The 65,760-nt window shown below is 44.7% G+C and overlaps 1 protein-coding gene across 1 annotated transcript; it reads left to right on the forward strand.

Moving 5' to 3' along the window:
• The first annotated feature begins 1,641 nt into the window (after positions 1 to 1,641).
• LOC138358691 (uncharacterized) lies at positions 1,642 to 48,714 on the forward strand. Its single transcript, XM_069316846.1, has 24 exons — positions 1,642 to 1,867; positions 17,459 to 17,668; positions 18,047 to 18,172; positions 18,299 to 18,444; positions 19,970 to 20,107; positions 22,015 to 22,138; positions 22,349 to 22,516; positions 23,059 to 23,202; positions 23,395 to 23,520; positions 23,899 to 24,024; positions 25,073 to 25,216; positions 26,830 to 26,973; positions 28,879 to 29,022; positions 31,823 to 31,906; positions 32,652 to 32,753; positions 34,392 to 34,535; positions 35,427 to 35,528; positions 35,675 to 35,797; positions 36,013 to 36,138; positions 36,559 to 36,684; positions 37,188 to 37,313; positions 37,900 to 38,025; positions 39,401 to 39,507; positions 48,400 to 48,714. Exons 1-24 carry the CDS (start codon positions 1,642 to 1,644, stop codon positions 48,712 to 48,714), a joined length of 3,447 nt encoding a protein of 1,148 aa, XP_069172947.1.
• Positions 48,715 to 65,760: the final 17,046 nt, after the last annotated feature.

Here is a 65,760-nt window from a genome sequence, read left to right on the forward strand (position 1 = left end):
AATACCTCCACCACAGGTAATAACGCAGATCACCCTCAACACAGTAGGGAAATGTATGTGCATTCCGGGAACACTGGTAGGCCCGGTTACATTACATATTGCAGGGCGGATATTTGAAGAAATATGTGTGTGGCCCCAATTGAAGATAACATGTTAATGGGGCGGGATTTTATGAAAAGCCAAGGCGTCAACATAGCATTGGCGAAATCTCAAATAATATTACAGGGGCAGGTAGTTCCTATGCAGTTGGGAAGGGAAGATGCACATAAGGGTGTTACCTTTAGGTGCTTCCGGGGCTTAGCATCCCCGCGGCCCGGTCGTCGACAAGGCCTCCCAGGGGGCGTCGACCAGGGGGCATGAGATGTTTTTTTTTTTAAAGTTGTTCAATATCAATCAATATTTTTTGATTATTTGTATATGAAAAAGGCTGCAATTGTTCCAAGTTTCAGTACTTCAGCCTAAATAGAAAGGGATATATTTTTTTTTTCAAAGAATATTACACATTTTCAAGTGAGTATCTACAACCACACGTTTCAGATATAATCATTCTATGACACTTTTCTGGCACATTAGCATATAATAAAGGATCTGATGCCGCGGAGTTTCCAAAACATGTTTAGTTTTCCTAATACAAATAAGTCAAAGTTCCCCCTCCCCCCCCCCAAAAAAAAAAAAAATATGCCAATATATCATGTTTATTGCTATTATAAATCAATAAATCAATCAATAAATGAACTTAGGAAAAAAACGCTGGCCCAAGATTTTAGAGACATAAACTTTACATATAAGGTGTAAGTTTCATGTAAATTGAATAAAAAATGAAAGAGTTATAGGAACGTTTAAGTTAATTGAAAATAAATAAGTCTACGGTGCTGCCATCTGTGGCTGAGGTTGATATCAAACAATTTCCTCCCAAATTGGCCCCTTACATATAGGCTTACGTGCGGGCATGTGCATAAGCTTCATGCAAATCGTCCGATAAACAAATAAGAAAAAAAAAATTAAACCAAAAATTTTATTTTTTTTAACTTAATTTTGTATTAATAAAACTAATTACATTATTTTAATATATGCTATTGTGATAGCTGAGAGTCATAGACGTGATTTCAGTTGACACTTGTGTTTGATAATCATGTTTGACCATTTTGGAAAATTTTTGACAAATAATTCAATATTTTTTCTCCCTTCTTATTTATGCTACGATGCTGAGACTTGGAGCAGATGAAACCCTTTTCATATACAACTCGTCAAAAAAGTTTGATTAAAATCGAACTGTTTTCATTTAACTCCAACGTCGACCCTTGCATAGCTAAAGTGGTAGTGTCTCAATACATGGTCACCCCACCCGTTCGGTCGCAAAAGTCAAATGTGAACTGGAAAATAGTATGCCCCAATATTTAGTGGAACCCTTGGACGATGGGAAGGTGCCAGTAATTCGCACACTCCACCAGAAGGGAAAAACCTTGCGGATATGTGTACTTAATATAACAGCGAAATATCACATTAAAGAGACAAATGCATGTGGCCAATGCAGAGGCAGCCTGGGTAGTTTTACCTGGATCCAGTCCAGCAGTTGCTATAAGATCTGTTGATAAGGTACCTAAGGAACCCCAAGGCAATCTACCCGCTCATGTTTAGAGCATGCTACAGGGCATAGAAGAAACTCTGACAGATGAACAGGAGATCCAACTGACCCACCTGTTGCTGACTTATAAAGACGTCTTTGCTGCAAGTGAATTTGATCTGGGATCTTTTAATGAAGTATCTCATCACATTAACACAGACAATGTAAAACAGAAAATATGGTGGACACCTGCATGTTTTGCACAGGAAGAAAATGGACACCATCAACACATGCTGGATGCAGGTATTATCCAACCGTCAATGTCTGAGTGAGCATCGGCACTAGTTTTAGTGAGGAAAAGGGATACCTCGGTTCGATGGTGTGTGGATTACCGAGAACTGAACACCCGTACCATAAAGGATGTGTTGATGAATGCCTGGACACATTAGCGGGAAACGAATGGGTTCAGTAAATTAGATGCCAACTCAGCATATTACCAGATAAATATAGCAGAGAAAGATCGGAAAAAGACAGCATTTGTCACAAAGTACTGTTTATTTGAATTCAAGAAAATGGCTTTTGGTCTTTGTAATGCCTCAGCTACCTACGTCAAAGTCATGAATCTGGTGTTACGAGAACTGGGAAACGGTGCTAGCTTTTTTGGATGATATTCTAGTGTTAGGCTAGTCTTTCCAGAGTCACCTCTCAAACCTGGAACAAGTCTTTGGAAGATTCAGAAGAAATGGCCTGCGCCTTAAGCCACAAAAATGTGCCCTGTTTAAGAAGCATGTTCAATTCTTGGGCAGAATAGTTAGCCGGACAGGGCTAGAATTGGGACAAGAGGCAATAGATGCAGTGGTGAGATGGCAGACCCCCCAGGTCACCCAAAGACGTGGAACGATTCTTAGGGTCACCCAATTACCACCGAACCTTTATAAAAGGATTTGCGGAGCTAGCTGCTCCTCTGTATGCACTAACCGGTGCGAACAAATTTGTTTGGGGAAACCAACACCAAGGGGCTTTCAAGGCTATCAAGACAGCCTTGATTACGTCTCCTGTTTTGGGGGTACCCAACGGATAGGACCCTTTTACCCTGGATACCGATGCCTCGGACTGGGCAATAGGTGCGGAACAGGTTCAAGAGGAACAGGAAAAGGTAATCGCTTATGCCAGCTTTGCATTAACCCCGGAACAAAGAAGGTATTGTACCACCAGGAAGATGTTGTTGGCGGTTGTTAGTGTTCACCAGGCTTTTTCGGCACTATCTCTTGGGCTGGCCTTTTACTGTTCGAACTGATCATAGCAGTTTGGTATGGTTGACTAGGTTTAAGAATCCCCAAGGTCAGTTAGCTCATTGGTTGGAAGAGCTGAGCCAGTTTGACTTAAACATCCAACACAGAGCGGGGAAAGAAACACACCAATGCGGACTCTTTATCTAGAGAAGGGGATACCCAGCAGTTGTGCACACACTTTCACCATGACATTCCTGTACAAGACCTGCCATGCGGGAGCTGTTCTTATTGTCGCAGGGGACACCAGAACTGGGCAATGTTTCAAGAAGTGGTAGACGATGTAGTCCCACTAGCTACAGGATCGTTCGATTGTGCATGCAATGTTCAGGCCCTGGGGGCAGTCAGGCAAATAAGCACCGAGTCTTCTTTTCCAAACTGCTGGTCGGAGGATAACAACCTGGTTGTGTTTCCATGGAACCCGGGGGGTAATGATCAAAGGGAATTAGAGGACTCATCAGGCAAGGGACGGGATACAGTCCCCCCAAGGGCGGTAAAGGTTCAAATTATCACCAGGACCACAGCAGACAGATACGGAATGCCTTTGCTTGAGCTGCAAGAGCAGACGGAGAAAGACCCAGACATGAGTATGGTAAGAACATGAGTGTGAGGCCATCAACCCGCAAAAGGTGATCTGTTCGGAGCCAGCCCCGCCATGAAATATTACTGGCTAAACAAAGAGGCCTTTATTCTGGAGAATGGCCTTTGGTGGTAGCACAAAGCAGATTAGGACGGAGCGGCCCAAAAACTTTTATACATACCCAGGAGCCTGAGACAGGAAGTGTTGAAGTTATATCATGATATACCCGACATGGGTCATCAAGGCAGGAATCGTACAATGGAGAGAAACAAATCAAGATATTTTTTAAATGGGCTAACAACCCAGGCTGCTAATTATGTGGCCTCATGCCATCACTGCAGTATAAAAAGAAAGTATCCAAAACCAGCAAGCACGAGTTGCGCACATACCATGCTGGTGCACCAATGGAGAGAGTACACCTGGATTTCTTTGTGACCATTGCCAAGGACTCAGAAAGGCAACGAATACCTTCTGGTGATGGTAGACCAGTTTACTAAATGGATTGAGTGTGTGCCACTACCATCCCAGACCGTAGAGGACACGGTTTGAGCGGCACTCGACGGATTCTTCACCTAGTTTGGGTATCTGTTTGAGATTTTCACCGACCAAGGGAGAAACTTTGAGAGTGACTTGTTTACTAACCTTTGCAAAATGATGCACATGCATAAAACCCGTACTACAGCTTATAAGCCATCACTAAATGGCCAGATAGAAAGATACAACAGAACCATCATGGATGCATTGCGATGTTATGCTAGTTTTCGACATGACAGCTGGGATGAATACGTTCAACATATAGTAAGGGCAATTAGATCCAGCGTGAATCGACAAACCGGATTCACCCCTAATAAATTAATGCTTGGTCGAGAAAGTAACCAGCCAATAGATTTGATGTACCTCCAGGAGAGACAACCTCCCCAAGACGCAATGAAGAACGAATGAACCCAAGAATGAATAAAGAGAGATTATGACCTGCGAGCACGGCTACAGGTCTATGAAAAAGTTAACCTACTTTACCTGTTGGACACCGCCCAAACAAAAGGGCAATGCAAGAACCTTTCGCGGCAATGGAATAGCCCGGGGATCATTATCCATAAATTTTCTTTCTGTTTGTTCAGGGTTAAACTCCAGCGTGACCTTACGACGGAGAACCACGAAAGATTGAAAAAGTGTAAGGACCAAGTAAGTCCAGATTAGTAGTATAAAGTATGCCATAGAGGGGCCGTTTTGCTTTTTTCGACAGCCCCTCTATGGCATACCCGTTTTTAGTTACCCCGGTGAGATTTGACGACCCCTCTATGGCATACCCGTTTTTAGTTACCCCATCGCCCCTTGCACAGCCATCGCTAATGGTTAATGACGTCACCAGGTAGCCGCTCAATGTCCTTGCACAGGTACAATCAAGAGGATTAAAAGGTCCTGACTCGGCGTACCCGTTTTTAGTTACCTCTGGTAGTGATAGCTTTATAGTTCATGAATCCATTCAGTCACACCTCCATCATGTCACCCCTATTTCTTCTTCACCTTTCTAGAGATTGTAAATTAAGCTTTGTTAATCTTTCTTCGGAGATTGCTTATTGAGCATATATCATCTTCGTTCTTTGAACATATAAAATTTTCGTTGACGGGGATTAAAAGGCTGGCTTCTGGCATACCCAAATTTCGTCACCCCAGTGACCCATGCACAGGCATCGCTAATGGTCAATGACGTCACCAGCTAGCCGCTCAGCGTTCCTGCACAGGCACGATCAAGGGGATTAAAAAGCCGGTCTATGAGTCGTGTGTTTTGTGATACAACAGTAACCCTGAAACCTAATGTAAAATACCATCATCCCTAGTCTATTTTAAATTTCCTATTTACTTCCAACTATCGTCCATTGCAAAAGGGGGAGCAACACAGAGCATGAACTACCATGTATCTCAGCGTTCATCCCTGTAACTGAACCAGTATTTACCCAGGTCATTTTTCCTAAATGTAAAACTTATCCAATTTATTCCTGTTCTGTTTCATGTTGATACGTTTAATAGGTTATTAATATCCCCCTTTACTATGTCCATTCAGTCACACCTCTATCATGTCACCCCTATTTATTCTTCGTCATCTTTCTAGAGACTGTAATTTGAGCATTGACAATCTTTCTTGAAGGATCGTTTATTTCTCATAGGGCAAAATAAAAATGAAAACCGCTATCAGTCATTTATATGAAAAAACAGGGCCCTGGGCATTGGCAATCTCAATGCGAGTTCAGTAGTAATCCAATATTGTCCCTAACCATATACACATCTCACATTCGCTCAAAACAAAACTCAGGTATAGGGATAAGGTATTAATGGCCATTAGCGTATAAGTGTCAAGGCATTACAGCACCTGACTGGTCAACTATGTGTGACGTCATCAGATAACCAATGCAACCTTTAGCGTCCAACTAGCATATTATTATTATTCAAAAATGACTAGACAATCCATCCCCACCTAACCTAATCAGAGGTTTAAGAATATTCATTTTAATTATCCACAACTGCAATCATTATTCGGTGATAAGTGCAAAGGTATAACAGCAACCCAAATGTCATACCGCAATTTTTTGTAGAATCGTACATCTGGCAGCATTGTAGGTGAGCTGAACATAAGAATAAAGGTAACTGCAGAAGTCCTATTGGCCCATACGAGGCTCCTATATATCTCCACCCAATCTCATTCATATTCGTGTCCACCCTATGCTTAAAACAACCAAGGGATCCACTTAAAGTATTAGTTTACAATAATAGTTTTAATAAATAGCTGTCATTCTAGTTTTATACACAACAGCAATTATGAAACCCTATAGCTAGATATCGTACTGTAATCCACAAGTAGCTACCACACATCTGGCAGCACAGTGGATTATTAGCTGTGTTGATCGGCTAGTCAACTATCCTCACATCCATCAAATAGCTATCCAAATGTCGCACCTCAATACATCCTTCTAGCAACTTAGCTGGATGCTAGTCACTATATTCATAGCCTAATCATTTCTACACCTCAAAAATAAAAATCCTACTTTCTAAACCAACACGCGCAAATACATGCATACATACCTACACATACTCCACAACCCATACATTCATAGAGAATAGCCTAGTTTTTTGCCACCATTTCCCCCATTAATCAGATGTGATTTATGCCATACACAGAAAATACAGCAGTTACACGCCAAATATACCATTTATGCACAAAATATATTATTTACACTCAAAATATACCATCACACAAAAATATGACATTTACATACGAAATATGTCAGTTGCACACAAAAATATACCATTTACACAATTTTGCATGTACACTCAGAGTATGACATTTACACAAAGTATGGTATTTGCACAAATATATCAAAATGCTTATGCATTTAGACAATCAAAAATGCGCTTTCACTAAAATTCCACAATTCCACATACATAATTTTCACAAAATACTCATACATTGTCTCATAAACCAAAATACACTTACACCATAAAGGTCTATTTTTTCAGATTACAGAGCTTACACAAAATACACAATTTGCACACAAAACTACAGTTGCACCAGTTCCACTTCAACAAATTAAAAACACAACTTGCATAAATGCACTATTAGCACAAAAATTATTATAAAACATGGACAATTATTACACAATTTGTGTAATTATTGTACATCTTTGCACAATTAATACAAGAAAACTTGCTATATAATTTCTCGACTTGCACAATGACAATCAATAAACAAAGGTATAAATAAACAATTCGTCCATATGCAATTACACAACATGCGCAATTAATACACAACTTTCATATATATTACACATCTTTTATAATTATTACACAACTTGCACAAATACATATCTAGCACAAGTACGTACAATACATAACTACCCCAAATATAAAAATACACAATTAGCATAAATACACGATTTACACAAATACAATTGCGACATTTACACAAATTGCTCAAAAATAAAATCAATACAGAACTGAATAATACATAACTAGCACATATTCATTAAATACACAACTAGAAAATTTCCACAAATACATATACAATTAATACATACGACTTGCACAAAACAATACACAATTTATAGAGATATAATCAATACATAATTGCAATAATCATACAACTTAAAAGGGGCCATGGTAACCGAAAATCCGAAGAAAAATGGAATATTTACAAAAAATTATGAAAAATACTACAACGTTCTGGCAACACTGTGGTCCAAACCGTTTAATGATATCTTGAAAAATAACGTAATTAGAGTCAAATTTCCCGCTGCAACTTTCATGAATCTGGTCCTCGCGGCGTGAGTGCGCCGCGGGGTATTGTATCTTACGTTGTAGAAGTCTTATTTTTCGTAATAGCGTTGAAAATAACATGTTATGCATAAAATGAATATAAACTCTCTCATTGGCAACAGTATCGTGTGAGAGAGAGGGTGGTATGTGGCTCAGCCCATCAGTGATTGTGTGTCTCTCGTGGGGAGTAGATGTATCGCTGATGCGCTCTCACAATATCTTCCAGAACTCATGCTATTATTGCTATTTGTACTGCAATATGACTTACCAAACGAACAAGAGAAAAGCATTGAAAGCTAGATGCATGCGAGCTCTCCATAGAAGGTACGAGCTGGCCGCAATGCGTAAATCACGCATTGTCACGAGTGACCGTGAGTATGAGTATCTTGTCGCGCGCGCTACGCAACTCCAACTTTTACAACTAGATCTGGTTTCACAGCCTTTATTTATTATTCAATTTACATGAAACTTGCACATTATATGTAGAGTTTACGCCTCTAAAAATGGTTGATATTTTTCTTATCTACGTAGATTTATTGATTTTATAAATAATGATACACTTCATTTTGTTGCATACGTTTTTGGGAAACTTTTAAAAATCTGTATTATTGCACTAAATACATCTGGGATAAAGATCGATCAACCAAATCTTTATTATAAAGTAAGGTCATAGCTGAGAGTTGTAGAAATGATTATGGTTCACAATTGTGGGCTGTGAAACCAATTGAACATTGTTGAAAAATTGTATAATTTTTTTTTTCTCCTTCTCTATTTAGGCTGAGATGCTGAAACTTGGCCTAGGTGCAGCACCTTTCACATGTATCAGGATAATAAATTATGAATACCCTACAACAACTCTCATACTTCCAGTCATATATCCCCTTATGCAAAATACATAATCTGCACAATTAATACACAAGTATATTAATTGTGCAATATATGTACAAATACAAACACAACCAACTGGGTCAAACAATACACAATTTGCATGATATTTTTCTAAGTATATTTAGGACATTAATTACAATATGCTGAGTTTAACCAACTCCCCAAAAGTCAGAATTTCACATATAAAAAAGGTACATATGACTTCCGATGAGCTCAATATAAAACACATTCATTTTCCATTATTATTTCAACATTATTAGTGCTAAACTATTCATCTAACATATGTCCATTGTTTTTAATGTCTTATTAATACCTTCCTTGTCACATCCTCTCCAATCAGGCCACCCATATATACATATGCAAACCATCTAACAGACTTATTTGTTCTAGCCTTAGTTATGTTAGGGCAGGTAGGGTTAGGTGAAGTCAATATTTTCTATGATAATTTTAAGCAAATTTGCTATATCTTATCAAAAATGCATCCTATTAAAACCTAAATTCATCTAAATCTATAAAAAAAAATATACTTATTCTACACAAATTTGATTAAATTTAACCTAGTAAGAGCTAAACTAACTAAATATGAGCATCCCATATCCTCACATACAAGCCTATGTCACCTCTGTCCATACATTACATGAGTTGGCCATATAGCTCGAACCCCTAATAGGAAAATTTACACTATTTCATAAACATGCTAGTTCATGACCCCTAAGATATTATATATATGTCCTTCCCTACACGACCTCATCTAACCTGACCTAGCATATCCAAACCTAGATTTAGTTCAAGTTGGTAAAATTTAAGCTATGCCACCTATATTCAATCTAATTTAAGGCAATTTCCACCAAATATACCCCAATGTTGTGTATCACAACACTGCCAAAGCCCATTGTTACCCACATTTTCTCCTATTCCATCCTACCCTATGCAACCTTACCTAACCTATCCTAGCATATCCAAACCTAGATTTGGTTAAAGTCGGCGAAATTTAAGCTATCCCACATAAATTCGACCTAATTTAAGGCAATTCCCACCAAATATCCCCAAATGTTGTGTATCACAACACTACCAAAGCCCATTTTTACCTACATTTTTTCCTATTCCATCCTACCCTATTCAACCTTACCTAACATAACCTAGAATATCCAAACCTAGATTTGGTTAAAGTCGGCGAAATTTAAGCTATCCCACATAAATTCGACCTAATTTAAGACAATTCCCACCAAATATCCCCAAATGTTGTGCACTGCCAAATCCCATTTTTACCTACATATTCTCCTATTCCATCCTACCCTATGCAACCTTACCTAACCTAACCTAGCATATCCAAACCTAGATTTGGTTAAAGTTGATGAAATTTAAGCTATTCCCACCTAAATTTGACCTAATTTAAGACAATTCTCACCAAATATATCCAAATGTTCTGTATCATAGCATTGCCAAAGCCCATTTTCTTACCTACATTTTCTCCTATTCCATCCTACCCTACGCAACCTTACCTAACCTATCCTAGCATATTCAAACCTAGATTTGAATATGTCGGCAAAATTTAAGTTATCCCGTATAAATTTGACCTAATTTAAGACAATTTCCACCAAATATAACCAAAAATGTTTTGGAACATAGCACGGCCAAAGCTCATTTTAGCTGAGTTTTCACCTATTCCAACCTGCCCTAGACAACCCTACCCAGCCTCTCCTGGCATATCCAAAGTCAGATTTGATTATAGTTGGCAAAATTTATGCCTTTCCCACCTAAATTTAACCTAATATAAGCCAATTTCCACCGAATATACCCAAATGTTTTGTATCTTAGCATGGCCAAAGTTCATTTCACCCAAGTTTTCACCTATTCCATCTTACCTTACACAGCCTTACCTAACCTGACCTAGCATATCCCAAGCTATATTTGAATAAAGTTCGTGAAATTTATGCTTACTCACCTAAATTCAACCTAATTTAAGACAATTTCTACCCAATATACCCAAAATGTTTTGTTACATAGCTCAGCCAAAGACCATTTTAGCCAAGTTTTCACATATTCCAACCTACCCTACATAGCCTTACCTATCCCTGACCTAGCAGATTTGATTAAAGTTGGGGAAATTTAAGCTATCGCCACCAAATTGGAGACAATTTCCACCAAATATGCCTAAATGTTGTGTATCATAGCACAGCCAAAACCCATTTTACCCACATTTTCATCCATTCCATCTAAACCTGGACCCAACCTCTGATGCGACATATACTCAGAGAAGTGATGTTTTTTGGATATGAACCTAAATGCCCGTGCCTAACCTGCAAGAGTCTTGGAGCTTTGTTGAATATTTTATCTATTTTTCTTCGAAAACGGAAGTTTTGGATATGAACCTATCCGCACTATGCCTAACCTGCTAGGTTCTTTGTTGAACATTGTAACCATATTCATAGAAAAGTGATGTTTTGGATATGGATACCTAACAGCCCCTCTCCTTTAAAACTTGGAACTGTGTTCAATATTGTAGATATAGTGTTGGGTATGTGTTTTGTTTTTACACATCAACCCAACCGTCCTGGACCTAACCTCCCTTCGTCTAACTTCAAATTTATCGTATATATGGAAGGAACGTGTTGTTTGTGCATCAACCCAACCGTCCTTGACCTAACCTCCATTTATCAAACTTCAAATTTATCATAAATATGGGAGGACCGTGTTATTTGTGCATCAACCCAGCCGTCCTGGGCCTAACCTCCCTTTATCTAACTTCAAATTTATTGTATTTATGGGAAGAAGGTGTTGTTTATGCATCAACCCAACCTCCCTGGACCTAACCTCTGATACACGAATCTTGGTTCAATATTGCATCATACTCGTAGCATATTTTTTTTCAAATAATTCAATCATCCTCAACCTAACCTCTATTACCTGGGGGGAGGGAGGTTAATGGAAAATATGATAATAATGGGAATTTTCTCTACATCAGTTCAACTTAACCATCCTTAACCTAATATTAGTTAGAAAGGGATATAACTCACCAAAACTATTTAATTACCATTTACCCAATTTTCCTTATCCTAACCTATTTCCTAATGGTAATTAAATAGTTTTGGTGAGTTATATCCCTTTCTAACTAAGATTAGGTTAAGGATGGTTAAGTTGAACTGATGTAGAGAAAATTCCCATTATTATCATATTTTCCATTAACCTCCCTCCCCCCAGGTAATAGAGGTTAGGTTGAGGATGGTTGAATTATTTGAAAAAAAATATGCTACGAGTATGATGCAATATTGAACCAAGATTCGTGTATCAGAGGTTAGGTCCAGGGAGGTTGGGTTGATGCATAAACAACACCTTCTTCCCATAAATACAATAAATTTGAAGTTAGATAAAGGGAGGTTAGGCCCAGGACGGCTGGGTTGATGCACAAATAACACGGTCCTCCCATATTTATGATAAATTTGAAGTTTGATAAATGGAGGTTAGGTCAAGGACGGTTGGGTTGATGCACAAACAACACGTTCCTTCCATATTTACGATAAATTTGAAGTTAGACGAATGGAGGTTAGGTCCAGGACGGTTGGGTTGATGTGTAAAAACAAAACACATACCCAACACTATATCTATAATATTGAACACAGTTCCAAGTTTTAAAGGAGAGGGGCTGTTAGGTATCCATATCCAAAACATCACTTTTCTATGAATATGGTTACAATGTTCAACAAAGAACCTAGCAGGTTAGGCACAGTGCGGATAGGTTCATATCCAAAACTTCCGTTTTCGAAGAAAAATAGATAAAATATTCAACAAAGCTCCAAGGCTCTTGCAGGTTAGGCACTGGCATTTAGGTTCATATCCAAAAAACATCACTTCTCTGAGTATATGTCGCATCAGAGGTTGGGTCCAGGTTTAGATGGAATGGATGAAAATGTGGGTAAAATGGGTTTTGGCTGTGCTATGATACACAACATTTAGGCATATTTGGTGGAAATTGTCTCCAATTTGGTGGCGATAGCTTAAATTTCCCCAACTTTAATCAAATCTGCTAGGTCAGGGATAGGTAAGGCTATGTAGGGTAGGTTGGAATATGTGAAAACTTGGCTAAAATGGTCTTTGGCTGAGCTATGTAACAAAACATTTTGGGTATATTGGGTAGAAATTGTCTTAAATTAGGTTGAATTTAGGCGAGTAAGCATAAATTTCACGAACTTTATTCAAATATAGCTTGGGATATGCTAGGTCAGGTTAGGTAAGGCTGTGTAAGGTAAGATGGAATAGGTGAAAACTTGGGTGAAATGAACTTTGGCCATGCTAAGATACAAAACATTTGGGTATATTCGGTGGAAATTGGCTTATATTAGGTTAAATTTAGGTGGGAAAGGCATAAATTTTGCCAACTATAATCAAATCTGACTTTGGATATGCCAGGAGAGGCTGGGTAGGGTTGTCTAGGGCAGGTTGGAATAGGTGAAAACTCAGCTAAAATGAGCTTTGGCCGTGCTATGTTCCAAAACATTTTTGGTTATATTTGGTGGAAATTGTCTTAAATTAGGTCAAATTTATACGGGATAACTTAAATTTTGCCGACATATTCAAATCTAGGTTTGAATATGCTAGGATAGGTTAGGTAAGGTTGCGTAGGGTAGGATGGAATAGGAGAAAATGTAGGTAAAAAAAGGGGCTTTGGCAATGCTATGATACAGAACATTTGGATATATTTGGTGAGAATTGTCTTAAATTAGGTCAAATTTAGGTGGGAATAGCATAAATTTCATCAACTTTAACCAAATCTAGGTTTGGATATGCTAGATTAGGTTAAGTAAGGTTGCATAGGGTAGGATGGAATAGGAGAATATGTAGGTAAAAATGGGATTTGGCAGTGCACAACATTTGGGGATATTTGGTGGGAATTGTCTTAAATTAGGTCGAATTTATGTGGGATAGCTTAAATTTTGCCGACTTTAACCAAATCTAGGTTTGGATATGCTAGGTTATGTTAGGTAAGGTTGAATAGGGTAGGATGGAATAGGAGAAAATGTAGGTAAAAATGGGCTTTGGTAGTGTTGTGATACACAACATTTGGGGATATTTGGTGGGAATTGCCTTAAATTAGGTCGAATTTATGTGGGATAGCTTAAATTTCGCCGACTTTAACCAAATCTAGGTTTGGATATGCTAGGATAGGTTAGGTAAGGTTGCGTAGGGTAGGATGGAATAGGAGAAAATGTGGGTAACAATGGGCTTTGACAGTGTTGTGATACACAACATTGGGGTATATTTGGTGGAAATTGCCTTAAATTAGATTGAATATAGGTGGCATAGCTTAAATTTTACCAACTTGAACTAAATCTAGGTTTGGATATGCTAGGTCAGGTTAGATGAGGTCGTGTAGGGAAGGACATATATATAATATCTTAGGGGTCATGAACTAGCATGTTTATGAAATAGTGTAATTTTTCCTATTAGGGGTTCGAGCTATATGGCCAACTCATGTAATGTATGGACAGAGGTGACATAGGCTTGTATGTGAGGATATGGGATGCTCATATTTAGTTAGTTTAGCTTTTACTAGGTTAAATTTAATCAAATTTGTGTAGAATAAGTATATTTTTTTTATAGATTTAGATGAATTTAGGTTTTAATAGGATGCATTTTTGATAAGATATAGCAAATTTGCTTAAAATTATAATAGAAAATATTGACTTCACCTAACCCTACCTGCCCTAACATAACTAAGGCTAGAACAAATAAGTCTGTTAGATGGTTTGCATAAGTATATATGGGTGGCCTGATTTGAGAGGATGTGACAAGGAAGGTATTAATAAGACATTAAAAACAATGGACATATGTTAGATGAATAGTTTAGCACTAATAATGTTGAAATATTAATGGAAAATGAATGTGTTTTATATTGAGCTCATCGGAAGTCATATGTACCTTTTTTATATGTGAAATTCTGACTTTTGGGGAGTTGGTTAAACTCAGCATATTGTAATTAATGTCCTAAATATACTTAGAAAAATATCATGCAAATTGTGTATTGTTTGACCCAGTTGGTTGTGTTTGTATTTGTACATATATTGCACAATTAATATACTTGTGTATTAATTGTGCAGATTATGTATTTTGCATACGTTGTATGATTATTGCAATTATGTATTGATTATATCTCTATAAATTGTGTATTGTTTTGTGCAAGTCGTATGTATTAATTGTATATGTATTTGTGGAAATTTTCTAGTTGTGTATTTAATGAATATGTGCTAGTTATGTATTATTCAGTTCTGTATTGATTTTATTTTTGAGCAATTTGTGTAAATGTCGCAATTGTATTTGTGTAAATCGTGTATTTATGCTAATTGTGTATTTTCATATTTGGGGTAGTTATGTATTGTACGTACTTGTGCTAGATATGTATTTGTGCAAGTTGTGTAATAATTATAAAAGATGTGTAATATATGTGAAAGTTGTGTATTAATTGCGCATGTTGTGTAATTGCATATGGACGAATTGTTTATTTATACCTTTGTTTATTGATTGTCATTGTGCAAGTCGAGAAATTATATAGAAAGTTTTCTTGTATTAATTGTGCAAAGATGTACAATAATTACACAAATTGTGTAATAATTGTCCATGTTTTATAATAATTTTTGTGCTAATAGTGCATTTATGCAAGTTGTGTTTTTAATTTGTTGAAGTGGAACTGGTGCAACTGTATTTTTGTGTGCAAATTGTGTATTTTGTGTAAGCTCTGTAATCTGAAAAAATAGACCTTTATGGTGTAAGTGTATTTTGGTTTATGAGACAATGTATGAGTATTTTGTGAAAATTATGTATGTGGAATTGTGGAATTTTAGTGAAAGCGCATTTTTGATTGTCTAAATGCATAAGCATTTTGATATATTTGTGCAAATACCATACTTTGTGTAAATGTCATACTCTGAGTGTACATGCAAAATTGTGTAAATGGTATATTTTTGTGTGCAACTGACATATTTCGTATGTAAATGTCATATTTTTGTGTGATGGTATATTTTGAGTGTAAATAATATATTTTGTGCATAAATGGCATATTTGGCGTGTAACTGCTGTATTTTCTGTGTATGGCATAAATCACATCTGATTAATGGGGGAAATGGTGGCAAAAAACTAGGCTATTCTCTATGAATGTATGGGTTGTGGAGTATGTGTAGGTATGTATGCATGTATTTGCGCGTGTTGGTTTAGAAAGTAGGATTTTTTATTTTTGAGGTGTAGAAATGATTAGGCTATGAATATAGTGACTAGCATCCAGCTAAGTTGCTAGATGGATGAATTGAGGTGCGACATTTGGATAGCTATTTGATGGATGTGAGGATAGTTGACTAGCCGATCAACACAGCTAATAATCCGCTGTGCTGCCAGATGTGTGGTAGCTACTTGTGGATTACAGTACGATATCTAGCTATAGGGTTTCATAATTGCTGTTGTGTATAAAACTAAAATGACAGCTATTTATTAAAACTATTATTGTAAACTAATACTTTAAGTGGATCCCTTGGTTGTTTTAAGCATATATATATTATAAGCATATATTATATATATATATATATATATATATATATATATATATATATATATATATATATATATATATATATATATATATATATATATATAATTTCTTGTTGATAGTGCAACAGTGTATGTAGACTTCATCTACTTGAGGAGGTTGATAGTATCAGGTGGTGAACCAGGAGATAGGATACCACTTGATAAGCTGATGATAGAGTTCTGATGGTGTTGGAGTGCAACCTGACTGAAATAGTATAGAGTGTGGGATTCATTATTATTATATGTGTGTATGTATTGTATATGTGCTTTGTCCAGTAAATGTATTCCAATTTGCTGGTGTTTGCCCTTGTCCTAGTGAGGCTTCCCATGAAATAGTACAGAAGAAGAGAGAGAGAGAGAGAAAGAACCAAGAACCACTGCTGTGGACAGGGTAGAAGGTAATACTAATAAGTCAAAAGGGGATTGAGGAGATCATATCACCTAAGGAGAGAGCGGGGAGTCACAGCGGCTCGAGTGGGTGTGTACACGTGACAACGAGGCTAAGTATTGGAGCCGCATCCCCTAAACGTGTGACATTGAGCCCCTCTCCAAGAGCCAGAAGCGCCCAGGGTGATCTCCTGGTAAAGTATAAACACTCTACCGAGTTGTGGGTTGGGTTGTCCGTAGAGAAGGATCAACGACGACAACACCACCAACACACACAACTATAATAGTTGCAGTCCATCAGTGAGGCACATGTGGCTGCTACAGATGTGTTGCAGTCCATCAGTGGTGCACATGTGGCTGCTGCAGATGTGTTGCAGTCCATCAGTGAGGCACATGCGGGTGCTGCAGATGTGTTGCAGTCCATCAGTGAGGCACATGTGGCTGCTGCAGATGTGTTGCAGTCCATCAGTGAGGCACATGTGGCTGCTGCCGATGTGTTGCAGACCATCAGTGAGGCACATGTGGCTGTTGCAGGTGTGTTGCAGTTCATCAGTGAGGCACATGTGGCTGCTACAGATGTGTTGCAGTCCATCAGTGATGCACATGTGGCTGCTGCAGATGTGTTGCAGTCCATCAGTGAGGCACATGCGGGTGCTGCAGATGTGTTGCAGTCCATCAGTGAGGCACATGTGGCTGCTGCAGATGTGTTGCAGTCCATCAGTGAGGCACATGTGGCTGCTGCCGATGTGTTGCAGACCATCAGTGAGGCACATGTGGTTGTTGCAGGTGTGTTGCCGTCCATCAGTGAGGCACATGTGGCTGCTGCAGATGTGTTGCAGTCCATCAGTGAGGCACATGTGGCTGTTGCAGGTGTGTTGAAGTCTATCAGTGAGACACAGGTGGCTGCTGCAGGTGTGTTGCAGTCCATCAGAAAGGCACATGTGGTTGCTACAGATGTGTTGCAGTTCATCAGTGAGACACATGTGGCTGCTGCAGATATGTTGCAGACCATCTGTCAGGTAAATATGGCTGCTGTAGGTGTGTTGCAGTTCATCAGTGAAGCACATGTGGCTGTTGCAGGTGTGTTGCAGTCCATCAGTGAGGAACATGTGGCTGCTGCAGGTGTGTTGCAGTCTATTTGTTAGGTACATGTGGCTGTTGCAGGTGTGTTGCAGTCCATCAGTGAGGCATATGTGGCTGTTGCAGGTGTGTTGCAGTTCATCAGTGAGGCACAGGTGGCTGCTGCAGGTGTGTTGCAATTCATCAGTGAGGCACATGTGGCTGTTGCAGGTATGTTGCAGTCCATCAGTGAGGCACATGTGGCTGCTGCAGATGTGTTGCAGTCCATCAGTGAGGTCAATGTGGCTGCTGCAGGTGTGTTGCAGTTCATCAGTGAAGCACATGTGGCTGCTGCAGGTGTGTTGCAGTCCATCAGTGAGGCACATGTGGCTGTTACAGGTGTGTTCCAGTCCATCAGAGAGGCACATATGGCTGCTGCAGATATGGTGCAGTTCATCAAGAAGGCACATGTGGCTGTTGCAGGTGTGTTGCAGTCCATCAGTGAGGCACAGGTGGCTGCTGCAGGTGTGTTGCAGTTCATCAGTGAGGCACATGTGGCTGTTTCAGGTGTGTTCCAGTCCGTCAGTGAGGCACAGGTGGCTGCTGCATGTGTGTTGCAGTTCGTCAGTGAGGCACATGTGGATGTTGCAGGTGTGTTACAGTTCATCAGCGAGGCACATAAGGGTGCTGCAGGTGTGTTGCAGTCCATCAGTGAGGCACAGGTGGCTGCTGCAGGTGTGTTGCAGTTCATCAGTGAGGCACAGGTGGCTGCGGCAGGTGTATTTCCTGTATTAAGAGTAATAATTGACTAACGCTACTAATACGTAGTTTAGTATTGTAGAATTTACTGTATTAGGTTGTGGAACATCATGTAATTTCTCCTAGAATTGTGTAGTGTTGCGTCAGCCACGCACGGGGGATAAAATTTCCACATACCTGTAGATCTAACACCAATGTAACCATTTACTTTCCTTTATTAGGAATAATAATTTAGTAATAGGTTTACTTTTAGTATACAATAGTTTACTGGAATTTCTTTACCCAGCTTAATCGCTGTTCCAGTAAATCATATCATAATCTAACATCATTTCCACCACCAAGTCCGTATTGTTTTATTTGTGCCGTCTACATTAACTGACGTGCACTGTGAGAATTAAACATCACCACATAAAATATTTATCTTAATCATCAAGAGTGTTCATACACGCCCCCTTCCCTATTTAGCGTTAATAAATAAATATAATTTATGCTCGAATCCTCACGGCGAGCTATTGCGCATGCGCGACTTTGGGGAAGGAGAGAAAGAGAGGACTCTCGCCATATTTGCGATCAACAAGTGGTGCTCCGTAAGCGGTCCAAAATCTTCTCATCCAACCGGCATCCGAACATCTTTAGATGCCAGATTGAGGACGCAGCTTCCCAGAATCACGGACACCAGTTCGGCAGGCATTTTTACCTCATTTGTTCTATTTAACGAGATCTTAAATAAGATCATGTAGGTGCCATGTCGTTATGATGTGGGCGTATAAAAATAATCTCATGTAAGTGCAGCTCTTTCCCCTCCAAATATTTAGATATTACCGTATATATGTGTGAATACTAGTTTGGAGGTGGAAATTACGGGATTATCATTATTGCAGCATGGTGCAACACCCTGAGGAAGCGTGTGACCGCCATACCCTCACGTGCCCCAACTTAACACTATCTCAAACTGTTTCCAGCCAGACGTACAGTGGACTGCATCTACGTCCTCTGTCACAGCTGAGACATAATCAGTTTTCATTGTAGATAGTAGTTTATTATTTAGAGTCCATATCCAAATATATATCTACATGTCTGATACTGCCAGTTATGCATTATTAATCTTCATATGGCAGTAGTATTTTGCATTATACATTTTACTCATTATTTATGTGTGTGCATATTATAATTATTGTTATTGCATAATATATGTTCCACATAGATTAATCTTATAGAATACCCCCCCCCCCCCAAATTGTGTCATGGGAGGCTGGCTCTAGAATTATATAATTTACAGTCATTGCTTAATTAATAGAATTTATTCATATAATCATAGATCTATAAGCCACTGATTTCTCATTTAATTACTCATTCTGGTCCTTCGAGCTATCTTAGAATTTATCATTATTTTACATTCACATCATTATACATTTTCTTAGTATTATACTGGAGCCAGATTTCCCCACATCACATGTGGCTGCTGCAGATGTGTTGCAGTCCATCAGTGAGGCACATGTGGCTGTTGCAGGTGTGTTGAAGTCTATCAGTGAGACACAGGTGGCTGTTGCATGTGTGTTGCAGTCCATCAGAAAGGCACATGTGGTTGCTGCAGATGTGTTGCAGTCCATCAGTGAGACACATGTGGCTGCTGCAGATGTGTTGCAGTCCATCAGTGAGGCACATGTGGCTGCTGCAGATGTGTTGCAGTCCATTAGTGAGGTAAATGTTGTTGCTGCAAGTGTGTTGCAGTTCATCAGTGAAGCACATGTGGCTGCGGCAGGTGTGTTGCAGTCCATCAGTGAGGCACATATGGCTGTTGCAGGTGTGTTGCAGTCCATCAGTGAGGCACATGTGGCTGCTGCAGATGTGTTGCAGTCCATCAGTGAGGTAAATGTTGCTGTTGCAGGTGTGTTGCAGTTCATCAGTAAAGCACATGTGGCTGCTGCAGGTGTGTTGCAGTCCATCAGTAAGGCACATGTGGCTGCTGCAGGTGTGTTGCAGTTCATCAGTGAAGCACATGTGGCTGCTGCAGGTGTGTTGCAGTCCATCAGTGAGGCACATGTGGCTGCTGCAGGTGTGTTGCAGTTCATCAGTGAAGCACATGTGGCTGCTGCAGGTGTGTTGCAGTCCATCAGTGAGGCACATGTGACTGCTGCAGGTGTGTTGCAGTTCATCAGTGAGGCACATGTGGCTGCTGCAGGTGTGTTGCAGTCCATCAGTGAGGCACATGTGGCTGTTGCAGGTGTTTTGCAGTCCATTAGTGAGACACATGTGGCTGCTGCAGGTGTGTTGCAGTCCATCAGTGAAGCACATTTGGCTATTGCAGGTGTGTTGCTGTCCATCAGTGAAGCACATGTGGCTGCTGCAGATATGTTGCAGACCATCAGTGAGGTAAATGTGACTGTTGCAGGTGTGTTGCAGTTCATCAGTGAAGCACATGTGGCTGCTGCAGGTGTGTTGCAATCCATCAGTGAGGCACATGTGGCTGTTGCAGGTGTATTGCAGTCCATCAGTGAGGCACATGTGCCTGTTGCAGGTGTGTTGCAGTCCATCAGTGAGGCACATGTGGCTGTTGCAGGTGTGTTGCAGTTCATCAGTGAGGCACATGTGGCCGTTGCAGGTGTGTTGCAGTCCATCAGTGAGGCACAGGTCGCTGCTGCAGGTGTGTTGCATTTCATCAGTGAGGCACATGTGGCTGTTGCAGGTGTGTTGGCGTCCATCAGTTAGGCACAGGTGACTGTTGCAGGTGTGTTGCAGTTCATCAGTGGGGCACATGTGGCTGTTGCAGGTGTGTTGCAGTCCATCAGTGGGGCACATGTGACTGTTGCAGGTGTTTTGCAGTCCATCAGTGAGGTAAAAGTGGCTGGTGCAGGTGTGTTGCAGTTCATCAGTGAAGCACATGTGGCTGTTGCAGGTGTGTTCCAGTTCATCAGTGAGGCACAGGTGGCTGCTGCAGGTGTGTTGTAATTCATCAGTGAGGCACATGTGGCTGTTGCAGGTGTGTTGGCGTCCATCAGTTAGGCACAGGTGACTTGCAGGTGTGTTGCAGTTCATCAGTGGGGCACATGTGGCTGTTGCAGGTGTGTTGCAGTCCATCAGTGAGGTAAAAGTTGCTGGTGCAGGTGTGTTGCAGTTCATCAGTGAAGCACATGTGGCTGTTGCAGGTGTGTTCCAGTTCATCAGTGAGGCACAGGTGGCTGCTGCAGGTGTGTTGTAATTCATCAGTGAGGCACATGTGGCTGTTGCAGGTGTGTTGGCGTCCATCAGTTAGGCACAGGTGACTGTTGCAGGTGTGTTGCAGTTCATCAGTGGGGCACATGTGGCTGTTGCAGGTGTGTTGCAGTCCATCAGTGAGGCACATGTGGCTGTTGCAGGTGTGTTGCAGTCCATCAGTGAGGTAAAAGTGGCTGGTGCAGGTGTGTTGCAGTTCATCAGTGAAGCACATGTGGCTGTTGCAGGTGTGTTCCAGTTCATCAGTGAGGCACAGGTGGCTGCTGCAGGTGTGTTGTAATTCATCAGTGAGGCACATGTGGCTGCTGCAGATGTGTTGCAGTCCATCAGTGAGGTAAATGTGGCTGCTGCAGGTGTGTTGCAGTCCATCAGTGAGGCACATGTGGCTGTTACAGGGGTGTTGCAGTCCATCAGAGGCACATATGGCTGCTGCAGATATGGTGCAGTTCATCAAGAAGGCACATGTGGCTGTTGCAGGTGTGTTGCAGTTCATCAAGAAGGCACATGTGGCTGTTGCAGGTTTGTTGCAGTCAATCGGTAAGGCACATGTGGCTGTTGCAGGTGTGTTGCAGTCCATCAGTGAGGCACAGATGGCTGCTGCAGGTGTGTTGCAGTTCATCAGTGAGGCACATGTGGCTGTTGCAGGTGTGTTCCAGTCCGTCAGTGAGGCACAGGTGGCTGCTGCTTGTGTGTTGCAGTTCATCAGTGAGGCACATGTGGATGTTGCAGGTGTGTTGCAGTTCATCAGCGAGGCACATAAGGCTGCTGCAGGTGTGTTGCAGTCCATCAGTGAGGCACAGGTGGCTGCTGCAGGTGTGTTGCAGTTCATCAGTGAGGCACAGATGTCTGCGGCAGGTGTGCTGCAGTTCATCAGTGAGGCACATGTGGCTGTTGCAAGTGCGTTGCAGTCCATCAGAGGCACATGTGGCTGTTTCAGGTGTGTTACAGTTCATCAGTGAGGCACATGTGGCTGTTTCAGGTGTGTTACAGTTCATCAGTGAGGCACATGTGGCTGTTGCAGGTGTGTTGCAGTCCATCAGTGAGGCACTGGTGGCTGCTGCAGGTGTGTTGCAGTCCATCAGTGAGGTGCATGTTGCTGCTGCAGATGTGTTGCAGTCCATCAGTGAGACACATGTGGCTGCTGCAGATATGTTGCAGACCATCAGTGAGGTAAATGTGGCTGCTGCAGGTGTGTTGCAGTTCATCAAGAAGACACATGTGGCTGTTGCTGGTGTGTTGCAGTCCATCAGTGAGGCACATGTGGCTGTTGTAGGTGTGTTGCAGTCCATCAGTGGGGCACAGGTGGCTGCTGCAGGTGTGTTGCAATTCATCAGTGAGGTACATGTGGCTGTTGCAGGTGTTGCAGTCCATCAGTGAGACACAGGTGGCTGCTGCAGGTATGTTGCAGTTCATCAGTGAGGCACATGTGGCTGTTGCAGGTGTGTTACAGACCATCAGTGATTCACATGTGGCTGTTGCATGTGTGTTGCAGTCCATCAGAAAGGTACATGTGGTTGCTGCAGATGTGTTGCAGTCCATCAGTGAGACACATGTGGCTGCTGCAGATATGTTGCAGACCATCAGTCAGGTAAATGTGGCTGCTGCTGGTGTGTTGCAGTTCATCAGTGAAGCACATGTGGCTGTTGCAGGTGTGTTGCATTCCATCAGTGAGGCACATGTGGCTGCTGCAGGTGTGTTGCAGTCCATCAGTGAGGCACATGTGGCTGTTGCAGGTGTGTTGCCGTTCATCAGTGAGGCACATGTGTTTGTTGCAGGTGTGTTGCAGTCCATCACTGAGGCACATGTGGCGGTTGAAGGTGTGTTGCATTCAATCTGTGAGGCACAGGTGGCGGCTGCAGGTGTGTTGCAGTCCAACAGTGAGGCACATGTGGCTGCTGCAGGTGTGTAGCAGTCCATCAGTGAGGCACACGTGGCTGCTGCAGATGTGCTGCAGTCCATCAGTGAGACGCATGTGGCTGCTGCAGGTGTGTTGCAGACCATCAGTGAGGCACTTGTGGCTGCTGCAGATGTGTTGCAGTCCATCAGTGAGGAACATGTGGCTGCTGCAGGTGTGTTGCAGACCATCAGTGAGGCACATGTGGCTGTTGCAGGTGTGTTCCAGTCCGTCAGTGAGGCACAGGTGGCTGCTGCATGTGTGTTGCAGTTCATCAGTGAGGCACATGTGGCTGTTTCAGGTGTGTTCCAGTCCGTCAGTGAGGCACAGGTGGCTGCTGCATGTGTGTTGCAGTTCATCAGTGAGGCACATGTGGATGTTGCAGGTGTGTTGCAGTTCATCAGCGAGGCACATAAGGCTGCTGCAGGTGTGTTGCAGTCCATCAGTGAGGCACAGGTGGCTGCTGCAGGTGTGTTTCAGTTCATCAGTGAGGCACAGATGGCAGTGGCAGGTGTGTAGCAGTTCATCAGTGAGGCACATGTGGCTGTTGCAGGTGTGTTGCAGTCCATCAATGAGGCACATTTGGCTGTTTCAGGTGTGTTACAGGTCATCAGTGAGGCACATGCGGGTGCTGCAGATGTGTTGCAGTCCATCAGTGAGGCACATGTGGCTGCTGCAGATGTGTTGCAGTCCATCAGTGAGGCACATGTGGCTGCTGCCGATGTGTTGCAGACCATCAGTGAGGCACATGTGGTTGTTGCAGGTGTGTTGCCGTCCATCAGTGAGGCACATGTGGCTGCTGCAGATGTGTTGCAGTCCTTCAGTGAGGCACTGGTGGCTGCTGCAGGTGTGTTGCAGTCCATCAGTGAGGTGCATGTTGCTGCTGCAGATGTGTTGCAGTCCATCAGTGAGACACATGTGGCTGCTGCAGATATGTTGCAGACCATCAGTGAGGTAAATGTGGCTGCTGCAGGTGTGTTGCAGTTCATCAAGAAGACACATGTGGCTGTTGCTGGTGTGTTGCAGTCCATCAGTGAGGCACATGTGGCTGTTGTAGGTGTGTTGCAGTCCATCAGTGCGGCACAGGTGGCTGTTGCAGGTGTGTTACAGACCATCAGTGATTCACATGTGGCTGTTGCAGGTGTGTTGCAGTCCATCAGTGAGGCACAGGTGGCTGCTGCAGGTGTTTCAGTTCATCAGTGAGGCACAGATGGCTGCGGCAGGTGTGTAGCAGTTCATCAGTGAGGCACATGTGGCTGTTGCAGATGTGTAGCAGTTCATCAGTGAGGCACATGTGGCTGTTGCAGGTGTGTTGCAGACCATCAGTGATTCACATGTGCCTGTTGCAGGTGTGTTGCAGTCCATCAGTGAGGCACTGGTGGCTGCTACAGGTGTGTTGCAGTCCATCAGTGAGGACCATGTGGCTGCTGCAGATGTGTTGCACTCCATCAGTGAGACACATGTGGCTGCTGCAGATGTGTTGCAGTTCATCAGTGAAGCACATGTGGCTGCTGCAGGTGTGTTTCAGTCCATCAGTAAGGCACATGTGGCTGTTACAGGTGTGTTGCACTCCATCAGTGAGACACATGCGGCTGCTGCTGATGTGTTGCAGTTCATCAAGAAGGCACATGTGGCTGTTGTAGATGTGTTGCAGTTCATCAAGATGGCACATGTGGCTATTGCAGGTGTGTTGCAGTCCATCGGTAAGGCACATGTGGCTGTTGCAGGTGTGTTGCAGTCCATCAGTGAGCCACAGGTGGCTGCTGCAGGTGTGTTGCAGTCCATCAGTGAGGCACATGTGGCTGTTGCAGGTGTGTTGCAGTCCATCAGTGAGGCACAGGTGGCTGCTACAGATGTGTTGCAGTCCATCAGTGAGGCACATGTGGCTGCTGCAGATGTGTTGCAGTACATCAGTGAGGCACATGTTGCTGCTGCAGATGTGTTGCAGTCCATCAATGAGGCACACGTGGCTGTTGCAGGTGTGTTGCAGTCCAACAGTGAGGCACAGGTGGCTGATGCAGGTGTGTTGCAGTTCATCAGTGAGGCACATGTGGCTGCTACAGATGTGTTGCAGTCCATCAGTGAGGCACATGTGGCTGCTGCAGATGTGTTGCAGTCCATCAGTGAGACACATGTGGCTGCTGCAAGTGTGTTGCAGTCCATCAGTGAGGCACATGCGGGTGCTGCAGGTGTGTTGCAGTCCATCAGTGAGGCACATGTGGCTGTTGCAGATGTGTTGCAGACCATCAGTGAGGCACATGTGGCTGCTGCAGATGTGTTGCAGTCCATCAGTGAGGCACATGTGGCTGTTGCAGATGTGTTGCAGACCATCAGTGAGGCACATGTGGCTGTTGCAGATGTGTTGCAGTCCATCAGTGAGGCTCATGTGGCTGCTGCAGATGTGTTGCAGTCCATCAGTGAGGCACATGTGGCTGTTGCAGGTGTGCTGAAGTCTATCAGTGAGGCACATGTTGTTGCAGGTGTGTTGCAGTTCATCAGTGAGGCACATGTAGCTGTTGCAGGTGTGTTACAGTCCATCAGAGAGGCACATGTGGCTGTTGCAGGTGTGTTGCAGTACATCAGTGAGGCACATGTGGCTGTTGCAGGTGTGTTGCAGTTCGTCAGTGAGGCACTGGTGGCTGCTGCAGGTGTGTTTCAGTTCATCAGTGAGGCACATGTGGCTGTTGCAGGTGTGTTGCAGTCCATCAGTGAGGCACATGTGGCTGTTTCAGGTGTGGGACAGTCCATCAGTGAGGCACTGGTGGCTGCTGCAGGTGTGTTGCAGTCAGTGAGGTGCATGTGGCTGCTGCAGATGTGTTGCAGTCCATCAGTGAGACACATGTGGCTGCTGCAGATATGTTGCAGTTAATCAGTGAAGCACATGTGGCTGCTGCAGGTGTGTTGCAGTCCAGCAGTGAGGCACTTGTGGTTGTTGCAGGTGTGTCGCAGTTCATCAGTGAGGCACATGTGGCTGTTGCAGGTGTGTTACAGTCCATCAGTGAGGTACATGTGGCTGTTGCAAGTGTGTTGCAGTCCATCAGTGAGGCACTGGTGGCTGTTGCAGGTGTGTTGCAGTCCATCAGTGAGGTGCATGTGACTGCTGCAGATGTGTTGCAGTCCATCAGTGAGACACATGTGGCTGCTGCAGATATGTTGCAGACCATCAGTGATGTAAATGTGGCTGCTGCAGGTGTGTTGCAGTTCATCAGTGAATCACATGTGGCTGCTGCAGGTGTGTTGCAGTCCATCAGTAAGGCACATGTTGCTGTTGCAGGTGTGTTGCAGTCCATCAATGAGGCACATGTGGCTGTTGCAGGTGTGGGGCAGTCCATCAGTGAGGCACATGTGGCAGTTGCAGGTGTGTTGCAGTCCAACAGTGAGGCAAAGGTGGCTGATGCAGGTGTGTTGCAGTTCATCAGTGAGGTACATGTGGCTGCTACAGATGTGTTGCAGTCCATTAGTGAGGCACATGTGGCTGCTGCAGATGTGTTGCAGTCCATCAGTGAGACACATGTGGCTGCTGCATGTGTGCTGCAGTCCATCAGTGAGGCACATGCGGGTGCTGCAGATGTGTTGCAGTCCATCGGTGAGGCACATGTGGCTGCTGCAGATGTGTTGCAGTGCATCAGTGAGGCACATGTGGCTGCTGCAGATGTGTTGCAGACCATCAGTGGGGCACATGTGGGTGTTGCAGGTGTGTTGCAGTCCATCAGTGAGGCACATGTGGCTGCTGCAGATGTGTTGCAGTCCATCAGTGAGGCACATGTGGCTGTTGCAGGTGTGGTGCAGTCCATTAGTGAGGCACTGGTGGCTGCTGCAGGTGTGTTGCAGTCCATCAGTGAGGCACATGTGGCTGTTGCAGGTGTTGCTGTCCATCAGTGAGGCACAGGTGGCTGCTACAGATGTGTTGCAGTCCATCAGTGAGGCACATGTGGCTGCTGCAGATGTGTTGCAGTACTTCAGTGAGGCACATGTTGCTGCTGCAGATGTGTTGCAGTCCATCAATGAGGCACACGTGGCTGTTGCAGGTGTGTTGCAGTCCAACAGTGAGGCACAGGTGGCTGATGCAGGTGTGTTGCAGTTCATCAGTGAGGCACATGTGGCTGCTACAGATGTGTTGCAGTCCATCAGTGAGGCACATGTGGCTGCTGCAGATGTGTTGCAGTCCATCAGTGAGACACATGTGGCTGCTGCAAGTGTGTTGCAGTCCATCAGTGAGGCACATGCGGGTGCTGCAGGTGTGTTGCAGTCCATCAGTGAGGCACATGTGGTTGTTGCAGATGTGTTGCAGACCATCAGTGAGGCACATGTGGCTGCTGCAGATGTGTTGCAGTCCATCAGTGAGGCACATGTGGCTGTTGCAGATGTGTTGCAGACCATCAGTGAGGCACATGTGGCTGTTGCAGATGTGTTGCAGTCCATCAGTGAGGCTCATGTGGCTGCTGCAGATGTGTTGCAGTCCATCAGTGAGGCACATGTGGCTGTTGCAGGTGTGCTGAAGTCTATCAGTGAGGCACATGTTGTTGCAGGTGTGTTGCAGTTCATCAGTGAGGCACATGTAGCTGTTGCAGGTGTGTTACAGTCCATCAGAGAGGCACATGTGGCTGTTGCAGGTGTGTTGCAGTACATCAGTGAGGCACATGTGGCTGTTGCAGGTGTGTTGCAGTTCGTCAGTGAGGCACTGGTGGCTGCTGCAGGTGTGTTTCAGTTCATCAGTGAGGCACATGTGGCTGTTGCAGGTGTGTTGCAGTACATCAGTGAGGCACATGTGGCTGTTTCAGGTGTGGGACAGTCCATCAGTGAGGCACTGGTGGCTGCTGCAGGTGTGTTGCAGTCAGTGAGGTGCATGTGGCTGCTGCAGATGTGTTGCAGTCCATCAGTGAGACACATGTGGCTGCTGCAGATATGTTGCAGTTAATCAGTGAAGCACATGTGGCTGCTGCAGGTGTGTTGCAGTCCATCAGTGAGGCACTTGTGGTTGTTGCAGGTGTGTCGCAGTTCATCAGTGAGGCACATGTGGCTGTTGCAGGTGTGTTACAGTCCATCAGTGAGGTACATGTGGCTGTTGCAAGTGTGTTGCAGTCCATCAGTGAGGCACTGGTGGCTGTTGCAGGTGTGTTGCAGTCCATCAGTGAGGTGCATGTGACTGCTGCAGATGTGTTGCAGTCCATCAGTGAGACACATGTGGCTGCTGCAGATATGTTGCAGACCATCAGTGATGTAAATGTGGCTGCTGCAGGTGTGTTGCAGTTCATCAGTGAATCACATGTGGCTGCTGCAGGTGTGTTGCAGTCCATCAGTAAGGCACATGTTGCTGTTGCAGGTGTGTTGCAGTCCATCAATGAGGCACATGTGGCTGTTGCAGGTGTGGGGCAGTCCATCAGTGAGGCACATGTGGCAGTTGCAGGTGTGTTGCAGTCCAACAGTGAGGCAAAGGTGGCTGATGCAGGTGTGTTGCAGTTCATCAGTGAGGTACATGTGGCTGCTACAGATGTGTTGCAGTCCATTAGTGAGGCACATGTGGCTGCTGCAGATGTGTTGCAGTCCATCAGTGAGACACATGTGGCTGCTGCATGTGTGCTGCAGTCCATCAGTGAGGCACATGCGGGTGCTGCAGATGTGTTGCAGTCCATCAGTGAGGCACATGTGGCTGCTGCAGATGTGTTGCAGTGCATCAGTGAGGCACATGTGGCTGCTGCAGATGTGTTGCAGACCATCAGTGATGCAGATGTGTAACAGTCCATCAGTGAGACACATGTGGCTGCTGCAAATATGTTGCAGACCATCAGTGAGGTAAATGTGGCTGCTGCAGGTGTGTTGCAGTTCATAAGTGAAGCACATGTGGCTGCTGCAGGTGTGTTGCAGTCCATCAGTGTGGTACATGTGGCTGTTGCAGGTGTGTTGCAGTTCACCAGTGAGGCACATGTGGCTGTTGCAGGTGTGTTGCAGTTCATCAGTGAGGCACTTGTGGCTGTTGCAGGTGTGTTGCATTTCATCAGTGAGTCACATGTGGCTGTTGCAGGTGTGTTGCAGTCCATCAATGAGGCACACGTGGCTGTTGCAGGTGTGTTGCAGTCCAACAGTGAGGCACAGGTGGCTGCTGCAGGTGTTTTGCAGTTCATCAGTGAGGCACATGTGGTTGCTACAGATGTGTTGCAGTCAATCAGTGAGGCACATGTCGCTGCTGCAGATGTGTTACAGTCCATCAATGAGGCACACGTGGCTGTTGCAGGTGTGTTGCAGTCCAACAGTGAGGCAAAGGTGGCTGATGCAGGTGTGTTGCAGTTCGTCAGTTAGGTACATGTGGCTGCTACAGATGTGTTGCAGTCCATCAGTGAGACACCTGTGGCTGCTGCAGATGTGTTGCAGTCCATCAGTGAGACACATGTGGCTGCTGCATGTGTGTTGCAGTCCATCAGTGAGGCACATGCGGGTGCTGCAGATGTGTTGCAGTCCATCAGTGAGGCACATGTGGCTGCTGCAGGTGTGTTGCAGTCCATCAGTGAGGCACATGTGGCTGTTACAGGTGTGTTGCAGTCCATCAGAGAGGCACATCTGGCTGCTGCAGATGTGATGCAGTTCATCAAGAAGGCACATGTGGCTGTTGTAGGTGTGTTGCAGTTCATCAAGAAGGCACATGTGGCTGTTGCAGTCCATCGGTAAGGCACATGTGGCTGTTGGAGGTGTGTTGCAGTCCATCAGTGAGGGCACAGGTGGCTGCTGCAGGTGTGTTGCAGTTCATCAGTGAGGCACATATGGCTGTTGCAGGTGTGTTCCAGTACATCAGTGAGGCACAGATGGCTGCTGCAGGTGTGTTGCAGTTCATCAGTGAGGCACTTGTCGCTCTTGCAGATGTGTTGCAGTACATCAGTGAGGCACATGTGGCTGGTGCAGATGTGTTGCAATCCATCAATGAGGCACTTGTGGCTGTTGCAGATGTGTTGCAGTCCAACAGTGAGGCACAGGTGGCTGATGCAGGTGTGTTGCAGTTCATCAGTGAGGCACATGTGGCTGTTTCAGGTGTGTTACAGTTCATCAGTGAGGCACATGTGGCTGTTGCAGGTGTGTTGCAGTCCATCAGTGAGGCACTGGTTGCTGCTGCAGGTGTGTTGCAGTCCATCAGTGAGGTGCATGTTGCTGCTGCAGATGTGTTGCAGTCCATCAGTGAGACACATGTGGCTGCTGCAGATATGTTGCAGACCATCAGTGAGGTAAATGTGGCTGCTGCAGGTGTGTTGCAGTTCATCAAGAAGACACATGTGGCTGTTGCTGGTGTGTTGCAGTCCATCAGTGAGGCACATGTGGCTGTTGTAGGTGTGTTGCAGTCCATCAGTGGGGCACAGGTGGCTGCTGCAGGTGTGTTGCAATTCATCAGTGAGGTACATGTGGCTGTTGCAGGTGTTGCAGTCCATCAGTGAGACACAGGTGGCTGCTGCAGGTATGTTGCAGTTCATCAGTGAGGCACATGTGGCTGTTGCAGGTGTGTTACAGACCATCAGTGATTCACATGTGGCTGTTGCATGTGTGTTGCAGTCCATCAGAAAGGTACATGTGGTTGCTGCAGATGTGTTGCAGTCCATCAGTGAGACACATGTGGCTGCTGTAGATATGTTGCAGACCATCAGTCAGGTAAATGTGGCTGCTGCTGGTGTGTTGCAGTTCATCAGTGAAGCACATGTGGCTGTTGCAGGTGTGTTGCATTCCATCAGTGAGGCACATGTGGCTGCTGCAGGTGTGTTGCAGTCCATCAGTGAGGCACATGTGGCTGTTGCAGGTGTGTTGCCGTTCATCAGTGAGGCGCATGTGTTTGTTGCAGTCCATCACTGAGGCACATGTGGCGGTTGCAGGTGTGTTGCATTCAATCTGTGAGGCACAGGTGGCGGCTGCAGGTGTGTTGCAGTCCAACAGTGAGGCACATGTGGCTGCTGCAGGTGTGTAGCAGTCCATCAGTGAGGCACACGTGGCTGCTGCAGATGTGCTGCAGTCCATCAGTGAGACGCATGTGGCTGCTGCAGGTGTGTTGCAGACCATCAGTGAGGCACTTGTGGCTGCTGCAGATGTGTTGCAGTCCATCAGTGAGGAACATGTGGATGCTGCAGGTGTGTTGCAGACCATCAGTGAGGCACATGTGGCTGTTGCAGGTGTGTTCCAGTCCGTCAGTGAGGCACAGGTGGCTGCTGCATGTGTGTTGCAGTTCATCAGTGAGGCACATGTGGCTGTTTCAGGTGTGTTCCAGTCCGTCAGTGAGGCACAGGTGGCTGCTGCATATGTGTTGCAGTTCATCAGTGAGGCACATGTGGATGTTGCAGGTGTGTTGCAGTTCATCAGCGAGGCACATAAGGCTGCTGCAGGTGTGTTGCAGTCCATCAGTGAGGCACAGGTGGCTGCTGCAGGTGTGTTTCAGTTCATCAGTGAGGCACAGATGGCTGTGGCAGGTGTGTAGCAGTTCATCAGTGAGGCACATGTGGCTGTTGCAGGTGTGTTGCAGTCCATCAATGAGGCACATTTGGCTGTTTCAGGTGTGTTACAGGCCATCAGTGAGGCACATGCGGGTGCTGCAGATGTGTTGCAGTCCATCAGTGAGGCACATGTGGCTGCTGCAGATGTGTTGCAGTCCATCAGTGAGGCACATGTGGCTGCTGCCGATGTGTTGCAGACCATCAGTGAGGCACATGTGGTTGTTGCAGGTGTGTTGCCGTCCATCAGTGAGGCACATGTGGCTGCTGCAGAAGTGTTGCAGTCCTTCAGTGAGGCACTGGTGGCTGCTGCAGGTGTGTTGCAGTCCATCAGTGAGGTGCATGTTGCTGCTGCAGATGTGTTGCAGTCCATCAGTGAGACACATGTGGCTGTTGCAGGTGTGTTGCAGACCATCAGTGATTCACATGTGCCTGTTGCAGTCCATCAGTGAGGCACTGGTGGCTGCTACAGGTGTGTTGCAGTCCATCAGTGAGGACCATGTGGCTGCTGCAGATGTGTTGCACTCCATCAGTGAGACACATGTGGCTGCTGCAGATGTGTTGCAGTTCATCAGTGAAGCACATGTGGCTGCTGCAGGTGTGTTTCAGTCCATCAGTAAGGCACATGTGGCTGTTACAGGTGTGTTGCACTCCATCAGTGAGACACATGCGGCTGCTGCAGATGTGTTGCAGTTCATCAAGAATGCACATGTGGCTGTTGTAGATGTGTTGCAGTTCATCAAGATGGCACATGTGGCTATTGCAGGTGTGTTGCAGTCCATCGGTAAGGCACATGTGGCTGTTGCAGGTGTGTTGCAGTCCATCAGTGAGCCACAGGTGGCTGCTGCAGGTGTATTGCAGTCCATCAGTGAGGCACATGTGGCTGTTGCAGGTGTGTTGCAGTCCATCAGTGAGGCACAGGTGGCTGCTGCAGGTGTGTTGCAGTTCATCAGTGAGGCACTTGTCGCTCTTGCAGATGTGTTGCAGTACATCAGTGAGGCACATGTTGCTGCTGCAGATGTGTTGCAGTCCATCAATGAGGCACACGTGGCTGTTGCAGGTGTGTTGCAGTCCAACAGTGAGGCACAGGTGGCTGATGCAGGTGTGTTGCAGTTCATCAGTGAGGCACATGTGGCTGCTACAGATGTGTTGCAGTCCATCAGTGAGGCACATGTGGCTGCTGCAGATGTGTTGCAGTCCATCAGTGAGACACATGTGGCTGCTGCAAGTGTGTTGCAGTCCATCAGTGAGGCACATGCGGGTGCTGCAGGTGTGTTGCAGTCCATCAGTGAGGCACATGTGGCTGTTGCAGATGTGTTGCAGACCATCAGTGAGGCACATGTGGCTGCTGCAGATGTGTTGCAGTCCATCAGTGAGGCACATGTGGCTGTTGCAGATGTGTTGCAGACCATCAGTGAGGCACATGTGGCTGTTGCAGATGTGTTGCAGTCCATCAGTGAGGCTCATGTGGCTGCTGCAGATGTGTTGCAGTCCATCAGTGAGGCACATGTGGCTGTTGCAGGTGTGCTGAAGTCTATCAGTGAGGCACATGTTGTTGCAGGTGTGTTGCAGTTCATCAGTGAGGCACATGTAGCTGTTGCAGGTGTGTTACAGTCCATCAGAGAGGCACATGTGGCTGTTGCAGGTGTGTTGCAGTACATCAGTGAGGCACATGTGGCTGTTGCAGGTGTGTTGCAGTTCGTCAGTGAGGCACTGGTGGCTGCTGCAGGTGTGTTTCAGTTCATCAGTGAGGCACATGTGGCTGTTGCAGGTGTGTTGCAGTCCATCAGTGAGGCACATGTGGCTGTTTCAGGTGTGGGACAGTCCATCAGTGAGGCACTGGTGGCTGCTGCAGGTGTGTTGCAGTCAGTGAGGTGCATGTGGCTGCTGCAGATGTGTTGCAGTCCATCAGTGAGACACATGTGGCTGCTGCAGATATGTTGCAGTTAATCAGTGAAGCACATGTGGCTGCTGCAGGTGTGTTGCAGTCCATCAGTGAGGCACTTGTGGTTGTTGCAGGTGTGTCGCAGTTCATCAGTGAGGCACATGTGGCTGTTGCAGGTGTGTTACAGTCCATCAGTGAGGTACATGTGGCTGTTGCAAGTGTGTTGCAGTCCATCAGTGAGGCACTGGTGGCTGTTGCAGGTGTGTTGCAGTCCATCAGTGAGGTGCATGTGACTGCTGCAGATGTGTTGCAGTCCATCAGTGAGACACATGTGGCTGCTGCAGATATGTTGCAGACCAGCCGCTGCAGATATGTTGCAGACCATCAGTGATGTAAATGTGGCTGCTGCAGGTGTGTTGCAGTTCATCAGTGAATCACATGTGGCTGCTGCAGGTGTGTTGCAGTCCATCAGTAAGTCACATGTTGCTGTTGCAGGTGTGTTGCAGTCCATCAATGAGGCACATGTGGCTGTTGCAGGTGTGGGGCAGTCCATCAGTGAGGCACATGTGGCAGTTGCAGGTGTGTTGCAGTCCAACAGTGAGGCAAAGGTGGCTGATGCAGGTGTGTTGCAGTTCATCAGTGAGGTACATGTGGCTGCTACAGATGTGTTGCAGTCCATTAGTGAGGCACATGTGGCTGCTGCAGATGTGTTGCAGTCCATCAGTGAGACACATGTGGCTGCTGCATGTGTGCTGCAGTCCATCAGTGAGGCACATGCGGGTGCTGCATATGTGTTGCAGTCCATCAGTGAGGCACATGTGGCTGCTGCAGATGTGTTGCAGTGCATCAGTGAGGCACATGTGGCTGCTGCAGATGTGTTGCAGACCATCAGTGGGGCACATGTGGGTGTTGCAGGTGTGTTGCAGTCCATCAGTGAGGCACATGTGGCTGCTGCAGATGTGTTGCAGTCCATCAGTGAGGCACATGTGGCTGTTGCAGGTGTGGTGCAGTCCATTAGTGAGGCACTGGTGGCTGCTGCAGGTGTGTTGCAGTCCATCAGTGGTGCAGATGTGTAACAGTCCATCAGTGAGACACATGTGGCTGCTGCAAATATGTTGCAGACCATCAGTGAGGTAAATGTGGCTGCTGCAGGTGTGTTGCAGTTCATAAGTGAAGCACATGTGGCTGCTGCAGGTGTGTTGCAGTCCATCAGTGTGGTACATGTGGCTGTTGCAGGTGTGTTGCAGTTCACCAGTGAGGCACATGTGGCTGTTGCAGGTGTGTTGCAGTTCATCAGTGAGGCACATGTGGCTGTTGCAGGTGTGTTGCATTTCATCAGTGAGTCACATGTGGCTGTTGCAGGTGTGTTGCAGTCCATCAATGAGGCACACGTGGCTGTTGCAGGTGTGTTGCAGTCCAACAGTGAGGCACAGGTGGCTGCTGCAGGTGTTTTGCAGTTCATCAGTGAGGCACATGTGGTTGCTACAGATGTGTTGCAGTCAATCAGTGAGGCACATGTCGCTGCTGCAGATGTGTTACAGTCCATCAATGAGGCACACGTGGCTGTTGCAGGTGTGTTGCAGTCCAACAGTGAGGCAAAGGTGGCTGATGCAGGTGTGTTGCAGTTCGTCAGTGAGGCACATGTGGTTGCTACAGATGTGTTGCAGTCCATCAGTGAGACACCTGTGGCTGCTGCAGATGTGTTGCAGTCCATCAGTGAGGCACATGTGGCTGTTACAGGTGTGTTGCAGTCCATCAGAGAGGCACATATGGCTGCTGCAGATGTGATGCAGTTCATCAAGAAGGCTGATGTGTTGCAGTCATCACTGCTACATGTGTTGCAGTCCTCACTGCTACAGATGTGTTGCAGTCCATCAGTGAGACACCTGTGGCTGCTGCAGATGTGTTGCAGTCCATCAGTGAGGCACATGTGGCTGTTACAGGTGTGTTGCAGTCCATCAGAGAGGCACATATGGCTGCTGCAGATGTGATGCAGTTCATCAAGAAGGCAACACACATGTGGCTGCTGCATGTGTGTTGCAGTCCATCAGTGAGGCACATGCGGGTGCTGCAGATGTGTTGCAGTCCATCAGTGAGGCACATGTGGCTGCTGCAGGTGTGTTGCAGTCCATCAGTGAGGCACATGTGGCTGTTACAGGTGTGTTGCAGTCCATCAGAGAGGCACATATGGCTGCTGCAGATGTGATGCAGTTCATCAAGAAGGCACATGTGGCTGTTGTATGTGTGTTGCAGTTCATCAAGAAGGCACATGTGGCTGTTGCAGGTGTGTTGCAGTCCATTGGTAAGGCACATGTGGCTGTTGGAGGTGTGTTGCAGTCCATCAGTGAGGCACAGGTGGCTGCTGCAGGTGTGTTGCAGTTCATCAGTGAGGCACATATGGCTGTTGCAGGTGTGTTCCAGTACATCAGTGAGGCACAGATGGCTGCTGCAGGTGTGTTGCAGTTCATCAGTGAGGCACTTGTCGCTCTTGCAGATGTGTTGCAGTACATCAGTGAGGCACATGTGGCTGGTGCAGATGTGTTGCAATCCATCAATGAGGCACTTGTGGCTGTTGCAGATGTGTTGCAGTCCAACAGTGAGGCACAGGTGGCTGATGCAGGTGTGTTGCAGTTCATCAGTGAGGCACATGTGGCTGCTACAGATGTGTTGCAGTCCATCAGTGAGGCACATGTGGCTGCTGCAGATGTGTTGCAGTCTATCAGTGAGACACATGTGGCCGCTGCAAGTGTGTTTCAGTCCATCAGTGAGGCACATGTGGCTGCTGCAGATGTGTTGCAGACCATCAGTGAGGCACATGTGGCTGTTGCAGGTGTGTTATAGTCCATCTGTGAGGCACATGTGGCTGTTGCAGGTGTGGGACAGTCCATCAGTGAGGTACTGGAGGCTGCTGCAGGTGTGTTGCAGTCAATCAGTGAGGTGCATGTGGCTGCTGCAGATGTGTTGCAGTCCATCAGTGAGACACATGTGGCTGCTGCAGATATGTTGCAGACCATCAGTGAGGTAAATGTGGCTGCTGCAGGTGTGTTGCAGTTAATCAGGGAAGCACATGTGGCTGCTGCAGGTGTGTTGCAGTCCATCAGTGAGGCACTTGTGGTTGTTGCAGGTGTGTTGCAGTCCATCAGTGAGGCATATGTGGCTGTTGCAGGTGTGTTACAGTCCATCAGTGAGCAAATGTGACTGTTGCAGGTGTGTTGTAGTCTATCAGTGAGGCACTGGTGGCTGCTGCAGATGTGTTGCAGTCCATCAGTGAGGTGCATGTGACTGCTGCAGATATGTTGCAGACCATCAGTGATGTAAATGTGGCTGCTGCAGGTGTGTTGCAGTTCATCAGTGAAGCACATGTGGTTGCTGCAGATGTGTTGCAGTCCATCAGTGAGACGCATGTGGCTTCTGCAGATATGTTGCAGACCATCAGTGATGTAAATGTGGCTGCTGCAGGTGTGTTGCAGTTCATCAGTGAAGCACATGTGGCTGCTGCAGGTGTGTTGTAGTCCATCAGTAAGGCACATGTGGCTGTTGCATGTGTGTTGCAGTCCATCAGTGAGGCACATGTGGCTGTTGCAGGTGTGGTGCAGTCCATCAGTGAGGCACATGTGGCAGTTGCAAGTGTGTTACAGTCCATTAGTGAAGCACTGGTGGCTGCTGCAGGTGTGTTGCAGTCCATCAGTGAGGCACATGTGGCTGCTGCAGATGTGTAGCAGTCCATTAGTGAGACACATGTGGCTGCTGCAAATATGTTGCAGTCCATCAGTGAGGTAAATGTGGCTGCTGCAGGTGTGTTGCAGTTCATAAGTGAAGCACATGTGGCTGCTGCAGGTGTGTTGCAGTCCATCAGTGAGGCACAGGTGGCTGCTGCAGGTGTGTTGCAGTTCATCAAGAAGGCACATGTGGCTGTTGCAGGTGTGTTGCAGTCCATCAGTAACGCGCATATGGCTGTTGCAGATGTGTTGCAGTCCATCAGTGAGACATGTGGCAGCTGCAGGTGTGTTGCAGTCCATCAATGAGGCACATGTGGCTGCTGCAGATGTGTTGCAGTTCATCAGTGAAGCACATGTGGTTGCTGCAGATGTGTTGCAGTCCATCAGTGAGACGCATGTGGCTTCTGCAGATATGTTGCAGACCATCAGTGATGTAAATGTGGCTGCTGCAGGTGTGTTGCAGTTCATCAGTGAAGCACATGTGGCTGCTGCAGGTGTGTTGTAGTCCATCAGTAAGGCACATGTGGCTGTTGCATGTGTGTTGCAGTCCATCAGTGAGGCACATGTGGCTGTTGCAGGTGTGGTGCAGTCCATCAGTGAGGCACATGTGGCAGTTGCAAGTGTGTTACAGTCCATTAGTGAAGCACTGGTGGCTGCTGCAGGTGTGTTGCAGTCCATCAGTGAGGCACATGTGGCTGCTGCAGATGTGTAGCAGTCCATTAGTGAGACACATGTGGCTGCTGCAAGTATGTTGCAGTCCATCAGTGAGGTAAATGTGGCTGCTGCAGGTGTGTTGCAGTTCATAAGTGAAGCACATGTGGCTGCTGCAGGTGTGTTGCAGTCCATCAGTGAGGCACAGGTGGCTGCTGCAGGTGTGTTGCAGTTCATCAAGAAGGCACATGTGGCTGTTGCAGGTGTGTTGCAGTCCATCAGTAACGCGCATGTGGCTGTTGCAGATGTGTTGCAGTCCATCAGTGAGACATGTGGCAGCTGCAGGTGTGTTGCAGTCCATCAATGAGGCACATGTGGCTGCTGCAGATGTGTTGCAGTCCATCAGTGAGACACATGTGGCTGCTGCAGGTGTGTTTCAGTCCATCAGTGAGACTTGTGGCTTCTGCAAATATGTTGCAGACCATCAGTGAGGTAAATGTGGTTGCTGCAGGTGTGTTGCAGTTCATCAGTGAAACACATTGCTGCAGGTGTGTTGAAGTCCATCAGTGAGGCACTGGTGGCTGCTGCAGGTGTGTTGCAGTTCATCAGTGAGGCACATGTGGCTGTTGCAGGTGTGTTGCAGTCCATCAGTGAGGCACATGTGGCTGTTGCTGGTTTGTTCCAGTTCATCAGTGAGGCACATGTGGCTGTTGCAGGTGTGTTGCAGTCCATCAGTGAGGCACATTTGGCTGTTGCAGGTGTGTTACAGTCCATCAGTGATTCACATGTGGCTGTTGCCGGTGTGTTGCAGTTCATCAGTGAGGCACTGATGGTTGCTGCAGATGTGTTGCATTCCATCAGTGAGACACATGTGGCTGCTGCAGATATGTTGCAGATCATCAGTGAGGTAAATGTGGCTGCTGCAGGTGTGTTGCAGTTCATAAGTGAAGCACATGTGGCTGCTGCAGGTGTGTTGCAGTCCATCAGTGAGGCACAGGTGGCTGCTGCAGGTGTGTTGCAGTTCATCAAGAAGGCACATGTGGCTGTTGCAGGTGTGTTGCAGTCCATCAGTAACGCGCATGTGGCTGTTGCAGATGTGTTGCAGTCCATCAGTGAGACATGTGGCAGCTGCAGGTGTGTTGCAGTCCATCAATGAGGCACATGTGGCTGCTGCAGATGTGTTGCAGTCCATCAGTGAGACACATGTGGCTGCTGCAGGTGTGTTTCAGTCCATCAGTGAGACTCTTGTGGCTTCTGCAAATATGTTGCAGACCATCAGTGAGGTAAATGTGGTTGCTGCAGGTGTGTTGCAGTTCATCAGTGAAACACATTGCTGCAGGTGTGTTGAAGTCCATCAGTGAGGCACTGGTGGCTGCTGCAGGTGTGTTGCAGTTCATCAGTGAGGCACATGTGGCTGTTGCAGGTGTGTTGCAGTCCATCAGTGAGGCACATGTGGCTGTTGCTGGTTTGTTCCAGTTCATCAGTGAGGCACATGTGGCTGTTGCAGGTGTGTTGCAGTCCATCAGTGAGGCACATTTGGCTGTTGCAGGTGTGTTACAGTCCATCAGTGATTCACATGTGGCTGTTGCCGGTGTGTTGCAGTTCATCAGTGAGGCACTGATGGTTGCTGCAGATGTGTTGCATTCCATCAGTGAGACACATGTGGCTGCTGCAGATATGTTGCAGATCATCAGTGAGGTAAATGTGGCTGCTGCAGGTGTGTTGCAGTTCATCAGTGAAGCACATGTGGCTGCTGCAGGTGTGTTGCAGTCCATCAGTGAGGCACATGTGGCTGTTGCAGGTGTGTTGCAGTCCATCAATGAGGCACATGTGCCTGTTGCAAGTGTGTTGCAGTCCATCAGTGAGGCACATGTGGCTGCTGCAGATATGTTGCAGTCCATCAGTAAGGCACATGTTGCTGTTGCAGGTGTGTTGCAGTCCATCAGTGAGGCACATAAGGCTGTTGCAGGTGTGTTGCAGTCCATCAGTGAGGCACAGGTGGCTGCTGCAGGTGTGTTGCAGTTCTTTAGTGAGGCACAGGTGGATGCTGCAGGTGTGTTGCAGTTCGTCAGTGAGGCACATGTGGCTGTTGCAGGTGTGTTGCAGTCCATCAGTGAGGCACAGGTGGCACTGCAGGTGTGTTGCAGTTCATCAGTGAGACACATGTTGCTGTTGCAGGTGTGTTGCAGTCCATCAGTGAGGCACAGGTGGCTGCTGCAGGTGTGTTGCAGTTCATCAGTGAGGCACATGTGGCTGTTGCAGGTGTGTTGCAGTCCATCAGTGAGGCACATTTGCTTGTTGCAGGTGTGTTGCATTCCATCAGTGAGGCACAGGTGGCTGCTGCAGGTATGTTGCAGTTCATCAGTGAGGCACATGTGGCTGTTGCAGGTGTGTTGCAGTCCATCAGTGAGGTACATGTGGCGGTTGCAGGTGTTTTGCAGTCCATCGGTGAGGCACATGTTGCTGTTGCAGGTGTGTTGCAGTCCATTAGTGAGGCACAGGTGGCTGCTGCAGGTGTTTTGCAGTTCATCAGTGAGGCACATGTGGTTGCTACAGATGTGTTGCAGTCAATCAGTGAGGCACATGTCGCTGCAGCAGATGTGTTGCAGTCCATCAATGAGGCACACGTGGTTGTTGCAGGTGTGTTGCAGTTCATCAGTGAAGTACATGTGGCTGCTACAGATGTGTTGCAGTCCATCAGTGAGGCACATGTGGCTGCTGCAGATGTGTTGCAGTCCATCAGTGAGACACATGTGGCTGCTGCATGTGTGTTGCAGTCCATCAGTGAGGCACATGCGGGTGTTTAATTTTTCTCATGATGCTTCTATTCCTGAACTCCCTTCAGGAGGTGTTTTCCAATTCCTTATTATCATCACTTTTTATTAAAAGTGATGATAATTTGTAAGTGCAGGTTTATATGTTGATTATATAGACTTGTAATCAAACACTAGAGGCCTTGGTGTTGCCAGATATAGAAGTAGCCAATATCAATTTGATTGGCAACTCAACCTGCACATCAAAAAACAAATTAAGTGGTGACATTTCGGTCTGTCCTGAACCATTATGAAGACTTGATAATTGTCTAGGATGGACTGAAATGTCATAGCTTCTTTATTTCAGATGTGGATTGGGTGTCTAATTTTACACCACATTATTGTGACTTGCTATTTACATTTGTTTTGCAGTTGCGTTTTGTATTTTAATAGATGCAAATAATGTGGCTTTTGTTTATTACTAATTTATATTTATAGATAGAAAAAAGTGTAATAGTTGAGGATTACTTATGGCCCTTTAATTATTACATAGAACTTAATAGTTCTCTCTACATACAAGGTCACTGTAACAGTTTTTAAATAATAAAGAATTGTGCTTAATGTAACATTGTTTATTTATACCTGGAAAATTTTTCAGTATATTATCCCCCCAAAATTTGTCATAATTTCCATCTCTTGGACTTGATAGTAAAGTGACACTTGAATCCTGATGGTCCAAGTGCTTTGGAACCATTCCTTCATTTCTTCTTATTCTAGCTCCTTATTCTCATATCTCTCAGTGCTTTCTTCACATAATTATGTGCCGAGTAAGGAAATTGGTAAGCAATGATCAATGAAATTAAAACATTGATTATGAAGTAATTATTTTAATATATGAGAAATCCCATTACTAGTTAATGGTCACAAAACAATCATTAGTAGTCACTTCAGTGCTAGACACAAGGACATTAGTAATTCTCACTTCAATATTAGGAATGGTTAGCAACTTATTTTTGCTATATACAGTAATCATCTTAATATACAGATTGTGGATGACATTGAGCACATGGAAATTTATGTGTAGGCATTCTAGATCTCTGTCTTGGTCCAGTGTCTCACACCCCCATGGTCCACATCTTCTCTTGTAACAGAATTATCAGAACATCAACCTAGAATTACTGGATGTATTGGAAATACCATCCTGTCCAGTGGGATGTTTAAATGCAACAGCATAGAGCTCGCCCTGCTCAACATGAAGTCCTAATTACTCTTGTGTCAGGTAGGGTTTTAGCCCAGCAACCAATTTACAGTTACCACGTTCCTGGAAAGTTTTTAAAGCTATGGCACTGTTCGATCTGAGGTTACAGAAACATAAATGTATGAAGTTGTAAAAAGTTGCTAAAACTTTGAGCTAATGTTGTCCATGCAAAACTTCAGACCTTGTTCATCTTATAAAATTACCTCAAAGTTATGAAATTCATTGCCTCAAAGTGAGCAAATAAAAATATGAATATTTAAAACAAATACAATAATAGGTGCACAGCCAGGAGTGACAGTTGGACTCATGCAAGCCAGCAACGTGAGAGGACTCTGCTCCCACAGCCACTCCTTCCATACCTACATCCCGCTGAGCGGGTAGCAGTTGGAGTAAGCTGTGTACCGACACATCTATGGTCCAGGACCACCTGCATCATGATGTACAAGGATAAATTTCACTTCAGGGAGAACCGCTCCTTCAGTAAGGGTGAAGTACTGATGAAAATCACTGCAGCCAACATTACACCTGCACCATCCTCATTCTCACCTCCACAACACTACCTGGCAGATAGGACTGTACAGTATTTGCCAGGTAAATTGGTCAACGCATCGCTGACCACGCCAACGATGGGATCATCTCCAGCATAAACACCCTGAACCCAGCCTTGACTGAAGTAGCAGCCACAGTCTTCACCAGTGACCACACCCCAAGATCAACACTGAAGCTGACCTTCAGCATGCAACCTCAGACCAAGTTCATTCCATCCAGTGGTCGACCCCAAATATTCATTTATAAATTTAAATATGCTGTTCATTTAAAATTGGAATTTTCTCAGATAGAAATTAATATTTTTATATATTAGCATACTGTGCATATTTAGGCATTGGTTAGGTTCTGTTGGCAAATATTTGTATTTGATTTATGAAGGTGAAGAGTTTACAGCATTTTGGTTTGAACAAAAGTTGTCAGCCACTTTTTTGTTGTCTGCTTTGCTGACGACAAAAGTCATCAGTGAAACAGTTGTTCAAGAAGATTTTTGAACGTCATTAGTTGTGAGTCGTATGTAAAACAGTATTTCATTAAAAAATGGGATTTGGCGGATGCAATTAATGGACTTTGGCCTTTCTTTATGATGATGGGCCGCAGCATGGCTACTACAGGTGCCTCTGAAGTGCTCCCAACACATACCCTCCGTAAGTGAAGTCTGGCTGTGTCTACCCTCGGGGTGCAGGCGCTTCACAAGTACCCCCAACACACTTCCTCCGTGTGTGAAGTCAGGCAGTCTCTACTTTCGGGGGGTGCAGGCGCCTCACAAGTGCTCCCAACACACACCCTCCGTGAGTGAAGTCTGGCCGTCTCTACCCTCGGGGGTGCAGGCATCTCACAAGTGCTCCCATTACACCCGCTATGAGTGAAGTCTGGCCATATCTACCCTCGGGATTCAGGCGCCTCACAAGTGCTCCCAACACACACCCTCCATGAGTGAAGTCTGGCCGTCTCTAACCTCGGGTGGTGCAGGTGCCTCACATGTGCTCCCAACACACACCCTCCATGAGTGAGGTCTGGACGTCTCTACCCTCATGGGGGAGGGGGGGTGGTGTAGGCGCCTCACAAGTGCTCCCAATACACATCCTCCGTGAGTGAGGTCTGGCCTTCTCTACCCTCGGGGGGCGCAGGTGCCTCACAAGTGCTCTCAACACACACCCTCCGTGAGTGAGGTCTGGCCGTCTCTACCCTCGGGGGGCGCAGGTGCCTCACAAGTGCTCTCAACACACACCCTCCGTGAGTGAGGTCTGGCCGTCTCTACCCTCGGGGGGTGCAGGTGCCTCACAAGTGCTCTCAACACACACCCTCCGTGAGTGAGGTCTGGCCGTCTCTACCCTCGGGGGGTGCAGGTGCCTCACAAGTGCTCTCAACACACACCCTCCGTGAGTGAGGTCTGGCCGTCTCTACCCTCGGGGGGTGCAGGCGTCTCATAACTGCCCCCAACACACACTTTGTGGACTAGTGAACCAAACTAGTGGAACTTAGTGGTTTGGAGCAGTGAGACAACCTAGCGGACCAAACTCTCACAAGTCAGTCAGGCTTGGGGAGTAGGAGAACTCCCAGAACCCTATCAAGTAGGTACCCACCGTGAGTGAAGTCTTGCCATCTACCCTCGGGGGGGGGGGGGGGGTGCAGGCACCTCACAAGTGCCTCCAACACACACCCACCGTGAGTGAAGTCTGGCCCTCTACCCTTGGGGGGAGGGGGAGGTGCAGGCACCTCACAAATGCTCCCATCACTCGCCCACAGTGAGTGAAGTCTGTCATATGATATATGGATACTGACTTGACCTCTCTTGCCCAGGCTCAAGGGGTGGGCGACCAGGCCCCTAAATTTTTTTTTTTTTTTTTTTTTTTGAGATATATACAAGAGTTGTTACATTCTTGTACAGCCACTAGTACGCGTAGCGTTTCGGGCAAATCCTTAATCCTATGGTCCCTGGAATACGATCCCCTGCCGCGAAGAATCGTTTTTTTCATCCAAGTACACATTTTACTGTTGCGTTAAACAGAGGCTACAGTTAAGGAATTGCGCCCAGTAAATCCTCCCCGGCCAGGATACGAACCCATGACAGCGCTCGCGGAACGCCAGGCGAGTGTCTTACCACTACACCACGGAGACTGCTGGTTGAAATCGGACTGTGATGGAAGACTGGGCTCTATTGCCCCGCTACATTGGGTCCAGACCAGACAACTACCCCCCACCCCACCCCGCTATCGTCCCTCCTCTGTGATACGGTCGAGCCACAAGCCCCCAGTGGTGACCATCTTGTCCCCTGGCACGGCTCTGTCTCTCATTGTGACTACTGCACCTTTTACCCCCCCCCCCCCCTCTCTGGAGGGTTCTCAAAGCCGTCCCCACCACGGCCGCTCTCGCATGATCCCCTCCCATACTAATACGTACTACGCCTTGTTTGGTCCTGCTATGTGGGCTAAATACTTTGATCTCAACCATCTGGATTCTACACCACCTGACGATTTCTCTCTCCATAAACACCTTGTTGATTTGGTAGATGCCTCTGTTACTTTTAGGCCCGCCTGTCTGGGTACACATGTTGTCGCTGCTCCTCAGGATGTAGCTTCCCACTTAGCCGCATTGTCCTGCATTGGGGAGACCCCTTTTTGGGCCTCCAAAAACGCTCGGTTAGATGCCAGTGTTGACACTGTTCTCCCGCACCATGTTGCAATTGGTTTTCGAGACCTAAAAGACTGCAACGAGGATATTAAACATATCCACGAAGCCCAAGGCCAGTCTGTCTTCTAGGTGGACACGTTCACTCGACCCCCTCGTGGTCGTTGCCCTCAACCCTTTCGAGTTGTGAAAATTACCTTTGATAGTCGGACCCTTCCATCTTCTGTAATTCTTGCTGGTCCTGGATGCTCCGTTCAGGAATACAGTCCCTCTCATAGACTTTGTAATAAGTGCTGGAAGTTCGGGCTTGGTGCCTTCAAATGCACCAGTACTGTGTGTCTATGCCCCATGTGTTGGGATGAAGGGCACTCTAAGAGTGCTCTTCTCCCCAGGCTCGCTGCCTCAATTGTGGTGAAGCCCAACCTACCTTCTCTCGCGTGTGTATTCACTTCAAACTTGAGGAAGCCGTCCTCGTCTTGAAACACTGGGCTCGTTTGTCTTTTCCTGAGGCGAGATGTCAAGTCTGCCATCTCAACCCTTTCATTTGGGTATCTTATGATCACGTGTTGTGTTCTACCTTTCCTCATCATTTCCACCTTACTCAATCTCACACCCGTTTCCAGGCCTTAGACCCAGACACACTCACCACCTCCTCCCCTTTTCCTTTACATTTTGTCCCGAGGGGGCCCCCTCCTGGTTCTCCATCTGAAGTTTCATCCCTTCCTTCCCAGTCTGCCATGTCTCCCATATCTTCTTTCCTATATTCCCCTGATCCTTCTTCCCAACCCTTCCCCGAGTCTCTTGGCTCTCCATACTGCCTGTCTGTCCAGGCTGTTGTCCATCATCCTCCCAGCAATCTTCATGTTGTTTGCTACCGTTCTTCTTCCTCTGTTGAGACAATTGAGTCTGTCGCCCAGTATGTTGTTGCTGGAACACCTGTCTGAGTCATAAACGTAAGCCTGGCTCCACTCCTCTCTCCTTCCCGGCGCGTAAGAAGACATGGCTTTCTTTCCCACCCCCCCCCCCCCCCCCACCTCAGACTTTATCGCTCCATCCCCTCCCATTTTGGTGGTCGGGCCCTCTGTCCTAGCTATGGAAGTTTCTTTAGACTCTGATTCTCTTTCGATTGCTGCCCTTGCTAAGGTGCACTCTCTGGTCTCTGCCTCCACTCCTCCGGACCTCGTCCGCTCGCCTCTGGTCTATTCTCCTGCTCCCTTTTCTCCATCCTTACTAAGTTGACCTATGCCCCCTAACCCTAATTTCATTGACCCTGAGCTCATTTAATATGCCGTGTTCTTCTTTACCTCTGTTTCTTCATTGTTCTCTGTTGCTGTCCTCTATCCTTTTGACAATGTCTATTCTTCAATGGAATTTTCTAGGATTTATGTCAACTTCAATGAACTCCAACTTCAGATTGCACAGTTTTCACCACTTTGTATATGTCAAAAGGAGCCGATGCTTGGTGCTCGTCCTGGTCACTTTCGTTGTTATTCCTTTCTCCTCCTCCCCCTCCAGGCTTTTGCTGGGGCCCATAACTCTACTGCTCTCTTGATTTTTACTGACATTCCCTTCGTCCCCCTACTTTTCAATCGCCTATCTTTGCAGCCTGTGTCTTTGTGAGTAAATGGTATACAGTCTGTTCCATTTATCTCCCAAATGTCCTGCTTTCTCTTCCTGGTCTTCAGCACCTACTGAACTCCTTGCCAGACCTGTGCTCCTGTTGAGTGATTTCAACTGTCGACATACCCTCTGGGGTGATGTTCTGACAAACACTAGAGGCCGCCTTCTGGAACCGTTCGTCCTCTCTTCTTTCATGTCTCTTCTGAATTCTGGTGAACCCACTCACGTGGACTCGAACTAGCACCCTTTCCTGTCTTGATCTTTCTCTCTGCTCGTCGTCTCTTTCCTTAGATTTCACGTGACAGGTTCTTGATGACCTCCATAACAGTGACCATTTCCCTATCCTTGTTACCTTTTCTCTTTTCATCCTCCCCTGAGAGCTGAGTGGACAGCGCATTGGATTCGTAGTCTTGAGTCTATCGTAGTCTATCCCAGGTTGAGGCGGAAACAAATGGGCAGAGTTTCTTTCACCCTGCTGCCATTGTTACCTAGCAGTAAATAGGTACCTGGGCATTAGACAGCTGCTGCAGGCTGCTTCCTGGGGGTGTGTAACAAAAAGGAGGCCTGGTCGAGGACCGGGCCGCGGGGACGCTAAGCCCCAAAATCATCTCAAGATAACCCCCTCTCCTTTCCTAGGTGGCAGTTTGCCAAGGCTGACTGGAATTTATTCACCCTCCGTGCTACTCTCTCTGACCTCTCTACTCTGCCTCTCCCTCGTGCCCTTCTCCTTTTTCATGACACCGTCTTCGACGCTGCCCTCAGCTCTATTCCTTGTTCTGACTCCCGGGGCACCCAGAAGTTCATTCACTGATGGAATGCGGACTGTGCTCGGGCTGTCCGCTGTAAGCGTGCAGCCTGGAAGAAATGCCAGCAGACAGCCAATTCTTTTATTTTGTTTTGGAAGGCAAGTGTGATGGTCCGAAAGACCAGCTGTTCAGCTAAACGTGAGAGTTAGAAGTCTTATGTCTCCACTATTACGTCCGATACTCCTCTACTACAGATCATGGAGAAAATCTGCAAGATAGCGGGTAAGTTTGTTCCAGATGTCTCGCCAATCCTTCACTCCATGGTACTCTTGTGGCGGACCCAGTGACAGTCGTAACAAAACTGGGTTTCCATTTTTCCACTTATAACTCCGGTTCTCATCTTCCTCAATCCGTCCTTCCTTCGTAAGCCCGTTTTTGAATCTCATCCCTTAGATTTTCCCACTCCTCTCCAACTTTCCTATATGATCCCTTCTCTCTCTTTGAACTTCAGTCTGCCCTGGCTCTCTGCGATTCAATGGCAGTGGGCTCAGAATACATTATGAGATACTTCGCCATGTCCTTCCATGCACATCTCAGTATTTACTGAATTTGTATAACCAGGTCTGGGAGTCGTTGTCAGTCCATGAAGACTGGCGCGATGCCATTGTACTCCTTATTCGGAAACCGGGGTATCTCTGGACATCTCCTAAGGACTTCCACCCTATTGCCCTCACGAGTTGTGTCTGCAAACTCTTTGAACGTATGGTCAATGTTTATCTGATGTGGTTCTTGGAACACTATCACCACCTCTCCCAATCACAGTTTGGTTTTTGCAAGTGCCGCAGCACGACTGATGTCCTGGTGAACTTTGAGGTCTATATTCGCACTGCTTTTGCTGCGCATACCTCTGTTGTTGCTGTAATTTCAGACCTGTAAAAAGCTTACGACGCCACCTGGAGATCCCATATTCTGCCCCAACTTCGTTCTTTTGGCCATCGTGGAAATCTCCCTCTCTTCCTCCAAAGCTTCCTCTCTCGTTATTCCTTGAGAGTGAGGCTTGGTGCCACTCTCTCTGCCTCTTTTTCGGCAATACGAAGGTGTGCCCCAAAGTAGTGTTCTGAGCACCACTCTTTTTTTTCTGGTTGCCCTTCAATGGTCATCTTTTCTCCCTTCTTTTTGGCATTTTCTCTGCTCTCTATATCGATGATCTTACCCTTTGCTGTCGAAATGATGATTCGTCTCTCCTTCAATGGCGGCTTCAACTTGCGATTGATGCCGTGTCTTCTTGGGCCACCAATCATGGCTTCAAGTTCTCTGCAAACAAGACTTGAACTACAACTTTTACTCGGAAGCAAGTCGTTCTTCGTCCCTCTTTGTCGCTTTATGGTCATCCCCTTGTGTTCAAAAATTCCGCTAAGCTTTTATGGTTAATCTTTGCCACATTAAAGCTTTTGTCTTGGTCAACCCATATCTCCTACCTACATGTTGAATGCTCTAAGGCCCTTAACCTACTTAAGGTTTTGTAACATACTTTTTTGGGAGCGGATAGGGGCACCCTCCTCTCTTTGCACTCCTCTCTCGTACTGTCTAAACTCGATTATGGTTGCCCTGCTTACTCATCTACTTCTCCTTCTACTCTTCGCTGTTTTGATGCTTTGCAATATACTGGGTTGTGCCTCAGCTCTGGTGTCTTTTGTTAGGCTCCTATCCTCTGATTGTATGTTGAAATTGGTTTCCTGTCTCTACAGGACCACCTTGATCGCTACTGCCTTCTCTACTTTGCAGGGTTCTTACAACACCCTCACTCTCGACTATGTCGTTCTTTGATTTTTAGCTGAAAGGTCATAGTGTGAAATTCATGTGGATTCCATCTCATGTTGAATAGTGCTCAACGAGGTGGCGGATGACTTGGCCAAACGTGCCACATCAAAACCACAAATTGACATTGAATGTGAATTCACAATGAGACAAATAAGAAGCAAAATCAGAAATATTCAGGCACAGGCAGGAGTGGAGAGGAGAGGGATAATGTACGAGAGAAGTCTAACCATGCAACACTACATGTATGCGAGTCAAAACACCCTTTTCACTTATGGTAAAAGGAGAAATGCTTGGAGTGACTCTGTGTACATGCGGCTCAGGCTTGGGTACAAATATTACTGGGAATATGGGATAGGCGTTCATGATAATGACACGAAGTGTAAACTATGTGGTATGTTAAGGTCTCACACCCTTGCCCATTATGTTCTTGATTGTCCGTTGATTAATGTATATAGAAACACTGAGATAAGGACTGTTCCTGAGCAAATAGCCTGGATGTGTCACAAAGGAAAGGTTGATGATATTCTTGAGAGATATAAGAATTTTGCACCAAGACTGTAATATTTTGTTGAATTATCCGTATAACTAGGTCATAAAAGTGTTTGTGTACGTCTGATACCATACCACTTGTGAAGGAGGAAATGTACATGTTTATCTCTCAGAATGTTTGGTAACAGGTTTATTGTTTGTGATGTGTGTCTATGTATGTACTGAACGGGGTGAGAATAGCTTGAGCTACCTCATCCCTTTGTGTGTATTTTACCTCAATAAACTTATTTCAATTTCAATTTCAATTGATTTTTTACCTCTCCTGTAGTTCCTGGTTCCCCTTCACCACCTCCCTCTTTCTATCTGGCTGTCTCGCCTATAAAATTCTCTTTCGGTTAATATTATCAATATTTTTCTTCGTATTGTTCCGTCCTCGCCCCCGTGGAGGGTCACCCTTCCTAAATTTTGTAAATCCCTGACCCACGTCATTAAAGCTTTTACCCCTTCTACTGTTCTGAAACGTCTTTTTCTTTAACTCTTTTCTTCACACTCTCGCTCCATTTTCATCTTCCCCAATGGCTCTAAGTTTGCAGACGGTGCAGGCTACTTATTTGTTTTTCTTGACCGCACCTATCTGTGTCGCCTGCCTCCGGAGACTAGTATCTTCACGGCAGAACTTTATGCTCTTCGTCTACTGCTATCTTGCTGTCAATCCTCCTTTTGTGGTTGTAGTTGACTCTTGCAGTGCCCTCATGGCTCTGGAGTCCTTTAATGCAGTCCATCCGGTGGTAGTCAAGATTCAACATTGGCTGTTTCTTATCTCCAGTAGATTTAAGACAGTAGAGTTTTGCTGGGTTTGCCACCCTTATTGGTGTCTCTTTAATGTGTGTGCGGAAGCTGCCGCTAAGGAAGTAATCCGCACTTGTCCCATCTCCCGTAAAGGTATTCCTTATTTCCGACTTTTACCCAGTTATTCATTCCTCCATCCTTGCCCGTTGGCCAAGGTTGTTGGTCTTCTGTTACTGGTAATAAACTGCGTACTCTTAAGAGTTGTGTTTGTATGTGGCCTTCCCCCCTATCACTGTAACTAGCGGTGGGAAATGGCCCTGGACAGGTTGTGTATTGGCTATACATGCTTAACTCATGGACATTTAATGGAGCGCCGCCATGCTCCTTATTGTCCAAACTGCATTGTCCCTTTTACAGAAGTGCATATCTTTGTTGAATGTCCTGACTTCCAGGACGAGCGTGTGTCTTGCTTTCCAACTGTCCCTCGTTGTCACTTGTCCCCTCGATAGAATACTTGGTGAATCGGATACTTTTGATATCATTCGCCTTATGCATTTGTGTTTTCATATTGGCATCCTTAGTGATATTTAGCGCCCTATGATTATTCCACACATTTGATGGTGCTACATAGCCTTCCCGTTTAGTGTCTATTTTTGATAATTACTTACTCAACTAGTTTAAGATGAAAAACTAAGTACACGTACTACCTAATAAACTCCATGTAACCTACCTTACCCTTAAATGTTAACCCATGTCTTACTATTTTTAAACAATGCTTTGTTGACCAACTTGTGTATTGGCTATTTTCTACCTTGTTCCCCCCCCCTTCTTTTATTTTCTTTTTTTTTCAATGGAATTTATACTTTAGCCTCAATTACTATTAAGCTTTAGTCTTAAGTTTTTTCCCCCACCTTACCTTGCCTGAAACGCTATGCGTACTAGTGGCTTTAGGTATTGTATGTACTAGCTCTATCTATAAATCCAACATTATGTTTGTAAAACAACTATTTATGTACTTTCCTGAATAAAATTCACTTTACTTCCAAAGTTGGACGACTCAATTCCATAACACACCTTGGATCGTGATGGAGAGGGAGAATTCTCAAAACCCACCTGAAGTGACACAATATGGAAAATCAATATTATTTGCAAACATTCAAAGCCTAAAGTCAAAATCAAGAAATAAAGTTAAGTTCATAAATGACGATATAATAGAATTGTAGCAAGTACAGTATATTATATCAATAATGTACTGGCTCCAAATTCTCATTAGCTTGTATGCAGATAATGAGATGGGTCTGTTAATTCTACTTGTCCACTAATTACAATACCTTTTCCCAAATGTACAGTTAATACCTCTTCCCGAACCAGCTAGAGGATGGTCAGGTGAGATGTGAACCGGTAATATAGGCAGTCGATAGCAAATCATCATCAGTCTAACTCCAACAGTTGTTCAGTACAAACGCTTGAGAGAGATTAGAAAGATTAGAGAGAGATTAGAAACTTTAAGGCTAGCCAAGATCAACTCCAGCATGACTTGAATAATCTCCGTGAGGAAAACATTCGTCTGAAAACTGATGAAGCCATAAAAAAACAAGAGGAAGCTCTCAGCAAAATAACTGCATGTATCAGTACATTATCCGCCCAACATTCCATCTCCTAGGATGAACAAGATCAGCAAAAGCTGCTTGACTCTGTAGTTGTGTCGTCCCAAGATATTCCTGTGGAAAGTGAAGGTGAAAAGTGTATTGAAATATTTCAGTCTCTCTTAAAAAACAAATTACAGGTCAATCTAGACAAAACAGACATTATTGCTGCCTACAGAGTAGGCAAAAGAATCCATCAGGACAAAACCAGCGGAAAATTCGCCTGAAGCTGGCTTCCCAGTTCATGAAATCGCATCTTGTCTGGACAGCTGCATCCCAACGACAGGGAATTTACATCAACGAGTGCTTGACTAGAAAAAGACAGCAACTCCTCTACCGCCTGCGTCAAATCCGTCATCAAAACCCAGATGCGATTCATCAGTGCTTCGTTGGAGATGGCTTGATTAAAGTGAGAAAGACTTCAGTAGGTAAAATGTTTACAATTGCTAATGAGGAAAATCTCAACACTTTCCTCTCCCAATGTAGTTTGTCTCACCTTCCTATCATTCTCAATGAGTCAACATAATTAACCCCCGTGTCACCTTGTGCGGGCTAGATATCCTAACTCTCTTTGTTTCACTTTCTAAATTAATTTTTAATTTACTTTTTACTAGTCATGTATTGGACTTAATTAATTGAGTGCATTAATATTTCTTTAGGTCTTATTAATTACACGACCATAACTAAACTATTTATAGTAAATAATCATTAGCTTAAATTTGTCTATGTTTATTATTCAATTTTTGTTTTCTTTGATTTCATTTATTACCTAGGTTGCCTAGCCTCGCCAACTGCCTTACTCCATTGTACCCCTGGCTTTGCCTGTGTCTCAAAATGCAAATTATTACTTACAGTGTACCTGAGAGTACTTGTAAGCAATCTACCTCATTTTTCTTTTTTGTTCATTTTGTGTTTGTTTTGTAGTCTTGTTTTTTTCCCCTTTTATATCAAAATTCTATTTTGTAATTGCCATTCTTGCCTTGTTTTCCTACAACAAGCCTTTTTATGCAGACAAGTATAGACCCAGAACTAAATCTCTTATCCACTATCTATGACAATCATCACTTTAATGATCAAAATTGCAGAGATTTTACAGCACATGATGTAAACAATGTTTTAACATATAATCACAATATCTCTGTAATCGACTTGAACGTTACATCCCTAGGTAAACTCTTCGATGATGTTAGTGCCTTGATTGATACTATTGACAACAAATTCTCTTTTATTATACTTACTGAAACGTGGTTAAAAGAGGATACTACTCAACTCTTTAACATGCCAAACTACTCAGCAATTCACAACTGTCGTCAAATTCAGAGAGGTGGTGGTACTGCTCTTTACTACCACCAAGAACTAACATGCTTAAAAATAATTAGCACTAGAGACTGCTGTGGGGAGTATATCTTCGCCAGTTTCAGAGTCAAGGGTGCTGAGTGTCCTGTCTGTAGGTGCAGTCTATAGAATTTCTAACATTGATGTGTCCGAATTCAACTCAAACCTTAGAAATCTAATACTAGATAACAGACTGAACAAAAACCATCTAATTATCGCAGGGGACTTTAATGTTGACCTCTGCGAGCCTGAACACCCTACTGCTGTTAGCTTCCTCAACTGTATGAATTCCTGCTTCCTCATACCCTTTATCACTAGACCTATTAGAATCACTGATAGTACTGCCACGACTCTAGATCACATCTGGACCAACATAACCTCTCCGCTTACTTCAGGTATAATCACCGATAGCACTACAGACCATTACCCCACATTTCTCTTATCTAACATTAACAAACCACCTCTAGAGACAAGGGAGTTAAGCTTTAGGCTGCACAATGAAACTGCTATAGACAATTTTATAACTGCTGTTGCTAATGTCAACTGGGAGTCTGAGTTAGGCAACATAGGGGACATCAACCTAGCAGTGCAATCTTTCTTCAAAAAACTCACCCACTGTCCTATGCTAACGAAACAAGTCACAACCAAAAGGCTAAACAATCCTTGGCTTACAAAGGGAATACTTAAATCCATTAATAAAAAACATGACCTTGAGAAGAAGCATAGGTTAGGAACCGTCTCCAAAGAATTCTCAAAGAATTACTCGTTATTGCTATCTAAAATAATTAGACGAGCCAAAACTAAATACTACGAAGATAAATTTACCCAAATAAAGAACAACATTAAAAAAACTTGGAGCACAATTTCACAAATTTTGGGATCAAAGAAGATTTTAAAAACCAAACCAACACTCTTGTCCTATAACGATGGTCAGCTTTCAGCCTCTGATTCTGCTATTGAGTTCAATAGGTTCTTCTCTTCCATTGGGTCATCCCTTGCAAATGACATTCCATCTTCCAGTACTGATGTTAAGGACTATCTTACAGGTAACTATCCACAGTCTCTGTACCTAAAGCCTAGAAATTCCACTGTTGTTAATGAGATAATCCTTTCCCTTAAAACCAAGTCTGGTGCCTTTGAGGAGATACCAACTTTAATTTAAAAAAAGCCTCCAGATCTTTAGCCCCTGCTATTGCATTGCTCTTCAACAAGTCACTTGAACTCCAAACCTTTCCAGATATTCTAAAAAAAAGCAAGAGTAACCCCTGTCCACAAATGTGGTGATCTCACAGATGTTAACAACTACAGACCTATATCAATCCTGCCTAACTTGTCAAAAATATTCGAAAAACTAAAATCTACACGAAGCTTTAATCTTATCTAGCCAAACACAATATACTTAGCTCTTGTCAATATGGCTTCAGACCCAAAAAAAGCACTAACGATGCACTTATTTGTATGATTAACTTGATTCATGCAACTCTTGATAAAAATGAGTTCCCTGTTGGGTTATTTGTGGACCTGCGTAAGGCTTTTGACACTGTCAACCAACAAAACCTTGTTCTTAAATTACATCATTATGGAGTCAGAGGACACTCCCTGCAATACCTCAAATCTTGCCTTATTGACAGGCTCCAGTATGTTTTTGTGAATAATTCAATTTCTCCCACCCTATCCATCAACATCGGTGTTCCTCAGGGCAGAATACATGACCCTCTCCTCTTTCTCATCTACATTAATGACCTTCCAAATGCCTCCCAACACCTCAAACCTATTTGCTACTACACAACCTTCATTTACTCCAATCCTGACCCCCTTGCTCTAAATGCCACAGTGAATACTGAGCTAAATAAAGTCCATCTTTGGCTAACTGCCAACAAACTCACCCTTAACATTGACAAAACTTTCTATATTCTGTTTGGCAATAAATCTTCTAATCAAATAAATCTCAGGATAAACAATACCCAAATTTGTAACAAAATAGATGGCAAATTCCTTGGCGTTCTCATTGACAACAAGCTAAATTTCCAGGGACACATTCTAAATATATAAAAAAAAGTTTCAAAAACTGTTGGTATTCTTTCTAAGATCAGATATTATGTACCTCGCCCTGCCCTGGTCACGCTTTATAACTCCCTCATCTATCCATATCTCAACTATGGTATTTGTGCTTGGGGTTCTACTACCCAAAATCATTTACGTCCTTTAATTACTCAACACAAAGCTGCTATTAGGACAATATCCAACTCTGGCCCCAGACATCCCTCGGTACCCCTACTCAAATCTCTGAATATGTTAGATATTAAGTCACTGCACATTCTCTTATGTGTGTTATACATATATAAAACGCTGAACTGTAATGCCAATCCTGACCTCAAAAGCTTCATTGAAGGTTGCAACAGAACCCATGAGCACCACACCAGAAACAAATACAGTTTTGATATTCCAAGAGTACGACTTAATCAAACTACAAATGCTCTACAAATCAAGGGACCCAGAATGTGGAATGACCTTCCCAATCATGTCAAAGACTGTACCTCTCTCAACCAGTTTAAGATAAAAACTAAGCACTACCTAATAAATTCCCTGTAACCTACCTTACCCCTACATTGTCAACCCATGTCTGTTTTTTTTAAACAACGATGTTTGTCGTCCTAATTGTATTTGTGCTGCCTTTTCTGCCATGTTCCCCCTTTTTTTTATTTTTATTTTTAATTGTTCTCAACACATTTTATACTTTAACCTCAATTAGTATTAAGTTTTAGTCTAATGTTTTTCCTGCCCGAAACGCTTTGCGTAATAGTGGCTTTAGGCATTGTAAGTACTAGCTCTATCTATAAATCTATAAATTTTTGTAAAACCTCTTGTATGTATGTACCTTACCTGAATAAACATTTATTTATTATTAGATTCACCAACAGCAATGTAACACTGGACTTATCCAGTTCCTACCCTCGCAAGATGCTTCAACTTCGACACAGCAAACAACCAGACTCCGGCCGAATCCAGATTCCACACACTCGTCCCACATTCGATACTCTGCCCGTATGCAGAGTGCCACGTTCTACACACACACCCCACATCCATGCTCTCTACCTCTGATCTCACTTAGTTCTCTGAGTGAAAGAAAAAAAATTGAAGACTGGTAGATACCTTTTAAGATGCAAAAAATGTTTCCCTCATTCAGTAAACGCTTACTTATTGACTTTGACTGTGTTTACTGAGTGAATCTATTTACTTGATTTGATTTGTTATAAGAAATTGAAGACTGGTATACGATGAGGACGACGCGGCGACTAGCTTACGACGACGATACTCTTAAGTGTTTATTAAAGAATAAAAATTTATATATAGACTTTACGCCTTTAACTACTTATTGTTGTTCTGTGTACTGAGAAATGCGTGTATAAACAGAATGAGGTTGCAAACCTTTCCTTATTCTACAAAGTTACAAATGCGTGCACCCTCTATCCCATAGCATCTTAGTCATCAGTCCCGGATAGAAGTGAAGGGAAGGGGGAGGGAGTTGGGGTTGGGGTTAGGGTATAATCATCCCCCATACCTCCCCCCATCTCAGTACACCTCAAACCTCCAGTCCAGATGTGTGTAATGGCGAAGCTTCCAGGGTTTGATTAAAAATTACATATACTCATGCAGTAGTGGAAACACTTACCTGCAAGTCTCCCAGTGCTGCTGACTCCAGAAATTGTGTTTCCCACATTCAGTTGTGATGGAAAAAAATGTAGGTGTACGGCAGTCCTCCTAATGGCTGGTGCCAATGCCAATCACATTTACAGAAAAAAAAGTTGACTGCGTGGCTGTTGCCTCCTGTGGTCAAGTAAAAGGGAAAAACATGCAAAACAAATCGTATGAACAATGAAATTTTAATTGACTTGAAATATGAACAAAGATAATTCCTTGGCTATGTACAGTGCGAGTTAAACAAAATACAAAGTCAAAATATAGTATTAAATAAAACAATGGTTACGTTACTCTACAAATGAACAATACAAAAAATGAATTAAAAGGTGCTGAGAATATTTGCTGGCTGAATACCTCCACTATTACACAGAGCGTATATTAGATAGATGTATCAGCCTTGAGAGCACAGAATATTCTAAATCCAAATGCTTGTGCACGCTTAGTCATCGGCTATGCAGATGGCGCTGAAGTCGAGTGGAGTCGCCGATTCACCAATGGGAAGCGTGCTGGCTGGAAGTGGTAGTTTGGTGACCGACGAGGAGGGGGAGGTGGAGAGCGAGTGTAGGGTACGTATACCCTCTGTAGAAACGTTTTCTACTAAATATGTACTACTCTTGACTGTAGTATCTAGATGTTGTAGATGTATTGAAGTAACATGATGATAGGAAAGAGCAGGGCAAATCTCTCTTGAAAGAGATTATCATCACACAGTAAAAATGCCTACTGGCTTTTACCTGAGTGACTGCTCTATTGACTGATGCTAAATGCTATATTTAAATGCAGGCAGTAATTTGATTAGATAGAAGAAAGTTGAAGACTGGTATGCGATGAGGCTCGTTACTCAGAGTCCAAGCGAAATTAAAAGATCTATACCTCAGGCTATAGTCATTATTTGTTATGAATATAGACGCGTGTAAGCCCCTCCTCAACCTCGGAAGGGGAAATTAAACAGACTTGAATGTTAGGTGTAGGGAGGAAGGCGGAAGGGGGACCTGCTGGGTATGGTGTGTGGTAACGAGTCATTTAGTCCAGTTGTGTCAAACTCCCAAGAGGTGAGCCGCCCCCGAAGGCTCCCTCCCCGGCCAAATTATATATATAAGGGATTTACGCCTGTAACTACTTATTGACTGCTGAAAGGCATACAAGACCACAGGCTGATATGTGCCCAATATGAATACAGCTATATATATAATGTGAATACTATTTTTTTTTTGCCTCATTTATGGAGGACTGGGGAAGTGTGAAGTGAGGAATTGATAACTGTCACCTGCATGTGAGGGGAGGGTGCGACATATGACACCACCTTAACGCGAACACAGCCCCTCAAATGCGGGGGCCTCAAAGACCACACACCAGTACAGTTCTCCTACATTGCGGTATGTGGCCGGTCCTGAGTGCTCTGCTAGCATGTGGTAATGGTAGTGGTGGTGCAAACCACATGACTATGTGTTGCTGCTCCTATGTGGTGGTGTGAGCTATGCTGTAGCGTATTGCTACATTATCATTATATCATTCAGTACAACGTCGCAACCTTCAGAGAGGTGACCCGCAAAAATGTTCGCTCCCACACACATCCATGTGGACATGCGGGCATGTTGCTATGTGGTGACGGCCTCTGGCCTATGAGGCAGCTCCTTACCCCTTTGGAAGCAAGCTAGGGGAGGGGAGGGAGAGAGAAGGGGGAAGGTCCACCCACCCTCTTAAGAATAACAGCATGTTCACAACAGTTATGCCTCAACCTTCGAAGAGGTGACCTCGTGTGGTCATGTGGTGTCACTCCTCAGACCTATGTGGTAGGTATGAGCCGCATATCCTTAGCGCTCTGGAAGCAGGGTAGGGGAAGGGAGATGCTGAACACCTCTCGAGCCTGTCATGAAAACTAATCACCCGCGGAGACCCACACCAGAGGCAGAGAATTGGTAAATATATACACTACATAAAACAGACACCAGAATGAGAGACCCGGATATCAGTCAAAGCTACCGCCGGCTCCCCTCCCTTCCCCTCTCCTCCTTCACGTGCCCTACCCCCTAACCACCCATCTTTAAAGCTCGTTCTCCTACCCAGTCAGGGGTAGGGGGCCCCCCTCTAAGCCCCCTCAACATATCCTTCCTACAAACTGTTATTTAACTATATATATATATCTACACGCAATTAACTCTACGGCACATACTCATACATATTCTTCTACTACTATTGCACACCTGTTCACAACCACCTGTTCCTATACTTACCCTACATGACCCACAATGTCCCACATGCAGCTGCCCATCCCACACCATGTGGGAGCATCCCACCCTCCTCCTCCCTCTCTCACACTATCAACTTGTTGATGTATACCTCTCCCATTACTTATCACCTCTTACTCGTATACATTTTACCTACATGACCCACAACATCTCTTAAATTTTACCTACGTGACCCAGAACGTCCTCACCCTCCCCACACCCCCCCCCCCCCCCCCCAAGCCCCTCACCCTCTGGGACCCACAACGTTCCCACAACCTTACCTGCCCCAGTCCCCCAAGCCCCTTTCACCCTCTGGGACCCACAACGTTCCCACAACGTTACTCACCCCAACCCAAGACCTCCCACGCACTTTTGACTATGACCGAGTTCAATCCCCGAGATTCTCCTCGGTGGCACACACGGTCGTAGTCACATATTTCACTACAAATGTCAACCCATGTCTTACTATTGTAATCAATGCTGTTTGTTGACCAACTTGTATAAATGCTATTCTGTGCCTTGTTCCCCCCATTTTTTATTTTTTATTTTTTTCAACACAATTTATACTTTAAGCTTAATTACTATTAAGTTTTAGTCTAAGTGTTTCCCCCCCCCCTCACCTTGCCCGAAATGCTATGCGTGCTAGTCGTTTTATGAATTGTATGTACTATCTCTATCTTTAAATCCAACATTATGTATGTAACTCAATGTATGTACCTTTACCTGAATAAAAAGTCTAATCTAATCTATGTGTAAACCGTTTTCATTCATAAACAGGGATTTGGCGGCTGCATGGAATCACTTTTGGGCCTTTGTTTGGAGGGCGGGCTGAAATGCTTACACTGCATCAGTGAAGAGGCAAAGCAGATTAGTATCAAACTCATCCCCACGAAAACGAAAGCCATGCCCATAAAAATAGTGAAGCTCAGCAAACAACTCAAAGTACAGGGTCAAGCAATTGAATGGGTGACACTTGGGTGACAGTATCTAACATCCTGGACACGCACACAAATTTTAATGCTGACATCACTTGCTTGAGAGAGAGAACTGCAGCCGGCAATCCTCAGGTCACTAATTAACCTCCCTCTCTGGAGGAGCCAATCTACAAGTCCTTCACACATACAATATACAGACAGTCAGATTAGTGATCATTATGCCGCACGTGCACTCACAAGTCTATCACAACAACAGTGGAGAAACTTGAAGTAGCCTGGAGTTGTGGAGAAACTTGAAGACAACTGTAGTTGTCCAGTTGTCTGTGCGTGGGTTTGCGAGCTCCGTGAATAAACTTCAATATAAACGGTCGTATTAGGATTACAGTGATAGAACACGGATCACAGTTATCACAAAGTGTAAAACCACATTTAGGAAAGAAAAAATACAGTGATGTCATAAGAACTTTGTGTTTAATAGAGAATAACCACCTCTCACCAGCCCACGTGGGAGCTTAGTGCCAACACAAGGCCCAAGTCTACATATATTTACCTCGGTATACTTAGACTATAGTGAACAGTGATCAGGTGAATAGTGAACGGTAACACAACAGACATAAAGGCCTGAAAGTGTAGGAAAATTGCCACGTGCAAAATTTGGAACATATAATTCATGAATTGTGAGACAACACACACCAGTCTCTTGTGTACAGCGGCCACGAGGCTTGACCTGTGTACACATACACTCGGTGAGCTGTGAAAGGTCGCTCCCCCCCCCCCTCCTTCCTTTACCACTGGTCAACAACCACCAGTTCACTGCCTTATTACCACCACTGACCAGAAACATTATGGTCAGAATGCCTTCAGTAAAGATGTGCACAGAATGCTACAAGGAAGTAGATTATCACCAGAGCTTCCAGTACCAACTATGTTCAGCAGCCATACACAGTAAATATGCCAATATTTCAAATAATGCCAGGAGAATTGGCCCCAGAGACCACTCGGTGTACTGGTTCTGCAAAAAGGATAATTTACCGTCTTGAGGATGATCGCAATTCTCGATAAAAACAGCAGAGCACAGAGAATCACTTCTAATTGCCTGCACGAAAATCTCCAATGTTTTCAAACAAATTGTCAAGGACACCCAGGCAGAACCAGATTTGGAGCTACATCTCAGCGCGCCTGGATTGGCGCCAGAGCCGGTGCAACGTTGGCGTTGGTGCCGGATGCGATGTTGGCGTCGGAGCTGGATGCGATGTTGGCACCGGGGCCGAATGCAATGTTCATGCCGGAGCTAAATGCATGTTGACCCCGGAGCTGAATGTGATGTTGGTGCCAGACGCGATGTTGGAGTCGGGCACGGTATTGACACCTAAACCAGGCGCGATATTCGTGCCAGGGTTTTTGAATCAAACAAAACAAGGACAAAATCTGCCGATATTATAAGTGGGGGTATCTGTAAACATGTGATATCGGGGAGAACAAATGGACGATGTAAATATGATCATCCCAGAAAGTGCAGGAACCTTCTGAGTACAGGTAAATGTACCGTAAGCGGTGATTTCTTTCACCCAGAACTGTGCAAGAACTCCTTAAATATGAATAAATTTTTCAATACAGAATGTCCAGCTTTTCATATGAAAGATACCAGGCAAATAATACCAACAAACTTGACCAAGATTTTGACTAGACCTAGAATCAGTTCACTTAAAGATATAATCACTGGAGCACTAACTCTGAGCAGAAGGGCTTCCAATAGCAACAGGTGGACCTATTGTGCAATAAACACTATCAACACATTCGATATAACAAACACAATCACTGAGAAGGGTGTCGACGAAATACATGCAGACTTTGTTATGCAAGCCCCTTGGGAATCTCTGCCAGCAGACTTTAAGATTATGGTTCTTGAAGGAAAAAAGAACCAGACAAATCCTCATCTGCTACGTAACATTGCACAGATGCATATAGAAGCAAACTTGGCATCCGACAGCTTCATTTACTTCACAGATGGATCAGTAGACCAGCAGGGACAAGAAACCGGAGCTGCAGTTAAAGCAGGAAACTCTGTAAATAGTTGGAGACTCTCAAATGGGTGTTCGACTTTACAAACAGAGATGCTAGCCATTCAAAAGGCTTTGGAACATACTCTTGCTGAACACCGACAACATGTTATCATACATACAGATTCGAGAACCGCCATTGAAACCTTGCAACAAGAGCACATATGTGATAACATCCATCTGATCACAAATGTCATATCATTAATGCAAACACTCAAACGACAAGGCCGACGGGTACTTATCAACTGGGTGCCAAGTCATGTAGGAATAATAGGAAATGACATTGCAGACGAAGCTGCAAAACTTGCAACTAAGAGAAGAAATGGAGACATTTACATACCACAGTCTATCACAGATTAAGAAAGTAATTAGAAACAGAGCAATGCAAAAGATGTACAGTGACCACAACACAGCAGTTGCAACATCAGGATCTGCGAGTTGGTACAAGAATTCAACTAACTACGAACCACTTAGTTTGATGAAAGGGAGCAGTAGAACACAGACATACACTTACATCGCATCAGGCTTGGATACCCAACTGCATGGGAAATAGGCTTGTAGGTTCTGGAAGATGAGAGGAAATGTCAGCACTGTGGAGAAATGTCCGACAGACCACTGGAACATTATCTAACACAGTGCACAGTTACAAACCATCAAGATTTCAAATTAGATTCAACAGAGCACAAGTTGTTAAACACATATGGCAAAATCTTACTGAAGCGACCATACGAGTCATAAATACTCATACTCCGCCCAAGTAAAACAGAAACAAGCAACACTTACTGGGCCAGCCAGAGGCTTAGAGCCCGCGCAGGAATATCCCTGCAAAAAAAAAAAAATGCCATGATGAAAGCAGCCGCAACACTATTTACCAGGATGATTTTTTAGCAAGAGAAAGAGGAGAAGAATGGCTAAAAATGTCCAGACTCTACCACCAACTCGGTAAATGCTAGAGAGGACACAAACACAGTGGCCTCCTTACCAGAGCCTTAGATATTAACACCAAATAAAGCATCCAGCACTTCCACAACATAACATAACATCATTTTTTTTCCCAACATTCAGGATATAAAAACATGCAAATTTAACAAAGTGCATTTCATAGATGGCCTCCTACATGAAGCAAATGCAGTGTTTGCAGCTCTAACGGAAACTCACACCAAGGACTACCATGATGGTGAAATATGGATCTCAAAGTACAATCTTTTCAGATGTGACAGGAAACACAGGCTACGGGGTGGGGTCAGCCTGTATATCAAAGATACTCTCATCTGCACTGAGCTGCTAAACACCACAAACGATATGGTGTAAGCGTTGATAATCAAAATAGAGATCTTACATGTAGTTATTGTTTTTGTATATAAGTCACCGGAGGCAAATCATCAGTAGTTTAAAGACCAACTAATGAAAATAGAACACTGCTTAGAAAACCTCACAAATCCAGCCTCAAACATCATCCTGCTTGGGGATTTTAACCTACGGCACCTGAAATGGAAGACCCTAGTTAATACAGTTATATCAGAAAGAATTCCGGGATGTAGCCTAAATGAACAGTCACATGCAAATGACTTGTTACGAATGTGCGACAGGTTTGCCTTAAATCAGCAAATAGTAGAACCAACTAGGAAGGAGAACACGCTGGACCTCATTTTTGCTAATAATGATGAATTGATCAGGATCATAATGATTAAAAATACCTGTTACTCAGATCACAACTTAATTGAAGTTCTGACAAGCATTGGGAATATTCCTTCAAAAAACAGTCCCGATTCCCAGTGGAGGAGATTTCAGCAAATTCAACTTCATTAAACTAGGAGTAAATAAACCAAGACTTCACAGAAATAAGTGGAGAAGAACTGCTAGAAAATGCAAACCTGAACCAGTGCCTGGAAAAAAATAAGTTCAGTAGCACTAGAAATATGCTCAAACTGCATACCCCTAAGAAAAAAAGAGGAAGAGATGCAGATTAGAACAGGAACGTCATTCCCTCTATAGGCGAAGAAAAAGAATCGCATAACAACTCGAGTCGCACCCTCTCTCAAGAACGGCGAAGAAGGTTAGGTAAAAAATAGAAACAATTGAACGGAAGCTACAAGTATCATACAAAACACAGGAGAGGCAAAGAGAGCAAAAGGCCATCAGTGAAATAGAGAGAAATCCTAATATTTTTTCTCAATGCAAAATCAAGATAAAAAAACATATCTACTATTGGGCCCCTGCAAAAGGGAGATTGAACTTTCACAGATAACAACAAAAAAATGAGTGAAATTCTGAGGAAGCAGTACGACTGTTTTCAGCAAGCCACTAAACACACTAAAGATTGATAACCCAAATTAATTTGTCATAAATATGATACCAACATCAAATAATATATCAGACGTCACCCTATCCCCACTGGATTTTGAAGAAGCCATAAACAGTATGCCTATGCACTCTGCACCAGGCCCTGATTCTTGGAACTCTATATTCATCAAGAACTGTAAAAAACCATTATCGCAGGCCCTTCACATTCTTTGGAGGGAAAGCCTAGATACTGGCGTTATCCCTGACATACTAAAAACAGCAGAGATAGCACCGCTCCATAAGGAGGAAATAAAGCAGAGGCAAAAAATTACAGACCGATAGCACTAACATATAATAATAATTTATTTAGGAACAGTACATACATACTTGCAGAGTTACAGTACATTTGTTAGATTTAAAGAGAGGTAGTACATACAATACCTAAAGCCACTAGTAAGCATAGCGTTTCGGGCAAGGAGAGGTGGGAAAAAAACACTTAGACTAAAACTTAACAGTAATTGAGCTTAAAGTATAAATTGTGTTGAATGAAAAAAAATAAATGATAAATAAAAGGGGGAACATGGTAGAAAATAGCCAATATACAAGTTAGTCAACAAACAGCATTTTTTTTTTTTAAATAGTAAGACATGGTTTGACATTTAGAAATAAGGTAGGTTACATTGAGTTAATTAGA

This window comes from Procambarus clarkii, chromosome 85 (genome assembly GCF_040958095.1).
Source record: "Procambarus clarkii isolate CNS0578487 chromosome 85, FALCON_Pclarkii_2.0, whole genome shotgun sequence".
In the NCBI taxonomy this organism is placed as follows: domain Eukaryota; kingdom Metazoa; phylum Arthropoda; class Malacostraca; order Decapoda; family Cambaridae; genus Procambarus; species Procambarus clarkii.

Excerpts from the sequence above, each read along its gene's own strand:
- LOC138358691 (XM_069316846.1), top strand. The coding sequence starts at position 1,642 with ATGCTACAGGGCATAGAAGAAACTCTGACAGATGAACAGGAGATCCAA. Across the intron at positions 35,798-36,012 it reads GGCACATGTGGCTGTTACAG|GTGTGTTGCAGTCCATCAGA; the intron begins GTGTGTTGCAGT and ends TGGCTGTTACAG. Across the intron at positions 37,314-37,899 it reads TGTAAATGTGGCTGCTGCAG|ATGTGTTGCAGTTCATCAGT; the intron begins GTGTGTTGCAGT and ends TGGCTGCTGCAG.